Source organism: Hyaena hyaena, unplaced genomic scaffold, assembly GCF_003009895.1.
Source record: "Hyaena hyaena isolate Hyena2069 unplaced genomic scaffold, ASM300989v1 scaffold_155, whole genome shotgun sequence".
Taxonomy (NCBI): domain Eukaryota; kingdom Metazoa; phylum Chordata; class Mammalia; order Carnivora; family Hyaenidae; genus Hyaena; species Hyaena hyaena.
In genome coordinates this window covers 944211-1016299 of record NW_024080787.1, presented here as the reverse complement: position 1 = coordinate 1016299, position 72089 = coordinate 944211, and the positions used below count along the sequence as shown (strand labels likewise).

At 42.3% G+C, this 72089-nt stretch overlaps 1 long non-coding RNA gene across 1 annotated transcript; it reads left to right on the top strand.

Moving 5' to 3' along the window:
- The first annotated feature begins 34796 nt into the window (after window positions 1-34796).
- Window positions 34797-63415, top strand: LOC120236444. The gene is made up of 3 exons (XR_005529677.1): window positions 34797-34983; window positions 51234-51312; window positions 63053-63415. It is a non-coding gene; the product is annotated as an uncharacterized LOC120236444 (long non-coding RNA).
- The last annotated feature ends 8674 nt before the right edge of the window (window positions 63416-72089 follow it).

The following is a 72089-nucleotide window of genomic DNA, read 5'->3' as shown; positions in this document are numbered from 1 at the left end:
AAAGGAGGAAGGGGGACTAAAGTGGTTGCGGAGCTTTTAGGAATAGACAGAATCATGTTGTCACCCCCCTGGAATGCAATGACCAAATCCCTTCCGGTTTACTAACCAGAGTATCCAAAGTGCCTAGGGTAGTTTAGTGGGAATGTAGTGGACCCCCAATAAATGTTTGTTCAATGAATGAAATCAACATTTTGCATCTTGTCCTTATGCTCATATCCTGCTTGGAACTTCCCACAAAAGAAGAAAATGCATACAGATGCATTTCTTTGTAGTCAGTTTAAACATGTCTCCTAATGTAAGTCTGAGAAGATGGAGGTAGAAGTAGCACCCAGACCAAGGTGATCTCAAGGTGCCCATTCCCCCAAATCTCCTACCAGTCTTGATTGTCCTTTAGCAGAAAACCTGGCCTTTGATTTCCCTGGTGTTCTCCCTTCGTTTGTGCTAGGTGAGTCATGATGGAGACATGATTTAAAACATAGCCTGAGTGGGAGGGAGCTGATCATTAAAAATGTATTTTCTCTGGGAGTTTGTTTTTAAAACTTTGGGCCAGAAAATATGTAGAGGAATGTTTGGCTTTTAATAATTAAATCTTGCATTGTTTTAATTTTCTCCAGAGTGTCTCTCTGGAGGGAAATAAAGTTGCAAATCCAATATTTATGTCTTTCCTAAAGCATTGGTTGCCAAATGAAATGAGTTTTGCTATTTTTTTCCTTGATGGTTGATTTGTCTCCAGAGGGCTCCCTTTTGAATTTGCAGGAAGGGTTTAATGTTCCATGAGAGTGGGGAGGAATCACTAGAACCAGAGGCAAGAGGGTGTGGGTGTTCTTGGTTTTAGGAGGATGCAGGGTTTAGAGTGTGGTCCTGCTCTCCCTCCCCACCCCTGCTGGCAACTTTCCCTCACCTCAGTCCACTTAACACACAGGCCATTTTCAGCAGGGAGCAGAACCTAGCATCCTGTGCAAAATCAATTATTTGTCTGACTGCTTTAGGCAACCTCTCCCTCCCACCTCCAGCAGCCTTGACCATAAAGGGGTTTTTAGACATGTGAGATGTGAAAACCTTCCAGCACACTGAACCAAGATTTGGATTTTCTAATACTCTTCCCTTCTCAGGCAACACAAACCTTCTCATTGGATATTTTCCTTTAATCCTTCAACAGTGGGGCCCATACCTGTTAGGTACCTCAAACTGAGCCAAGCCCTGTTTAAACCAAGAGAGAAAGGCGGGGACCAGGCTGCTCTACTGTGTACATTTGGAACTTCTTGGCTCTTTTGCCGCTGTTTCAGGGGAAGACTAGCTTCTGTAACTTCTGCTTATGATATATTTGACTTTCCAAGTCATTTGTTCTTTAAAGACCTTGTGATGGGGAGTGCATCCTCACAAACATAGGGCATCTTACACCTTTCATGGAGAATTTTAGTGTCCTGCTCATAAAAGTGGTTGAACCTGGATGAGGTTTAGTAACCACAGAAGATGCCAGGTCCTACCTCGAAAAGTAACACCTCTGTTTGCCATCTGCAAGGACCCTAGAGAGTAATTGAGAAGGGCAAGTATTATGCCTTCCTCTAACACTCTGGCTACAAATGCAGTGTTGAGAAGCACAGTTTTTAAACACTCCAGCACATATAAAGCTGGCATTCTTTGCAGCTTTATGGTTTACTAGTGTTGCATCCTTGCTCATAAACTAACTTGTGTGAGCATCAATAGCCTCATCCTTTAAGTAGGAATGATATTATATCCTATTGGGTTTCCGTGAGGAGTGAGAAAACCTATGTAAAGAACATGTCATAGTATTTTAGTAGTAAGAAAACACTCAACAGAGATTTGTTAGAAAGGAAGTATAGTAGCATTTAACAATGTCATTGGAACCAGATGGACCTGAGTTTAAATTCGGCACTGCTACTTAATACTATTTGCAGCCATGGGAATGCTATTTCTAAGCTTCAATCCTATAGTCTTTAAGTGTGGGCACTAATGCTCACCTCAGAGGAATTTGTAAGGATTAAATTTGGCAGTATATCCAAGGCACCCCTGGCAAATTATTCTTTTTGTTGTTGTCAAGAAAGGAATGGCTAGAAGATGCTGGTTGCTGTCCAGACCCATCAACCCTTAGGTTGTTTCCTGTTCTCTGGGCCCTTCCTGGAATCTTTTCTTTCCTAAAAACCCAAAGTGGTCAAATTGGAACTGGATGTATGGAGAGAGAAACATGTTTTCTTTTGCATTGTCTGACTTGTGTTCACCCATCTCCCTTCATTCATTTATTCATTAAGCCTTCATTCATTCAAAAAATATGTTTTTTAAAAACCCATATGGGGTCTCAGGAATTGTCCAAGGTTTTGGAGATGAAGGACGGGAAGAGACATCTTAAAGTTCTGTGTAGAGAAATTCTTTTAAAACTCTAAGAAAAGGCATGGCTTTCTTCTCAAGCATTGAGGCAGGAGAGAAGAATCTGCGTAGACATTTAGTTTATAATTCTATGCCCTTAAAAGACCCATGTGGATTCCACTTGATCTGCACGTTGTATCTTGTTTGATTTCCTTGTATCTGCTATTCTTATGGAAATAGTGTCCCACTTCTTTAAGAAGCTGACCTCCCAATACACCTCAGCTATATGTCTTCCACTTTCCAGGAATTGGCATATTTCGTGAACACCTCCTTCCACCCAGCACACAGACACATACTCCACACACACACACACACACACACACACACACACACCACCAGTTGTTGCATGGTTGAGTGCTATATATGACACAGGTTTGGACAATAAGAATCTATTTGGGGAATATTCAAGCTGAGCCAGAGACAGGATTGGTTCTCTCTGAAAGAATAATATGTGGTGATGAGAGACTTGTGAGCTTCTCATGTCTGGAAGAAACATGTCTGTCTTTACTGAAAATGAACCGAACTCTTGTGGAAAAGTAGATGAGAGCCAGAGAGAGAGCAAGCTAATGAGAAAGAGAACCATGGTAGTCTTTGAAATCTGCCTCTACCTAGAGTGTGGGTGTTCAACCTTATAATGGATTCCATGTCACTACATCCTACTTACATTCAAATTTCTGTCACTTGCAACCCAAACAGCCTTGCTGAATATAGCCACATTAGACTTCAGACTCCAGTGAGAGATAGAGTAGAGAATGTGCTTTTATGGCTCAGTGGAATCAGGGTCATGCTGGGAGGGGGACACAGCATGGTATGGCAGCATAGAGGAATGCTTCCTTAATCTGGAATTCCATGAAGAGTGGCTCCATTGTGTCCTTCAGGAAGAGTAAGGACTGGTTCTTCTACTCTTTGGTGAGTGGGAGTATGCGTGATTCTGACCTGATGGAACTGGACCACCTGGCCTAGTCAAACTGGCAGAATAATGAGAATTTAAGACAGATTGTCATGGCAGGATTTTTTATTATTCACTTTCTTTCGCCTCCCAAAGTATCCTAGGGTGAGTGTGTAGTAAGACAAATGGCAGCTCCTGGCCTGTGTATGTCGATCACAGCATTAATCCATCTCCCATCTTCTCAGGCCTCCTCCTGACACTGCCTGTTTAACAGCAGGCCTCATTAGCTCCTTGTGTCAGGCACCTTTCCCGCTGCCTTCTCCCAAAGGAAAATGTTGTCTTCTTCATTCAGGAGTCTAAATCCATCTGACACTAGATATCACCTGTACATATAAAACATCCACTTAATGAGACCCTTAAACTAGCAGCTCCCATTTACAAAGCTGCTACAGTGTGTTGGGACCTATTATCAGTCTCCTTAAATACCTCATCTCCTTTATTCTTCATAATGGCCCTGGGAGGTGGGTGGCATTGCCCTTGGTTGCAGATGAGCACCTAAGGGGTCAAGACACTTGACCAAGAGGCTTCAGGTCACTGACTCAAGCTTGCTTCACTCCATAGTTGATGCACTGGAGGGCAGTGATCTTTTCTAGCAACCAAGGTATCTTTAGAACCTGAGAAAGCTCATGACAATCATTGACTTCTGAGAGCTGTGTGCTGGACAGATATACAAGTATCTGCAGATGCATGTGAGAGGTGATAAACTCCCAGGAGAGATCTCTTCTGAGACCATGAGTTTAGAGTCAAGGGTTGTGTGATACCTGATTTGCCACTTTGCCTGAGGAACCTGAGTCTTGAGTTTGTGGGTTGGTAGCCCAGTGTCACTCTGCATAAGGGTTGGGGTAAAACTCGGCATCCGTGCTTTTTTCTGTTGCTTCCACTGCACTTGGTGTTGGAGGTGGGGGAATGACCACCTTCTTCTGCTTGTGTTCTTGCTATGTCCCCTTCATCTGTCAGCTTTCCAGCCTCAAAGGTTGAGGGCCTCAAAGCAGGGAGAGGAGACTTTGCTCGGCTGTTGCTGCTGTGATGACACAAGTCACATTGCTGCCCTAATTGCCTGTATTATAAGCATGGCAGGCCTGGCACATGGGTGCCTTCAGGGCAACTCTCCAATTAATCTTTTCTTCTCCGATTAAGGCCCGTCTCCTGCATTTGTTGTGGTTGGGAGTGTTTGTGTGCAGGATGTTTTAAAGAGTTCTGTGTAGAGAGTAAGTGGAGGAATTTGGGGTTAACCATGCTGACATCATCTCAGACATGATCACTTCGTGGTCCGGAACATCTCAAACAATATGGAACCCATTACCGGCTCTGTGTCCCTGGAGAGAGCAGGCATTTCCTGGGCTTGTTGCTACTGCTTACAAGACCTGAGAGGGTCAGAAAGGGTTGGAGACACTTCTCTATCTTGGCACAAGCAAGGAAAATTTGACTTAGGCTGTGTGTTAAGTTTCCTTCATTAATGAAATACATATTTATTGTGAACCCACCCTGCCCCAGGTCTTGTGTTTGGAGCTGGGGTACAGTTGGAGCACAAGGAAATGTGCCCCTGGCCTCCCGGGGCATTTGATCTGGAAGGAGAGACAGTGAGTAATCAAATTACCACAGTAATGAGTGCATAATTGCAGACTAAGATAGATTCTCTGGAGGCATGGGACAGTTTATTAATTTGATTTAGTAAACACTTACATAGCACTTACTCTATGCACGACATTATTTTAAATACTTTGATAATAGTAACTAATTTAATTTCCATAATAACCCCATGAGGTACATGTTAGTATTAATTATTATCTACATTGTACAAATGAGGAAACTGAGGCACAGAGGTTAAGTAGTCCAAAGTGTCATACAGCCAGTAAATGGTGAGACTGGGATTTACAGGCATCCAGTCTTTTTTTTTTTTTTTTTCTTAAATAGTTTATTGTCAAGTTGGTTTCCATATAACACCCAGTGCTCATCCCCACAAGTGCCTTCCTCCATGCCCATCAACCCCCTTCCCCTCTCCCCCACCCCCATCAACCCTCAGCTTGTTTTCAGCACTTAAGAGTCTCTCATGGTTTGCCTCTCTCCCTCTCCCCCACTACTTTCTCCCTCCTTCTCCCCCATGGTCCTCTGTTAAGTTCCTCCTCACCCACCTATATGTGCAAACGCATGGTATCTGTCCTTCTCTGCCTGACTTATTTCGCTCAGCATAACACCCTCAAGTTCCATCTGTGTTACTACACATGGCCAGATTTCTTTCTTTCTCATTGCTATGTGGTATTCCATTGTATAGATAAACCACATCTTCTTGATCCATTTGTCTGTTGATGGACACTTAGGCTCTTTCCTAAGGAAGAGTGCTTTCTATTGAGAATGCTGCTATGAACATTGGGGTACATGTGCCCCTATGCGTCAGCACTCCTGTATCCCTTGGATAAATTCCCAGCAGTGCTCTTGCTACACCCATCCAGTCTTAATCCATAAATCATGCACCTAACCACTCAGGATATCAAATCTCTGTTGAGAGTATTTTCCAGATGAATCTGTCTGTGTCTGGATTTCAGACAGGCTTCCTTGCAAAGGGACACTTAAGATGAGGTTTGGAGAAGGAGGAGGAGACATCAACTAAACAAATAGGGAAATTTCAGGTGAAAGGAACAGCATGGCAAAGGCCCTGTGGTTTGAGGAGACTGGAAGATGACCTGTGAAGCTTGGTGTGAGATGAGAGCAGGGAGGTAAGCTGAAACCAGATCTCACAGGGAATCATCACAGGCCTTACTAGGGATTGTTTTGGTCTTTATTCTCAGGAACATGGGAAAGCCTTAAAAGATGGTAAGCAATCAGATCTGATTCCTGAAAAATGTTGCTATAAATCTGGATGTCCACATGTATCTCAGGGATCTAGTACCTAGCAGGTTGGAGATCTTCAGAGGAATGATGATGATGATTATAGCAACAAAGATTAACAGTAATAGCAACAACTATTATTGTTTATTAAAGATCAGGAACCTGCTAAACCTTTTACAGCAGGATCTCACTTCTCAGAATCACCTTCTATGAGACTAGGAATAGTATTATACCCATTTTACAGATGAGTGCTCTAAGGCTTAGAAAATTGAAGCAGTTCATTGTCATTATGTGGCTGGTACTTGGGAGGACCAGTCAGTGGGCCCAGACATGCCTGATTCCAGACATTGCCTTTTCCCATGACAATGAGCATTTTTCAGGAGAGAAGAGAGGAGGAAGGGCATGTGGGACCTCTCAGCTAATAATTATGAATTAGATGCCAGTCTTCTAGGCATTTTCATCATAATACTATCTCGTGTAATTCACAACAACCACCTGAGTTAGGCACTGACCCCATTTAATGGATTAGGAAATGGAGGCTCAGATAAATTGCCCAGGGTCACACAGTTCAAAAATAGCAGAGTCCGGATTTCAACCCAGGTCATGTGGCTTCAAGAAAACCAGCGGTTAGTTATCTAAAGAAATTCCCCCGATTCCCTCTGGTCTAAATTCCCAGACTTTAATGCTATTCTCTTTGGCAGAAGCATTTAGCTGTCTGCCCAACTGCTATACCCCCACTTTGTGCATCTGTAGAATTCCATTTGCTTTAAAATATTGAACAATCATGTTCTCTGGTGGAGGCAGGACCCTGCCCTGCCCCATTGGCTGTATCTTGGTTGATCTGTAATGCAATTTTTGCTAATAAATGCTTTATTAAGTAATAAGAATGGTGGGTGTGACTTTATTCTGGCCCATGACAAGTGAGGAAAAGTCTGCTGGATGAAGGGGCAGGGAAAGATTTTTCTGGTTTTAGGGAAGAACTAAAAGCCTCTCTCTAGTTGAACTGACCAACACTCAACCAACCTGCTTCTGAATTTATTACTGTGTGTCATAATAAGTTTTTTGCTTGCTTAAGCCATTTTATGAAGTTAATTTTACCATTCCTCGAGGCCAAAAGTATCCTAAGTTATACACCCCCTTTTGGATTGCTTCTCAGTAACCAATGAGGGAGGCAGGAGAGGAGAAGGAACAAGGTGAGGAGGGAAAAGAATGAGGCAAGGATTTAGGTTAGATGAGATAGAGGGAACTTTAAGAGCTTTTTGTCCTTTAAGCCGTAGGGTTTGGTGGCACTTGCCCTTGTTTCTTTCCTGCTACTTTTGATGTAAAATGGTGCTTTCCCTACCTGAGCTAATCTGGGCTTTGGTCCCCCAAATTCCCCAGCTTGCCCCCACTGTGTGACCAGGCAGGTTGCCTGTCTACAAAGGAAGCCTTTTTTAAGGTTCTGAAAACTGACATTGGTTGATCTGGAAATTTCCAGATCTTTGATTCCTTTAAAAGGCATATTCTATAAGGAGCTGTGAGGAATGCTGTCAGCTCAGCAGTGTAAGAATTTACAGATAAACTCACTCTGTTTCCTTGTGGGCTCTGAAGATACGAAGAATGAAGACAAAGCATCCCAGAGGGAGTCACCATATACTCTGATCCTAACATCTGGGGAAATGACTTGGTTTCACCTAAGTCATTAAAGGGCTGAAACTCTGAGGGCTTGACCACTTGGAAAACTCGGACACTTATGTCCATTTTAGATGAGGTACCAAAGACTCCAGTCTGTGCTGAACTCCTTGTGGGAAGTCAGGGGGAAGCCCGTAGTGTGCACACCATGGCACTCTTTCTGGCGTACCCAGGTGAGAAGACAAAGCCCATGGTAGACCTCAGATGTGTGAGCAATAAACCCTTAAAGTTGAATGTCACTGAGGTTTTGGGGCTTATGATAGCATTACTGCAGCAATAAATAACAGATGTAGAAGATGTCAGCATTTATCACATTGGTTAACAACAGTTTTGGTTTGCATCTCTGCAAAAGCAGGCAAAGAAATGATAACAAAGTCAATAGTGATGATGATGATGATGCAATATGCATACTGCACTAAGTGGACTTATCACAACCGGAACAGGAGCGCCATTAGATGGAAACTATTGTTGCCTCCGCCCTACAGACATGAGAACTGAGGCTTGGGTTGGTGGGCACTGAGCCCACAGTCTTATAACTAGCATGCATCTTAGTGCCGTGAGCACCAAACACAGCAGTAGGCAGAGTTGGTGTTCACATGTCTGTTGGTTGAATGAATAAATATATTTCAAATTGTGTTTAGTTGGATAAGCCTGGAGCAGATTAAAGTAAAATAGTACATCTGCCTTAAGTGAACATAAATGAGATGGATAACGTTTCCTGCTTCTCTAATTGTTAGTGTTTGCGGTCTCTTTGTGCTGTGAACCCTAATACCTAATGTTTATCCAGTTTGTTTCATTCCCTGGTAATGCATTAACACTAACCATGAAGTTCCTGTTACAAACAAGAAAACACACCCTATTTGGTGTGTTTTTAAGCAACACTATAAATCAGGTTTGCCTTATTTCAAAATCTAATTCAATTACAGAGAACCTATACCTCGTGGACAATTAAACTGTAAATTGTGGGTGTCCACTGGGTGATTAGATTACTAAATATGTTCCCTGCCATAACTTACCTCTGTCTCCCTTTTGTATATTGTCTATGCCTACTCAAGGATAGGAACATTTCAGCAGCATTGAAGGATATTTATGGTGCATTTCAAACTTGGAATATCTTCTTCAAGGGGATACCAATGCATCATGCAAACTCTCTTGACTACTCTGCTTTTCTAAGTGGAAAAGTCCACTTCCCAGAGTTCTCTTCTCTTGTCAATGCTCAGGTATTGGAACATAGAATTGTGAAATGTGACCTTTCTTGTTTTCCACAAAAATACTCTCTGTGCTGTCTCTTCTAGGTCAAAGCATGAAGGCTAAAAGCCTTGCCTTCTCTGTGATGAGTTTCTTAGGAGAGCAGACAATGCGCTGAGGTTAGGAGTCTCTGAGATGCTGTGTCTGCATTAGAAGCCCACAGCACCAATAGGAATTCTGGTCACCAGGGCTTCCGTTGGCCCAAAGCAAACAGCATAGGAAAAGGCTTTGACTTCATTCACTGACTCATTGTTCCTTTAACACATATTTATTGAGTGATGCGGCGTGCCAAAGCCACTTAAGAACCGTAACAACAGGGGCGCCTGGGTGGCTTAGTCGGTTAGGCGTCCGACTTTCGCTTAGGTCATGATCTCGCGGTTTGTGGGTTCGAGCCCCGCGTCGGGCTCTGTGCTGGCTGCCAGCTCAGAGCCTGGAGCCTGTTTCAGTCTGTGATTCCCTCTCTCTCTGACCCTCCCCTGCTCACACTGTCTCTGTCTCTCTCCTAGAAATAAATAAAAACATTAAAAAAAAAAAAAGAACCGTAACAACATAGCTGTGTTTGTCTAGTTCTTCACAGCTTATAAAGCAACTTTCTAATAATTTTCTCATTTGCTCCTCATAAAAATCTCATGAAGTAGGCAGGGTAGGAGCAATCATAGTATGTTTAAATTGCCAGTGATGAGACTGGGCATTAATTTAGCAATTATTACATATTGGGGATTACATTAAGCACTTCACATATGTTGTCTCATTTAAGTATCAAACAAATCCTCTGAAGTGGGTACTATCGTAGGGCTCTTTTTTTTTTTTTTTTTAAATGAAGAAACTGAGATCCACGGAAGCTCAGTGATTTTTTAGTGGTTATGCAACTCCTAAGAGGCAGATCCTGAATTCAGAACTGGGCTCTCTGCCCTCCAGATGTCCCTGCCCTTAATCCCTGAGTATCTTGCCTCCTGGCACTGGATCTTGGATTTACTGCCTTCCAATGTGGCTCTTCCATTGACACTGGACCCCTCTAAGGAATCCATTCTGGTTTTAAGAAGGTGTATTAGTGGCAGAAAACTCTTAATTCCTGAGATTGCACCTGTTCTCTTGGTTGGCCAGTAGAAAGTAGGAATCCTGGAGGAGTTACTCTTGCTGAGAAGGTTATAGAGTCAAGTAAAAGAAATGATTTTCTGGTGTGCCTGGGTAGCTTAGTTGGTTAAGTGTCCGACTTTCACTTAGGTCATGATCTCGTGGTTTGTGGGTTCGAGCCCCGCATTGGGCTCTGTGCTCAGCTCAGCTCAGAACCTGGAGCCTGTTTCAGAGTCTGTGACTCCCTCTCTCTCTGACCCTCCCCTGCTCATGCTGTCTCTCTCTCTCTCCTAGAAATAAATAAAACATTAAAAAAATTAAAAAAAAAGAAATGATTTTCTGGAACTTTCATGAGTCCATCAAAAAAAAAGTAGAAGCTCAAAATAATAAAAATAATTTGAAATCTCTCCTAGTTTCTTTGTTTTTTCTTCAAAAGGTATTTCTTGGGTGACACAGACTGTCTTTACTGTATCCACCGTTATCCACACAATTCCACTTTTGCTTGCATAGCTCTGTAAGGGGATCTTTCCACTAATTTGGAGGTTTGAGGTAACTACTACTGATAGTAATTTTTCATTTTGCAAAGAGATCTACTACTCAACCTCCCCCATCAGTATTTTATCTGATTTCTCCCAACCATTATGTTAAAGTGGATATTTTCAACCATCTGTTTATAAGTAGGTGGAAAACCCCAGAAGATAGAAGATAGTGGGGTTGTTTTTTTTTTGAGGCATGTATATTTCCCCTTGTGGTAGGTTGACCATATGCTTTACTTCCTGCCGTGGTATTATGCATCCATACCTACTCACATCTTGACTTTGAGTTTGGCCATGTGAGCTTCTCTGGCCAAAGGGATGCTAGCAAACGTGACCCAAACATAGGGTAGAAATTTCCTTATGCAGTGGAGCTTGCCCTACTCTCTTCTGCCATTGTCATACACCTGCCCCTCACATTCCCTGGGTAGCTGCTGTCCTTTTAGCTTGGGCCGCACAGGCACAGTCTGTCTTGACAGAGACAAAATGAAGCACTGTTATTAAGCACACATGTGGAACACACATGAACCTAATCTGCAAGGAGAATCCAGGCCCAGCCAGACCTGTGGTTTGAAGCAGAGCCACCCAGCTGAGCCCAACTCAGATTAGCCAGTCTCTAAATAAGCCACAGGCCTACACTCCTACATGACTACTGTTCTAAGCCACCGAGGGTTGGGATGGTTTGTAATGTAGCATCATTGTGACTATAGCTAACTAATACACTCTCATTAGACATGAGCTCCATGAAGACTGAACTGTGTATATTCCCCTTTATCTCCAGTGTGAAACACAGGGCCTGGAATAGAAACCAAATAAAGTACAATTATTCTTAAGTGCATGGAGCTTTGATCAAGACATACTTGGGTTTGATGACAAGTAGAAACGGTGTTAAAACATTCTGGCATCATGGTCATTTTATGGGTAGTGAAGATAACATTCTTCGTAAGATTTTCAGGTTTGGATAAGATGAGGTATATAAGTGACTTCATATAGTAAGCACTCAGGAAAAGTTAGCTTTGATGATCATGTACTCGTGTAATATTTATTGAATACATTTTGCCCATTTAAAGTATACAATCCAGAGGCACCTGGCTGGCTCAGTGGGTAAAACCTGACACTTTTGTTGTTGTTATTGTTAAATGTTTATTTATTTATTTTGAGGGAGAAATAGCATGCATGCAAAAGCAGGGGAGAACAGAGAATGAGGGAGAGACAGAATTCCAAGCAGGCTCCATGATGTTCGGGTAGAGCCTGACATGAGACTCGATTCCACAAACGTTGAGATTATGACCTGAACAAAGTCAAGAGTCAGATGCTTAACTTACTGAACCACCCAGGTGCCCCAAGAATGAGACCCTTGATCTCAGGGTTGTGAGTTCAAGCCCCATGTTGGGTGTAGAGATTATTTTTAAAAATTTTAAAATAAAAGGTGCACAATCCAGTACTTCTTAGTGTATCCATATGTTTGGACACCATTACCATAATTTTAGAAACTTTTTATCGTCCCCCAAAGAAATCCCATACCCATAAAGTACTCACTTAAACCCCTTTTTGACCTCCTCCCAGCCTCAGGCAGTCACTAATCTATTTTCTATACAATTGCCTGTTCTGTATATTTCATAGAAACAGAATCATATAATAGATGGTTTTTATGATTGGATTCTTCCACTTAGCATAATGTTTTTAAGATTTTTTCATGTTGTGGCATATATCAATACTTCATTACTTTTTATTGCTGAAAAATATTCTATTGTATGGATATACCACACTTTATCCATTTTTTAGTTGATATATATTTAAGTTGTTTCTGCCTCTTGGCTTTTATGAATTATGCAGCTATGAACATTTATGTACAAATTTTTGCATGGACACATGTTTCATTGCTCTTGCAAATATATTTAGGAATGTAAATGTTAAGTCATACGGTGACTCTCTTTTCTGAGGAACTACCAAAGTGGCTACACCATTATACATTCTCATTCCCATTAGCAGTAAATGAGGGTTCCAGTTTTTCTGTATCTTTGCCAACCTTCTGAATTTTTTAAAAATTCTATCCAGTCTACTGCATGTGAAATAGTATCCTGTTGCAGTTTTGATTTGCATTTCCCAAATGACTAATAATATTGACAATCTTTTTATGTTCTTATTGGTCATTTGTGTATCTTCTGTGGAGATATGTCTGCTCAGATTCTTTCCTGCTTTTATTTTTATTTTTTATTTTTAAAAATATCTAATGTTTATTCATTTTTTAAAATGTTCTATTTATTTTTAGGAGAGAGAGAGACAGCATGAGCAGGGGAGGGTCAGAGAGAGAGGGAGTCACACACTGAAACAGGCTCCAGGCTCTGAGCTGGCAGCACAGAGCCCGACGCAGGGCTCGAACCCACAAACCGCGAGATCATGACCCAAGCGAAAGTCGGACGCTCAACCGACTAAGCCACCCAGGCGCCCCTGTTTATTCATTTTTGAGAGAGAGAGAAACGGAGCATGAGCAGGGAGGGAAAGACAGGGAGACACAGACTGCAAACCCAGGCTCCAGGCACAAAGCTGTCAGCACAGAGCTCAACTTGGGGCTTGAACTCACGAACTGTGAGAACATGACCTGAGCTGAAGTAGGACACTTAAGTGACTGAGCCACCCAGGTGCCCCTCTTTGCCCATTTTTTGAACTGGGTTTTTTATCTTTTGAATATTGAGTGATAAGAATTCTTTGTTTTCTGGGTACCAGTCCTTATCAGATTATGATTTTCAGACATTTCCCCCATATTTTGTTTGTTTGTTTTTAGCTTTCAAGAGCATATCAATTCCAGCATAAAATTTTTAATTTCTGTGAGTTTCCACTTACATTAATTTTTCTGTTGTGGCTTGGGCTTTATTATAGCATCTAACAAGACTTTGCCTAATCCAAGGTCATGAAAATTTACTCTTACGTTCTCTTCTGTGAGTTTCATCATTTTAGTTCTTAAATTCAGATCTGTGATCTATTTTGAGTTAATTTTTGGGAGTTTGGTGAAAGGAGGTCAAACTTTTTGTTTTTAATTTGAATTTCCAGTTGTTTCAGTATTGTGGAAAGGGCTGTTCTTTCACCACTGAATGGTCTTGACACTCTAACCAAAAATCCATTGATTAGGAGCATAAGGTTTTATTAATGAATTCTCACTTCTATTCCATTGATCTCTATATATTGATTCTTAACCCAGTACCATGCTGTGTTAATTCCTGTAGCTTTGTAGAAATATTTGAATTTGGGGGGTGTTAGCCCTCTAATTTTGTTCTTCGTTTTCAAGATTATTTTGGCTCTTCTGTGTCCCTTATATATGTCTGAGTTTTAGGATCAGCTTGCCAATTTCTGAAAAGAAAAAGGCAGCTGGAAATTTGGGGATTGTGTTGAATTTGTAGGTCAGTTTGGAGGGTACTTTGATCTTAGCAATACTAAGTTTTCTAATCCATGCATGTGGAATGTCTTTTCGTTTATTTAGATCTTTTTAAATCTCTTTAAACAATGATTTATAGTTTTCATTATAAACATTTTACACTTCTTTTAAGTTTAATCCTAAGTATTTTATTCTTTGTAATGCTATTGCAATTGGAATTGTTCTTGAAATTTCATTTTTGGGGTTTTTCTTTTTTTTTCTTTTTTTTTGTAGTTTATTGTCATGTTGGTTTCCATATAACACCCGGTGCTCATCCCAACAAGTGCCCTCCTCCATGCATTTTTGGGGTTTTTCATTGCTAATATAAAGAAACCATTTTTTGGATATATATCATGCAACCTCACTGAACTTGCTTATTTGTTCTGTGCATGTGTTTGTATCTTAGACTTATCTAGATTTCTTTATTTTTCTTGATCCAATTGCCCTGGCTAGAACCTCCAGTATAATATTGAATGGAAGTGGTCTGAGCTCATATCCTTACCTTGTTCCTCATCTTAGGGAGAAAGCCTTTTTAGTGTTTAACGGTTGAATATGATGTTAGTGGTGGGTTTTCATGGATTCCCTTTATCAGTGTGAGGAAATTCCCTTCTATTCCTGGAGTGTTGAGCATTTTTTTTTCATGAAAAGTTGTTGGGTTTTGTCAAATGCTTTTTCTGTGTCTCTTGAGTTGATCAAGCCATTTTTGTTGCTTATTATCTACCCTCTCTTACTTGCCTTCCTCATGATTGTCTAATCTGTCCCAACCCTGCTCATGAGACCTTTGTGAAGGGCCTGCAGCTGGGATGTCCTAACGATTAACAATCCCAAACAGAAGGTCAAGTACAAGGTTCCCTGCTTTCAAAAACAGAAATACAGTTACAGATTTTATTTTATGCTCCCCCTTTTTTGGGGGATAGCACCTCAGAGGTTTTGACAGTGTGTGTTATCTTTTTCCTGCATAGGTTGGGTTCTAAACAGAGACCCAGCTTAGTGGACTCACAAATCTGAGGTATTGGGCTCTGTTAGCCAAGAGCCTTTATAGAACCAGGTTGCTCTACTGACATTCTATCTTTTCCACAGTTACATTGGATAATATAACCAAGTCCTATAAAATTAAAATCAAGTTTGAAATAAGGTTTGTTAATTACAGTATTTAACTGTTGTCATTATTGTTTCCTTGGAGATTAATGAGGTGAGTTATTGTAACATAATTAGGCTACAGTGTATCTAATCTCTTACAAACCCTTGCGATTCACTGTTGTTCCAGTATCGTTTGAAGGTTAATTTCACTTTGCTGGTATAGATCTGGCAATGTGCTTTCTATTGAAATATGTTTTTAATTATATTTGAAAGTCATTAGTCAAGGGCTCTGCTGGGATGTTCTGTAGATGCTTTCCAGGGAGAAATCCACATACAGTTAGACTCATCATGGTCATCTATCCCCACCCCAGGTAACTCCAGGGAGATTCACTGCCACATGGTATATACGATCTGATATAGGCCTCAATTTGGTCCCAGGCAGGCATGTTTACTGGGGGATCTTTGGGAACAGTCCCTATATGACAGTATGTCTGCAGGTCAGCATCCAAAGTGGACCCTTAGGTGACTTCGCCCCTGCTGTAGATTTTTTCAAGCACAGCTCTTTCCCACTAAAGTGAATACCATTTCATGCTTAGAATATTTCTTGCATGGCTTACTTCTGGTCATCCCTCGGGTCTTAGGTTAAATATCACTCCTAGGCATCTCAGTTGGCTAAGTACCCAACTTTGGCTCGTATCTTGATCTTGTGGCTTGTGAGTTCCAGTCCAGCATCAGACTTTCTGCTGCCAGTGCCAAGCCCACTTTAGATCTTCTTTCTCCCTCTCTCTCTCTGCCCCTCCCCAACTTGCACACATGCTCTCTCTTTCTCTCAAAAATAAATAAACATTAAAAAAAAGTATCACTCCTTCTGGGGCATCTGGGTGGCTCAGTCTCGGTTAAGCGGTTAAGCGTCTGACTTTGGCTCAGGTCATGTTCTCACAGCTTGTGGGTTTGAGCCCCGCATCGGGCTCTTGCTGACAGCTCAGAGCCCAGAGCCTGCTTCAGATTCTGTGTCTCCCTCTCCCTCCATGTTTCTCTGTCTCTCTCTCTCTGCCCCTCCTCTGCTTGTAATCTGTCTCTCAAAAATAAACATTAAAAATTAAAAAAATACATCACTCCTTCTGAGGAGTCTCACAGGGCCCATCTCTCCCTTCCACTTCTATCAACTCTTCCTGTTATCAGCTCTCATTTCTTTTCTTTCTTTCTTTTTTTAATGTTTATTTATTTTTGAGAGACAGAGAGACAAAGAATGAGCAGGGGAGGAGCAGAGAGAGAGGGAGACCCAGAATCCGAAGCGGGCTCCAGGCTCTGAACCCAACATTGGGCTCGAACTCATGAACCACGAGATCACGACTTGAGCCCAAGTTGGCCACTTTAACTAACTGAACCACCCAGGTGTCCCTATCAGCTCTCATTTCACCCTGAGTTTTCCTGTGTGGAACTTATGACCATGTGTAATTCCAGAAGTTTTTACTTGATTATCTGTTTGATATTTCACTTCTTATAAGACAGAGGCTCTCTTTGCTCATTGCCCTCCTTACAAGTGCATGGCACAGATAGAAAACTGTCAAGCATGGTTGAATAAATGCATCAAGAACTGGCTTGGAGATCCCTGACAGCCTAACTGGCAAGAGATCCGGTCTTGACTTTGCATCTCTTCCTTGCATCCTAGCTCCACTGATGCTGAGTGACTCAACCACTGCTCACTGCACCCTTTCTCTGCCTCAGTTCACTCAAGTGCCACACAGGAGAAGCACATCAGATGAGATGAGTCACAAGGCAGATATTCACCAAGGGCCATTTTCTCATTTGTCTGCTATGTGACTTGGGCTGGATGGTGTCTGTGGTCTGACTTCTGAGACTCACAATCTGCAACTGAACAGCTGGCCCACAGGAAGCTGTGAAAGAGACCACGGGGCTCACCTCCCTGTGGTCCATGCAAGTCTGAGGTCTGATGTTAGACTGGCCTTCTTCCATTGCTTTCTCTGCAGCAAAGCAGCTCCTACATGCACATCTTTTAAAATAGATACTGCTTATGAGACTGTTTTAGAATGGTCATATTCATAGGAGAATATTGGTGTTGATTGCTCCCAATGTTAGAGCCATTTGTGTGTGTATGTGTGTGTGTGTGTGTGTTTGCGCGCACGCACACACACATATCCGTGCATGTGCATGGGTGTAGCCTGCCTACCATGTGAAATTATTTCTCTCCCTCACCCTTTTGTAGAAGGACAAGAAAATTGTGCTTTTCATTGCAATCCTAAGTTTGTAAAGTTCTTTTCTGAAGGGCTTCATATGATTTGGAGAAGAACCATTCTTTGGAGCAGTGACCTAAGCAAAGGCCCAGAGACTGGAAAAGCCCTGAAAACAAGGCTGTATGTAGGGTCGTTGTCAGAGTGACTGGAGGCCTTGTGCACCCAAAAGACCCAGTGGGATTAGGTCCAAAGTTGGCTGTCCTCATGTTTGGGGAGGTGATGCTGGAGTGCAGGCATGAGGCATCTTTGCAGGAGCAAACTTGGACCCGCCCTGAGTCTCCACCTTCAGGGAGACAAGAGAGTGTGGTGGTTAAAGCAGGAAGTCTGGAACTGGACTGCAGGGGGTTGAATTCTGGATCCATGTCTTCTAGCTGTGAGGGCTTAGGGAAGGCATTTGATTTCTTGGAGTTTTATTTCCCTTAAATGCAATCCTCATGAGATGGTTCTCCCTGTCCTCTGCTATCACACAGAGCATTGGGTGGAATGACAGAAGTTGAGGGGAAAGGAAAGTTCATGTACCTACTAAGTAACCGTATGTATGGCACTTATCTTGCTCTTGAGTCTTACTGAGAAAGCTTCCCTTGAGTTTCACACAGAGTCTCTATGATCTTTGCTGTGTACGTGGAGTGAAATCAGCATCATTGACATGGCATTGAAAGCAAACATTTATAGGCTGGGTTTGGGGGAGACGATGGCAGTGGGCAGTATCTTCGGTCAATTCTGGCCCAATAAGCGTGTTCCATACTGGATGGCAAACCCGAGTCTGATTAGTCCTCCCTTGGGAGATGCCAAAGTGGAGTGAGGGCAGATAGCTTCAATCTTGTCTCTAACACTTAGGAGACATTTGGGGCATCTTCCATGATGCCTGATATACATTGCAGAGAAAGATAGCATTTTGGTTAATGAGAATTTTAGAAAAGCTCCTTGTATTGTGAACTCCCTTTCCTAAGATAAACTCTTATCTTCCCAGACCTCTTTGTGGGTGTCCCCTTTGAGCTATAAGAATGGCCATATATTCTCATTTTTCCCACACTAGGACACTTGGAGAGGCAGTTCAAGGTCCACATCCATACAGCTGGCAAGTGGCAGGACCATTAGAGGGACTGTGGCTTGCTTACCTGTCAGACCAGTGATGGCGTCAGTTGCCATCACTCCCTGGCAGAGAGCCTGTGCTTCCAAGGACGGCACAACCGGGTGCCTTCTCTCCCATTAGGAGTGGTCTGGGATGCCAGGTTTCTAGGTTCTCAGCCTCTTGTCTGGCACCTGGCCTGATGAGGCTGCTGGGTTTCATAGGTTATCTGCAAGTGGGAGCTGATTCTCAGCTCTGACTAATCACATACCAAATCACATCCCTGAGGCTGGCCTGTAAAAAAGGTGACTGTCCTTAGAGGGAGACTTTCTATTCCATTGTCTTTCGACCAAACCTGAATCCTGCTTCTCCCAACATCCTTTGTATTTTCTCTACCTTATTTTTTTTTTAAAGAAACCTTTTTCTGCAGGTGGAATAGATTTTTCTGATTTAAACTTCTTGGGTCCCAGTTTAATTTCCCTTTGCTAACTTGCCATATTGCCCTTTGCAAATCAATCAGTTTTGTCATACTAGATCAGATGCCTCCTTGAAATGCAGATAAATTACCCATTATGGAACCATTGTCTCCCAATTCTGAGGTGTATTCAGAGAATTCAAACAGATTTGTCAGGCCTGACCTTCTTTTCATGAGCCATGCTGTGACTTGCCCTGTCTAAATTAAATACTGCTAAATGGCCCCAGCCATCTAAACCTCCTCTGACTGGGACCTGGGATCTCTTGTATCACCCTGTCCTGGACAACAGCTCCTCTTCTGCCAAGGAAACCACCAGCATGTCAGGACCCTGGCCCTCTTTGACCCACACTCCTTCATTCTGCAGTGGCCGTATTTGTCAGGCCAGCCCCACCCCCTGAGGACAGTGGGTGGCAAATCCTCTTCCAAAGCAAGCCCAGAGAAAAGAGCCTCAGGCAGGTCCATGTGGGGGTTTCTACTACCAGCTGTGTGCTGTTAACCCCCTTACCTTCTCTCTGCTTCAAGCAAAGTTCCAAGGCCACCTTCCGTCTGCCAATCCAGATCAGAAGTACCTGAAATACCCCTTCCTGTGGATGCCCAGACACAATGCCATCTTTCACCTTCAACTGATGGTGACAAACAGTGGCAGGGTGAACTTTACCTGCACAGCCCTGGCTCCTGTCCAATGTCCCTATGGGCAGGTGAAAACCCTGAAATCATTTTAGGACTTTCAGGGTCTAACTGTAGGACAAAAGGGTCAGGGAGGAAATGATATATGTTGAGAGCTTGCTGTTGCTGAGAATGTAACCTACTGAACATAGGCTTTGGAGACTGGCTGACCCAAATCTGTCACCTATAAGCTGTGTGTCCTTGGGCAAGTGACTTAGGCTTTCTGAGCTTCAGTTTGTCAGAAATCCTAGTACCTTCCATGGAGATGTATATATGATAGGAAGTAGTATGTCTGTGGTCATTTTTCAGTGATTTCTGTTATGTCTTTCTGCTGCAAGAAAAATAAGAAGGCACCACCATGTCTCACACATTGGCCTCAATCAGGGGCCCATTATCTCGTCTGTTCAGGTGTTTAATCGAAGCTCCTCTCTCCTGTGGACCTGAGAGCTTAATAAATCTAGAATCCTCCAACCTGCCTTAGTGAGCTGAGCATTCCCTTGCAAAGAGAGCCTCATTGCAGCCATGAACAGGGTAATATTTTCCCCTTTCTTCATATTCTAATGAATAAATGATATTCCCATTGGTTATTTATCTACTTTTAGAATTTGAATGGAATTCTGATAATTATGGCATTTCACCATTTGATGGGAAATTGGCACCTGCTGCATGGAGATAATAGCCCAATTCAGCATCTATGAAATATGGAATTTTCTGCTAATTCCTGTCTTGAAATTTGTAAATCATCAGTGGAGTTGGTTATTAAAATTCCAGAGTTTAAAGACCTGGAGCCAAGGGGGAGCAGCCCTTCTTCATTAAAATTATAGAAACTAACAGTGACTGGCAGACTGAACACTCTTGGCATGGGAAGGCTCATAGTCACTTAGGAGCAAGTTCTTGGTAACATGATTATCCAGGAGGCTCAGCCCACAGAATAGAAGCTAGTTGGCTGTGGGGTGCTTGTCAGAATTTGCAGAAATGAAGATGGTAGCAAGTCATAGACTAAAAGGCACAGGTTTTGGGGTCAAGCAGGGCATGGTTGGAATTCTAGCTATATGTGATTCCAGGCCTCCCTGAGCCTCTGTGTCTGCACTGATAAATTGAAAAAAAAATAATGCTCCTTTTTTCAACAACCACTTTCTAACCTTTAAATTAACCTAGGATCCAATCTTCATATTTTTCATGCATCTATTTAACAACAGTTTACCACAGATTCCCTAAGTTCCAGACACTCTGATGGAGGTTGGGGGTTCTCTGGGGAGAAAAGCAAGGATTATCCTCTAACCTCATGGAGATTATTCATGAATGATGGGGCTTTAAGTCTTCAACAATGTCTTTTTCACTGATCCTTCATGAATGTGAGGCCCACAAAAGAAATAAACTGTACTTTTCTCCCTGATGAAGGGGAATGCCTGCCTACAATTAGCACCGAGAAAGTTGACTTGGGGAAAACTTTTTGGGATACTGGAAATATTCCATGCTGTGATTGTAATAGAAATTTATACAGCTGTATGTTTTCAAAACTCCTCAGACTGTACACTTAAAAAGGAACAGTTTACTGTAAGTAACTCTGTAAAACTGACTTCTAAAACAAGTCTCCCCCATGTCCCTTTTTGAAATGAAACAGGTAGTGTGACATACTGTACTAACTGCTAGCCCTAGAAATTTCACTGACCAGGAATTCAGAATTGGGGGGCAGGGGAAGGACTTGGGACTAACAATAGGTTTCTAATCTTACACTTTGGCATGTAAGAAAAAACAAACACTTCCAACTGCCACTGAGTTATGCAAAGAGCTCATAAACTCTGAGCTTCGTGTGGGCTCAACCTCATCTAGAGGCAGGAGAGTCAAGGAAGCCTGCCAGGGGAGGCAACTGTTGTAGACACCCATGTCTCCCACTAATTCAAAGATCACATCCAGCATGCAAATGGTTTTTCTTGTGTCCAGCCCTAGAATGTCCTTCCAAGCAGCAATGTTGTCCGTGGAACAGCTGCAGCAAGGGGACAGTGGTTTTGCCTAGTGGATTTACCTGGCTTCGGTCAGGTCAAGGAATTCAGGCTTCAGTGCCCAGAAAGTGTTTGAACTCAGCATGGTCACTTAATGTCTAAGGTCAACCCTCATAATGTTACTCTTATCTGCCTGCACAGACCACTCCCACTCTCTCCAGCTCTTTGTCTTTTCCTTCTCTCCTCTCTCTCTTCTCCTCCCTTCTCCCCTCTTTCCCATGCTTATCCTTTCTTCCAACCTCTATCCACACTCATCCTTCCCCGGGCACTTACCTGAGCTGTTTATAGCTGGAAGCAACTCCTGCTTCCTCAACCCCTGCTTGGTTTAATGTACTTTTCCCTGCCAGCTGGGGTATGATAGTTGGTGGCTTCTGAAGTCAAAGACTATGTGCTTTATTCCCCACTGAAACCTAATTTCCAATGAGCACCATGGAGACTTGCCATTGCAAAATAAACTCTCAGTGAGGAAATGAGGTAGCATCAGCTTTTGATCTTCAGTTGAATTGATAATCTTGCTTAAGTGCATTGAGTTCAGAGCCAGGTTAATGAGACTCAGGGTGCCCTTGCCTAACATTTCCCTTTTTGGTGCCAAGCATCCAAACTTGCATATGGGTGGCCCTGGGATGACTTTTTATCCTAACTTCTATCCTGGACAGTGATGTCATCCCAGGCAAGAATGATGTACTATTCTCTGCAACTCTAGTGCTTAGCACATGATTTGGCATGTAGCAGATGTGCATTTGAACCTGGCTGAACCTAACTGGCCACAAAAAAATGAAGAAAGAGAAAAGAAGCTGTCTCTAAGAAAGGTGCCTCATGAGAAAAGTACATACAGTGCACAGTGGTAGGAATGGTGGAGGTCATTCCTTACAGCTCCAGTTTGTCCAGTTTTCCTTAGTTCTTTTTCATATTCTTGTGGCCACAGAGACACTGGTTTTGTCTAGAAAGTCCTGAGGGATCATCTTTTAATAGCATCCTTATCCCAGTTAAACTAAAGGAAGGGCTCAGGGCAGTCCAGTTTTGAGGAGATGCCGTCAGACCTCTCCACACTTTATGGTTCCCATGGTTCTTACTCAAACCCAGGCAATGCTAATCTGAGCTCTGCAGAACAGAACAGGAATATTCTCTGACTCTGTTCTTCTCAGTCCCACCTCAAATTCCTTCTAGCACATAGCAAAGACACCCCATGACCTTGGCGTTAGAGACATATCTTTCTCCTCTGTAAGCAGCTCCCTCTCTTCAAGATGCCTGGGTACATCATTTCTTCCCTTCTCTGCCCCTCTGTGGTTTCCTGCTTGCTTCCACCTCAACCTTTCCCCTGCCCCTGTTACTAAGTAGATCAGTGTCTTCTAGCTGAGTAGAGGAGGACCTAGTTGTGAGTGTAATGGGAACATGCATGCACCTTGTTCAAAAAGCTGTGTCCATGTTCATGTCACGTTCATGTCATGTGTTTGCACCAGATGGGTGAAGGCATGGGTAATCGTGTGCTCTTTAAAGCAAAGATGTTACAGTGATCTTCCTGTGTGTAATGGGAACAGCAACAAATGTGGTCCACAGAGAGACTCTGGCATCCACAGTCTCATTCATTCCACTTAACTACCAGCTATGATGATGGGGAAGGGCCATGTGGTTACCTGTAGTACAGTGGAATGGCTCTTCACCCCTTTGCAGGAGTCTATTCACCCAGCATCTGGCAGTCCATTTCTTGCAGGGAGGAAGTGAACTCAGCACCTAGGAGAGATGCTGGGACCTGTGTTTGGGGAAGTTCCAGGTCTAGGGCTTTGAAATACTGGCTTGCCTCCTTTGTTTCAGAATCAGACCTGTCACTAAGCAACACTCTTTATGATCCTTCCCACTTTGCTAAAAGTGCACCAGAGTAGCACTGGGGGGAGGTGCGATTCAGCCACCCACGGCCATATGGGGCCACTTCTTGTCCCAGCTTCTGCTCCCTCCTCCCCCACATGCTTTCCTACTACCCAGTGAGACAAGGACTCTGGCACCCTGTTTCCTAGGTGGCCTGGAGGGCTCACAGGAGGGCATTTGCTCACTGTGGGAAGAGTTCAAGATAAAGGCAATGGAGAGTTTTAATTGTTTTTTCTTAATTTATATTTTAAACAGCCTCTCTATCTCTCTGCATTTTCCTGTGCCAGTATCTCTCTGACCGTCTGTCTCTGTCTCTTTCTGCCCCCTCCTCTCTCTCCATCTGCATGTGTCTGTCTCTCTGTGTCTCTGCCTTTCTCTCCATCTGTTTGTGTGTCTGTGAATCTGTCTTCCTGTCTCTTTTTCAATCGCTCTCTCTCCTCCTTTCCCCCACCCTTCCTTCACTGTTTCCTTCTCCTCTTCAGTTTCTCTCTATTTTTCTCTCTTTGATTCTGTCTTCATATCTCCTTCTCTCTCTCTTCTCAGGCCCCTCCCTGGTGAAACAGGGCTGACATTAATGAGTATCTTGTAATTCCCATAATTTACATGCAGTCCAACATGGGTCCCCTTTCCATTGGATGCCTAACTTCGGCAAGCAGTGTTACATCACACAAGATCTGTATCGTATGAAAAAAAAGACTCTGGAAAAAATATTTTGGCTTAACATTGCTTAGTCTCACCCATGCTCCACAATTTCCCACATTATTCTGCTCCTATTTGGCTCTTTATCCTATTTTTGAATGTCAGTAAATCTGTTTCTCACTAAGTGAAGGGTGCTTGGAGTTTTCCTTCCTACCCAGAATTTCCCTTATTTAGAGTTCAAGCAAGTGATGATGGCTGTGGAACTTTGTGAATAAACTAAACACCATTGACTTGTACATTTTAAATGGATGACCCGCATGCTAATTATATCTCAATAAAGTCTTTTTCTTTTTTAAACATGAATCTAAAGAAGGCATGAAGCACATTCATTGTTTTCAGTCCAGCTTCAGAATTTTCATGAGGACATTTGAATCTGGGGGCTCCAACAGCACATGACCCAGAATTTATTTATGGCTTTTTATAAATGTTATCACAGTCAAATGCCAGACATTAACTTCTGCTGAAATCAGCTGGCTAATCTAAACTTTGGCTAGAGAGGTTTCGTGAATATCACTGTTGGAACAGAAAGCAAGAGAAGATGGACAAACTCATGGTAGTATTGGCTTTCCATGGGTTTTCTACTCTTTGAGAGTAGAAAAGAGAGGCTAACTCCTACTAATACCAACTTTAGAGAAAGCTCCTTGTTGCCTTGCTTCGCAAACATCCTGAAACTTTTCTAGCAGTTACCATGCCTTATTGTCCTTCTTGGTTCAAGTAGATGTGTTCTCCATTGGACTGTATGCTCCTTGAGTATCAGAATTATGTCTCTTTTGCAGTTGGTAGATATGAAATAATTGTTTGAGCAAGGGAAGATCGAAGGAAGGAAGGACATGAATGAACAAATGAATACAGAGGAACTTAGCACCCAGTGTGGAAATTAAGGCTGGTCCCAATCAAGTATTTAATATCCAACATATATTTGTTGAGCACATACACAGTGTTCTGTGTGTCTGACACTATTCCCAGGCACTGGGAACCCAGCAGGAACAACACTGTCAAGGACCCCTGACACATGGAGCTTGTATTCTAGGAGGGGAAAGAAGCAGATGATAGAAGGGAATCAGTAAATCACAGGGACTATCAGAAGGTGATAAATGTTAGAGTAAACAAAAAGTAAAGGGGTACTGGTGAAGAGGTATGGCCATTTCCAAAACATTTTTCCTTGGCCCTTGTCTATCTGTAGGGAAATGGAAACTTAACATAGAGGAAGAGAAAACTGGAGAACTTTTCACAGGACAGATATAATGACCATGCTTTGGTGTTTATTGTGCGCCCTAAGATGTCAAGCTAGGAATTCCAGGAGCAAAAAGGAAGACATGGGGCCTGGCACCAGTATCTCTCTTATTGTAGAAAAGACAGCCTGAACTTGGGAGCCCAGTCCCCGGAGTTAGGGCCATTTTTAGCACTCTCCAATTCCATCTTTTCTAGCACAAGCCTTGGCACAGGAGAAGGGTAAAAAGGATAAGAAAAACAGATGGGTGCAAGCCACAGCTAGAGACAGAGGGGGTGGGTGGGATGAGGCTGAGCTGATGACAGGCCATGGGAGGGAGGGAGTGGCCGGCTGCAGGACGGGTCAGTGCTGCTCAGCAGCTCTCTTTGAACTTGGTATTTTTCCATAGCAAACAGAAGCCCAAAGCTTGTTGGCAGTGGAGCCACATCCCGAGGGTAAGAGGGCAGAGCTGCCATGGGAAGCTGGGCTGGGAGGAAGCAAACACAAGGGGAGGAGGCTGACTTTCAGAACTTCACAGTCTGGGGGCTCCCTGGAGAGCCAGGGCCAGTGTTAATATTCACCAGGTGCCCTGGCAATCAATCATTGGAAGTGAGAGAAGAGCAGGGCAGGAGGTCACCAAACATGGCATGATCCCTGGAGATCCCAAAGGGGCTCTGCCAAACACATGTGCAGCACAGACCCCAAGACACGGATGGCCACAGACAGTCATTATCATGATGCTAATAGCATTAGCCAACACTTACTGAGGACTTGTCAGATACTGTGCAGAGAACATGATGTGGATTATCTCATCCTCACAGCAAAACCGTGAATCATTCTATCATTTAGGACTCATTTCATTACAAGTGACCAAAAACCAAACCTCAAATGATGAGAAATAAATAGAGAATTTGTCAGCTCATCCAAGTGAAAACTCCAAGAGTAACTGGCTGCAGGCATGGCTGGATCCAGGGACTTAAACCCTATTCCAGGTTCCAGTATTTTTCCTGATTGCTTGATTCCTCTTCCCATTTCTTGGTGCCATGTTCAGATAGGTTGTCATGGTGGCCCAAGTTCTGCAGGTACTCAAGTGCACATTCTTTTTTTTTAATTAAAAAAATTTTTTTTATGTTTCTTTTGAGAGAGAGCCAAGGAGGGACAGAGAGAAAGGGAAATAGAGGTTCTCAAGCAGGCTCCAGGCTGTCAGTACAGAGCCCAATTTGGGGCTGAACTCAAGAACTGTGAGATCATGACCTAAGCTGAAATTAAGAGTTGGACGCTTAACCAACTGAGCCACCCAGGTGCTCCCCACATTCTTTCAGGGTGAAGTCCACAGAAAAGAAAGTATCTTTTCTTGTCCCCCCAAAGTTTGAATAAGCATCATGGTTTCTTCTTGGCATGGATGAGGGACCATGTACCCATCCTTGTAAAAGATCACTATGGCCACAGGAGTAGCTCTGTTTACCACCTACTACCCTAGAGGGAAGAGCAGACGAGCAATCATCGTGTGTTGAAGTGGGTGCTCAAATGAACATTAGAGGAGGCACTGAAAATATGTTAATGGAGGCAGGAGGTAAAAAATAAAGCTGCCCATACTTTGGTTCTATTGTCACCTTCATTTTGTGTATGGGGAAACTGAGGCTTGGAAAGGCAGACACACTCATCCAAGCAAGTCACTGGTGAAGCTGGGACAGGAGCCAGCATCATCTGTGGCCACTTCTGCTCACTTCCCTCCACAACTAGTGCCTCACCTCCTGCTGCTTACTCCTGTCCTCTCCCTCTTTCCTGATCTGTCCTTGGGGCTGCCGAGTCACTTTAAGACACAAGGCGAGAGTTAGGGTCGCCCTGAAGACAGCAGGAGTTGTCATGAGGCCACAGACCCATCAATTCTGTCAGGTCCAGAGGACCATTCCCAAGGCAAAGGGTCATTGATGTCATCATCTCCATCTTCTTTAATGCTAATTACTTTTTTTCCCACGTCAACATAAAAATCATCTTAAATGTCCTCATTAAGGCAGATGTGATTTCTGACCACAGAATCATCAACTCAGCCTGGGAAAGACTTTCAGGGGAGAAAATGTTCTCTGAGCCACAATGGCAATTCCAAGTGATTTAGAATATCAAGTTTGTATGATTTTTAATCATTAAAGGAGATATAAAAACATATTTTATACACAATCTTTTATCTTACACTTATTTTTATATTTCTCTATAACAATTTATTGTGATGCATATATCACCATTACATCAGACATTTATGGCTCCATTAAAATTCAATGCCACCATAAATTTGGGCCGGTTAAAGTGGTGACATTTGTAACAGCTTCCACAAGGACATATTTTATATTTAAAGTGAAACTTTGAGAAGAAACTTTGTTAAAGAAAAAAAAAACCATGTAGGGTAGGAAAGGGATATAAGATTCTCCTGCTATCTAAAACATCTAATGCCTACTTTAATACTGCTGTATTAAGAAGCCAGACTTTTGCTAAATACAAGGTGTGCTATTTCCAGCATTTAGGGATTAATGGAAATCATATGATAATGCTGTCATTGACTAGAAATACTCCACTCTGCCCAATCCTTTGGCAGTCTGAGACCTGGGAGAATTTCAGAAGTAAGGGAAAATATTAAATCAGACTTTTAAACAATGCAGTGTCCGTATTCTCACTCTGGAGCGTAAGGGTTTTTGGGGGGTGACAGGATGAAGGGCTTATGTTTTTCTGTCATTTGGTCCAAGATGGTGACTACTCCTTCTGGGAAATTCGAGGTTTCTCTTATTTTCCTATCAATGCATCAGATGGTATTAGAGCAGCTTTTGTGAACCCAGTGCTTTCATAAATGATTTGAAAAAGTGTGAGTGGGGATATATTTCTTGTGTGGAAGGAAGTTTCTATACTCAGATGCTATCAAAGAAAAGGAGCAGTCCTGATGACTTTGACATCCTCAGCATCCATAAGAATGTCCCACACACAGTAGGTATCCACTGGCTTCCTGTACTCATCTCCTTGGGACGGTTGGACAGGGCATCTACATAGAAAGTTTTGGGCATTCAGTGTCCAGCTGGTCTTGACTGAGGGTACAGTTATACACAACAGGTGTCCTAGATGACTTCAAAGAAAGAGGGTTGAGGGCCTCTATAAGCTTGAGAAGGGTTCATGGAAGAGTAGGACTTTGGGGGCATTTGACCCGACACCCCACATGTAGGACACAAGGTAGTCTAGGCTGAAGGAGCCTTGAGGGGGTGTGATGAAGGTAAAGTTGAGCTGACTCAGTCAGGATCACGATCTGTATAATAATAGAGGCAACAAACTCTCATTGAGCACAGACTATATCAGTCTGGGATGCGTGCTGTGCATAACAATAGAGTGAAGGATTGTTACCACTTATTAGCCTGGTCATCTTCTAAATATTCATCTCAGACAAACTTATTTTAGTGTTCCAACTCCCCGAAAGGTAGATACTCTTCTATTTCCTAGCTGGAAAGAATGGAGAAAGGGAATAGACATGTAGATTATAGATAAATTCCCGTTTTCTTTAGTCATGTCTCTGATCACCTGAAGAAATAGAAGCTACAGCACTCACATCTTAGGGGTACATTTAATTGAGGCCTTGGGTGGGCAACTTTTATTCTCTCAGTTTCTACCACCTGATGCCACCTGTAGGTTGTATTCAAGTGCCAGCTGAGGCACTGCCTGCAAGACTAGACAATTCAGAGGTTTCTTAAACAACCTATCACCTGCCCAGCACCTGTGGCCTGGGGACTCAGTTTACATTTTCACAAGGAAACTGTGGTCATTTTTCCTGGGATTAGGTGACCTGGATGTGAAGGAATCTCACTGTCTCTCTGATCCAGGCAGTTTAAGGAGCTCTCTCTACAGGCTGTAATATTTAGACTGTGGTAGAAAAATGATAGATTAGACTGGGTGATTATAAAGTTTCTTCCCAGTCTAAAATTCACTGATTCTGGGCATTATGCATATCACTTGCAAGTAATTAACATTAATAATGCCTTACATTTGTGAAGCCCTTATCTTTCTTTTTTCCCATAGAATTTTCATATCCATTATGTTATTTGACACCTCTGTGAAGCCAGTGGGTGGATACTCTCTCCAATGAATAGAGAAGTTAATATGTCCAACATAGGCTTCTGCTTAAATTCAAATAGATTTATACATAGTTGTCCTTGGCCTCAGAGAGGGTAGAAGCCACAGGGGGAAAGGTGGACCATAATGTTCTCGATCCAGGCAGGATGAATTCTGAGAGTCAGAGAGGGCAAGACACTTACCAGAAGTCACGCAAAAAGCCTTGCCTGCCCCAGGACCTCACTGAAAGTGAGGAACATTTAATGTGGGGGGTAGCCCAGAAGTGAAACATAGTCTATCTATATAATATCAACTATTCTAAGAGGAGAGAAAAAAACCCACATTGACTCAAAATCGACAGAGTTTATCTTTGATCATAAACATGTGAATATTAAAACCATTTGAAGAGCTCCCTTCCATTTTCGCCACTCATAGAACTGTTGGACCCTCATAGTCATGGCACTGTGCTTTCCAGGAGGTAGTTTGCTTCATGTGTCACAGAATCCTTACTTTCTCCCTCTAGAGGGAATGGCCCCCCAAATCAGGGATGAGCAAGCATTTTATAGAAGTTTCAGAAAAAGCTGGTAATTCAACTCTTTGAATTATGTTTGATAAGAGAACCCTGTTAGACTGAAAAGGGGAAGCAGTATGGATTTCATGAAACTATTGAGTAATTTAGACAAGTCTGGATATGGAATTTCAGACTTTGTCTACACTGGATCTATACAACTTTGAAATGTATATTGAGGGGCACCTGGGTGGCTTAGTCGGTTAAGCGTCCGACTTTCGCTTAGGTCATGATCTCGCGGTTCGTGGGTTCGAGCCCCGCATCAGGCTCTGTGCTGCCTGCCAGCTCAGAGCCTGGAGCCTGTTTCAGAGTCTGTGACTCCCTCTCTCTCTGACCCTCCCCTGCTTACACTGTCTCTCTCTCTCCTAGAAATAAATAAAAATATTTAAAAAAAAGAAATGTATATTGAATTTCAAAGTAAACTGCAAGAAATTGACAAGAAAGGAGAACATGAACAGTGTTCAAAAAAGAGTGCAAATCTCTGTGTGTGCATGTGTGTGTGTTCATACACTATGATTTAATGATGGCTTCCTTCTGGTACAACTCAGTCTTTACAATGTGCTTATTAAAAATCTAGAAATAAAGGGTTTAGTGCCACTATGTAGAACATTTAAGAGAAAAAAATCTTTGTTGATATAAGTTGTCTTCAAATTCTACAAACTTTATATATTACTTGCTATTATTTTACTGTTTAGTCCCAAGAACTTAGAATATAATTGCATAGAATTTAGATATATTTTTCATTTGAGAAAGAGTTACAACTCTATTTGCATATGGCAGAGAGAGTCCTTGTCACTATGTACAGTGGAATTGCTTTTCTTCCTAAGAGCTGTCTCTTAGGACCTGTTTTCTCGTGGTGTGCTGGAGCCAGCTTGTCCTAGATGCTGAGAGCTCATGGTTAACTTTTAAGGAAATCTGCCAGCTAGTTTATGTCATACTGGCAGCTTGAGATTGGCCACAGTGGGAGTATTTACACCATAGAAACTAGAAAATGCTACAGATTGGTGATTTCCTCTCCTCAGAGATCTGGTTATTAAGTATTTACTAGCACACTATTGCTATTCTCTATATAAGGTACCACTCCATTATATCATTCAAGCTCATTTAATTATCATATCCATAAATAAGTAGAGAACTGTATTGAAGTCATAGAGTTTTACTAGGGAAATCAAAGACCCGAACCTTATAGGAAAGCAAGAATAATATGAGAGTCTCTACTCCTTACCCATTAACCTTTAGGTATATGATAATTATCTAATGTCAGCATATAGCCTTTCTTTTTTGATTTCTTTTTCTAATCTAGCTTGATAGGTTTAGTGAGTGAGTTAATGTACAAGTATTAATAATGCAAAAACACATGCATGGCACTTTATGGGAAACTTTTAGAAGAGTTTTGAGGGTAATCTTGGCCATAGAATTTTAGTGGAGTTGGAAAAATATGGTAGTTTAAAGCCAGAAAAGTTGTTTTTTTAGAAAAATATTTTATTTATTTCTTAGAGAGAGAGAGACAGCACGAGCAGGGAAGGGTCAGAGAGAGAGGGAGACACAGAATCTGAAGCTGGCTCCAGGCTCTGAGCTAGCTGTCAGCACAGAGCCCAATGCAGGGCTAGAACCCACGAACTGTGAGATAATGACCTGAGCCGAAATTGGATGCTTAACTGACTGAGCCACCCAGGTGCCCCAGAAAAATTGGTTTTGAATCTCTGGTCTGCTACATACAAACTACTTAACCTTTTTAAGCCCCATCAGTAAATTCAGAATAATAATCGTAATGTACCTTTAAAATTCTTATTAAATGTGTTAACATATGTAACATTCTTAGTGTTATTCCTTGTACCTGGTTAGTGCCAGGTGCAAATTACCTATTATAAAGTGGGTGTGTGTGTGTGGGGGGGGTGGTTAATTGATGACTCTGGCAGCTGAGTCAGGGTTAGATTGGAGTCAAGACTGGGAGAGTCTCCCTTAGAAGCCCATTGCTTTGGTCTATCCTGATCCTTTTTAATGAATCATTGGTGCAGTGTGGCTATTGGGTATTATATAGAGTAAGCCAATGGCTTCTCTTGAAACTTTACCTATGAGCTAAAGGGCCTTTGTTGACCGTAAAAGAAGACCATTTCCCCTAGGAATTAATTTTATCAACTTATGTCCAATTTATTCAGAGGTGGAAGGCATGATGAGGCGAGGAGAGGAACAGGAAATAAAGTTAGAGAGCAGGCAGGCAGCAGACGTTGGAGGGTCTCAAGGTTATGGTGAAAATTTGGCTACCATAATAAGCATAATGGAAAACTATGGGGAAAAAATGAGGGAATTCTGTGCTAGACACCAGAAGACATGCAAAGACAAAGGCAGCCATGGGGACTCCCAGATCAGAAGGGTTCAAGCCCTCTCCTTTATCGGTTACTTAATTTCTGTGAGCCCAGTTCTTACATCTTACAGATGAACAGAAAAGTCTTACCCCCTGTAGTGGGTTGACTTTGCAGGGTGCCATGGGATTATAGTATGGCATGGTAATTATAGGTAAAGGGCACGCAAACTGTGGGAATTTGCTAGAAAAATGGGAAACCCTACAGAGAGGGCAGTGAGGAAAGATGAGCACGACTTGCCCGGTGCCTTTTCCCCTTGCAGTGGCTCATAAATGGCCTCATTGGAGACCATCTTTGCTGTGGAGGTTGTTGCATCTCCCAAATACCCTGGCTGGTCTCTTACCTCCTTCTATATCCAGGCCCTGTCTCATGTCCTGGGGCCAATAATAAAGATAAATTTGCGAAGTAATGGATAAAGACCCAATCCTTGTAGAGCAATAAAATTTATCGTGGCCTAACTAATCTGGCACCATTTATGCCTGCTGCCTGCCTTCCCAACCATCGAATGACTAATTGATAACTAATTTCCTCAATTTGTACTTCATTACTTATTGCAGCAGAAAAGCTTACACCTCACTCTATGAATCAAATAGATTCCATGCAGTCAATGGAGATGTTACTTGCCAGAGTTCTTGGCAGATTGGCCAGCGTTGCAGAAAAAGTGGCTTCTTTTCAGTAATACACCTAACAGGTACAGAGTGTTCATTGCATGTCAGAAACTGAGCTAAGCATGTTCCATTTGTATAATCAGGGGTTTTGTTAGATGATAAAATAAGTAAATCCCTAACTGTGTTAGCTTAGCACAACAGAAATTTCTTTCTGACGGCCCCTGGGTGGCTCAGTCTGTTAAGCATCCAACTCTTTGTTTTGGTTCAGGTCGTGATCTCATGGTTCATTAGACTGAGCCCTGCATTGGGCTCTTCACTGACAGCAAGGAGCCTGCCTGTGGCTCTCTTTCTTCTTTCTCTTTCCCTCTCCAGCTCATGAGCACACTCACATTCTTTCTCTTTCAAATAAACATTATAAAATTTTCTTTCCTTGTTGGTAGCAATTTAATTCAGGTGATCTTGGTTGACAAAGGATTGGGAAGCTTTGTTCCATGTGGTCATTCAGGTTGACTGAGTCACAAAATGAAGACCCAGATGATTTTAGACTCTGCCATAATCACTGAATAGCTTTCCTTGGTGCTGATATGTTGCCAGCAAGGGGGGAAGAACATGGAGGTAGGAAGTTCTTCATGGGCGACTCTAGAAGAACACATCATTGCAAGTCATATTTCCTTGGTCATAACTCAGTCACAGTGAGCTAGGAAATGTAAAATAGATATGACCCAAGAGGAGATGGGTTTGGTGGATAGTCACACATGTGATTTCATTTAATCCTTACAATGATGCTATGAGGTTTGCCATCATCCCTACTTTATAGATAAGAAAACTGAGACTTAGTGAGGTTAAGTAACTTGTTTAAGGTCAAAGAGCCTATAAGTAGAAGAGCAGTCTTCCATTTAAGTCATGTGTCTTATTTTAAAGTCCATACTTTTAACCATTGTGCTAGATGACTTCTATTCGGTCTTAAGCAGTGGGAAGCTCTGATGGTGACCCTTCTTCTCTATACTGTGGTCATCACCACTGTAGCTGAACCTGATGCATCATGAAGTTCTCTACTTCAGGGTAAGCCCCTACCCCTGCCTACAACATTAATCTTCTAGTGGAAGCAGACTCCAGACACCTTGCGAACTTCCAGAAACCCAGGTTTGGATGCCTCATGGTGTCTAGGTTCAGTGATACTGAATTCTGAGGCTGATTGCCCACATGTACTTTCTCTGTGGGATGCACAGAGCAACTGTTAAACTGAGCCAGGAAAGACTCCACTAATTAAAGCTTTTCTGAACTCTGCTGTCCATTGGTTTTTTAACAAGTGATGCTATTAATCCTATGTGTTCTTGATTTTTCATTTGTTTGTGCAGGGGGGAAAGTTGAAGGCGATATGGTGGTATTTATCCTTGGAATAATGTTGCCATAGTTACCTCTCGACTTTATTATAACAGTGGTGCAATAATTGAAGCAGGAAGAGCTGGAGATGCTCTCATAACTGTGAACTTGGTCCCCAGTATGGGCATGAAAAGCATCTCTTAGATTGGGGGAGAAAGAAGGGAGCTTGGCCTCAGCAATTAACCCCAAAACGCAGTACAGTGGTCCTATGTATTTGATGAGAGTGTTGCCTGGTGATGTCCAGAGTGAGCCATTTCTATGAAGTTGCTTTGTTTTCACATTGTTTTACAGTGACACTCTTAGAATGCAAGAATGTAGTGTCTCCATGGAAACTGGAAATGTACAAAATTAAGACCCAGAATAGGAAAGCTTCTGTGAGCACAGTTCTGCTGATCACTAATAAAGAAATGATGTGTTGCAAGTACAAGGTTTTGGATGTCAGAAGAGACAGGGAATGATAAATTTGACATCCTAATCTAGCCAAGGACCTTTGCTTTTTGGACATGGTGGAAAGAGGTTATGAATGCACATTGAGGTAATGTGTGGTCTCTCAGACAGAAGTAAGGCTCATTTAATACCCCCTTGTGGAAAAGGGGCTGCTGACCCTCAGTAGAAAGTGAGCCTTGACTCCATCTCTCTGTTGAGGGCATCCAGAAAGGAAAAGTTAGTTGGACATGAGAGAGGAAGTGTGATAGAATGGAAAGAACAGAGTTAAATCTCAGCTCCTGTGTTTATCATATCAGGACTTTGAGGAAATTCCTTGAGCTTATTGAATCTCCATTTCCGTGTAATAAAATGGGGATACTAAGAGTGTATACCTTTCTGAAGTGTTGTAAGGATTGAAAGTACATGCATACACTCTCCTTATAAAAACACATTTGTGTGTTTATATATATATATGTGTGTGTGTGTGTGTACATCTGTGTGCATATATATATGTATATATGTATATATGTTATGTGTGTATATACACACACACACACACACACACACACACACACACACACAATTTCCTTTTTTCACTTTCTCCAGATGGCTTTATCAGCAGGGGTTCCCTAGGCTGAATTTCTGTATGTGAGAACAAGTTTAGAATGTTTGAGTCTGCGTAATGGCATACAGCCTACAGGATCGTTGATGGAAATATGAGGTCATCTCCAAGCACAAATACTGTGTATCCACATGAGGATTGGTAAAGTCCTTAGGTGCATCTGTCCTGATGTTTCCACTTCCTTTGTCTCTCCTCCTCTGTGTCTCTCATGGTCCTGTGTAATCCCTGACCTTGCCTTGGCCTCCCTCCAGACACATCTTACACATTGGCTGAGATGCCATCAAGTTATGTGAGGACATTCAAATACACAAACTCTCAGGCTTTCCTGTGGTCCCTGTAAGTTCAGAGTCTTGTCAGGATTTATAGCTCTTCTCATCTATGTGCTTTTAAAAAACATTATTAAATATGTTAAACTACTGGGGTGCCTGGGTGGCTTGGTGAAGCGTCCGACTTTTGCTTAGGTCATGATCTCACGGTTCGTGGGTTCGAGCCCCACGTCAGGCTCTGTGCTGACTGCCAGCTCAGAGCCTGGAGCCTGTTTCAGAGTCTGTGCCTCCCTCTCTCTCTGACCCTCCTCTGCTCACACACACTCTCTCTCTCTCTCTCTCTCCTAGAAATAAATAAAAAACATTTTTTTAAAAAATGTTAAACTACTTTGGGGTATGATTGACATACAAAAGCTATACATATTTAACATATAAACTTGATGAGTTTGGAAATAAATACACATTGTGAAACTGTTACCACAGTCTATGCCATAAATATTTCTATCACCACCAGAAGATTCCTCCTGCCCCCTTTATAATAATAATAACTATAATTATAATTATTATTATTAGTGATAAGAATGCAACATAAGATATACTCTCAGAAAACATTTGAGTATATAATTTGATACTGCTAACTATAGGTTCTATGCTGTATATACAGCAGCTCTCTAGGACTTACTCATCCTGCATAAGTGAAACTTTATACCCTTTGAATAATACCTTCATGTCTCCCCTGCCTCCAGCCCTTGGTGACCACCATTCTACTCTCTGCTTCTATGAGTCTGACTATTTTAGATTTCTCATGTAAGTGGGATCATACAGTATTTGACCTGCTGCAACTGGCTGATTTCATTTAGCATGCTGTCCTTCGGGTCCATCCATGTTGTCACAAATTGTAGGATTTCATTTTTTTGAAGGCAGAATAATCCTTTGTATGCATATACCATATATTCTTTATTCATCTGCTCATGGACACTTTGATGGATTCCATATCTTGGCTATTATGAATAATGCTATAGTGAACACAGGAGTGCAGTATCTCTTTGAGATCCTGGTTTCATTTCTTTTGAATATGTACCCAGGAGTAGGATTGCTTGATCATATGGCAATTCTGTTTTTCATTTTTTAAAAATATTTATTTATTTATTTCTAGGAGAGAGAGAGAGACAGAGAGAGAGACAGCGTGAGCAGGGGAGGGTCAGAGAGAGGGGGAGTCACAGACTCTGAAATAGGCTCCAGGCTCTGAGCTGGCAGTCAGCACAGAGCCCGACACGGGGCTCAAACCCACGAACCGCGAGATCATGACCTAAGCGAAAGTCGGACGTTTAACCGACTAAGCCACCCAGGCGCCTCTCTGTTTTTCATTTTTGAGGGACCTCTATACTGTTTCCCATAGTTGTCACACGATTTTGTATTCCCACCAGCAATGCACAAGGGTTTCCTTTACTCCATGTTGTCGCTAACAACTGTTCTCTTTCTCTCTCTCTCTCTCTCTCTCTCCCTCTCTCTCTCTCTCTCCTGCATGTGTGTGTGTGTCTATATATGAAGTATTCTAACAGGTGTGTGATAGACAGTGAGGTGTGTACTACCTCATTGCTGTTCTTAATGGCACAGAACTCGAGGGCTCCTTTCCTTCCAAGGTCAGGGGTCTGCTGAATCTCTGTTTGGGTAGAACCAAAGCCCTCGGGCTAATTTCCATCCTTGCCTGAATGCTCTTCAGGTTCCCACAGGCCTCTGTTTCTCTCTAAAGGGATAGTAGTTGCCACTCTTATGGGTGGTATTTTTCTGATCTGCCCAATCTCATTCAGGAAAAGGGAACAATATTTTTTTCATTTTTTGACACATAGAGCAGTTTTCTCTCATCAACGCAGGGATGTCACTTGTTGGGCATCTTTACCAAGTGGGCTTAATGCTGCAACAACCTGTGGTTTCACTTTTTAAAACTTCAATGCTCCCTTCTGTATATGTGTCTACTTCACTGAAGGTGTAGATTTCTATAATCTTACAGGTTGTTATAAACGTGCTGAGTCTCAATATACTAAGGCATGTCATGGTTGAGTAAATGGCAAAAAATTCTTTATCTAAGAAATATTTCCTGAGTAGTGGTTCCATGTCACATAATGTGCTAGACCTTAGCAGAGTGACTGACTTCTCCAGGTTTGCCTGGGGCTTTCACAGTTTCCTCACTGAGAGTCCTATGTCCTGGGAGACCCCACAGTCCCAGGCACACCAGGACAGCAAGTTGCCTTCGGCTCCCCTGTCCTAAAGGATCTGACAGTCTAATAATCCAGAAAACATAAACACCTATTGCTTCCACACTTAAGGAACTAGAAGAGGAGCTCTAACAAGTAAATGCCCACATATGTTTGTAGAAACATTTTTTACAAAAACCAAATGATGAAAGCAACCCAAATGTCCATCTATAGCTCAAGTTTCACATGTTGAAACTGTGATCTGCCCACACAGTGGACTATTACTTCAGCTCCCCAAAATGGTATGGAGTACTGATAGACGCTAGAGCATGAATGGACTTATAAAACATCATGCTAAGCGATAGAGGCCAGATTGTAAAAGCCCACTAGTATGATTCCATTTATGTGAAATATTCAGAATAGATAAATTCATTGAGATAGAATGTAGATTAGTGGTTGCTAGGGCCTTGGAGGAGGGAAGGATGGGGACTGAGCACTTAATGAGAGCAGGGTTGGGGCACCTGCGTGGCTCATTTGGTAAAGCATACGACTCCAGCTCAGGTCATGATCTCACAGTTCATGAGTTCAAGGCCTGTGTTCAGTTCTGTGCTGACAGTTCAGAGCCTGGAGTCTGCTTTGGATTCTGTCTCTCCCTCTCTCTCTGTCCCCTCTCCTACACATTTGCATGCTGTCTTTGTCTATGTTTCTCTCAAAAAGAAACATTAAAAAAATGAGAGCAGGGTTTCCTTTTGGGGCGAAGAAAATTTTTTGGAACAAAATAGAGGTGGACATACTGAAAGCCATTGAATTGTTCACTTTCAAATGGTTAATTGTATGTGAGGTGAATTTTACTTAAGTGAAAAGCAAGCTGATAAGCTATGCAGTGTGGCCAGTGATTCGGTGGCAGCCACAAGAGGATGCCAGGGGCAAAAAGGATCCAGTGGGGTGAACAGTGAACTACATGTACGACTTAGAGAAAAGATGAAGGAACAATGTTCTCACCAAAAGGCAAAAGTCTTAAGTGGAAGGTGGGAATCAGGAGACATTTCACGCTACTGTTTATTTTGTGATACAATCATGTACATTTGTACATATTAAAGCTACTTCTGAAGAGCACGTTGGAATCCAAAAGGTGTGGTTGCCAGCAGGATATGCCTCAACTTCTGAAATGGTTCTTTAGCCACTCAGCTATGACAAGAAAGACCTAGCCCTGCCATTTGATAGTTACTATTTCCAAGTATTTCCTAAGGAAATACTTACAGTCTCCTGAAATAAAATGAAATTTTTAAGAGGCACCTAAATGGCTCAGTCAGTTCAACGTCTGACCTTTAGTTTCAGCTCAGGTCATGATGTCACATTTCATGGGATGGAGCTCCACATTGGGCTCTGTGCTGACAGTGTGGAGCCTGGCTCCCTTTCTTTCTGCCCTTCCCTCGCTAATGTTCTCCCACCCTCCTTCCATCCCTCCTTTCCTCCTTCCATCCCTCCCCTCTCTCTCAATAAAAAAAAAAACAATTGAAAAATTATTTTTTATTTTTTAAATGTTTAGTTTTGAAGGAGTGAGAGAGTATGAGCGGGGGAGGGGCAGAGAGAGGGAGACACAGAATCTGAAGAGCCACCCAGGCGCCCTATACTGAGAATATTTTTTTAGAAAAATGTTTTTAACATTTATATATTTTTGAAAGACAGAAACAGAGCATGAGTAGGGGAGGGCCAGAGAGAGACGGAGCCACAGAATCCAAAGCAGGCTCCAGGCTCTGAGCTGTCAGCACAGAGCCCGACATGGGGCTCACACTCACTAGTTGTGAGATGATGACCTGAGCTGAATTCAGATGCTTAACTGACTGAGCCACTCAGGTGCCCTGAAAAATTATTTTTAAAATGTGAGATGGTTTTAGGTTCTCTGAGGACACCTTTCACTGTCACTAAGTGACTTGGTGCTGGGGTAAAACCCCCCAGTAAGGACTTAAGCATCTCAGTTCTGACCATTACACAGGTTCTCCTAACATTTTACCTCAGAATCAAAGCTTTAAACACCCCCCAAAAGCCAGTGATGGGAACAAGCTTCAAAGCAGATTTTGAATTTTGCTTCTGCTCTTCACCATGCGTGCTTGAGCAGGTCAACTCTCCAAGCTTTAACACCATCACCTATAAAATGGGGATAATGATAGACCTGTTGTAATGATAAGTGTTTCCCTGCAAAGCCCATAGTGTATACTGTCTGGCAGATAACAAGCACTCAATAATTATTAATTTTCTCCATTCTTTCCTCTTCATCCTAGACTTAATTAAGACGTATCGTGGAAGCTATGAATAAGCAATTCACAGGAAGGGAAATCTAAAAGGCCAGTACACATGGAAAAATGTTCAGTCTGGGTAGCAACAGAGGACTGAAAAATGAAACAAGACATTATTTTTTTTCCTACAAATTCACCCCTCCCCACCCCTCCAAGGAAATGAAAAAGAGAAGTCAATGTTGTCAAGTATTTTGGGAGCCAGACCCTCTCATACAAGGCTGGTAGGAATACAACTCAGAACAACCTTTTGGGGGGACAATTTGGCAATAAGACAAATATGCTGGTTTCAAATGCCTTAAATGCATGCCTGTGTTTGCACCCGGCAATTCCATCTCCAGAAATTTATCCTCGGGGAGTAATTAGGGATGTGCTCTCAAACTTAGCCACAGAAGCCACTCTATAAATAGTTGTTAAATGAAGGAGTGAGTGATGCTCATCGCTGCATTGTTTATAATAATGAAAATTCTAATAACAGGAAAAATCAAATAAATTATGGTCTGCCCATAAAATGGAATCCTCTGCAGCCATTAAATCTGATTTGGTAAACACATTTGGATAACTCTATCGTTTAAATAGGCCTGGGAAGGTATTTCTGATTTCTCGAGTGAGGAAAATTATGTTAAACGACATATCATATGGCTATAGCTTGTTTAAAAATATGTATCCATAAATAAGATGGGAAAGAAAAACTCTTGAGGGATATACAGCACAACGTGAAAAGCAGTTATTGCTGAATGGTGTGACACTGTGAATGTTTTTTATTTCCTTCTTTTTGCTTTTTTGTATATTCTGAGCATGTACTATTTGCACATATTTTTTAAAAACTTAATGTTAAAATAGAGGGACGCGTTAGGATGGGGGTGGGTGGTTGGAAACCAAGATAAGAAAGTAGGACACAAATGCGCTAGTCAGGGAACTGTGGGGCGTCTGGCTGGGTTAAAAGTACAGCATGATTTGGGCAGTCTTTCCTCTCCTCCAGTATCATTTTAAGGTTTTTTGACTGCAGATCAACACTCTGAGACCTCGGGAGGCTTGGTTTGGCTGCAACCTCCTTAGAATGTGTCATGTCTGGGAAACACATACAAAGGCTCTCTTTTGTCTTTGCTGCACATTTGCTTGAATTGGCCGGGTTTGCGGGTGACTCACTCCCAGTCACTCTGTTGGTACCAGGAAATCAGAGAGCGCGCCTTCCCTGCAGCTGTGAAGACAGCCTGGGCCCGTGTCCCAGAGGGGAGAGAGCCAGCTCTGGCCAGGAGGAAAGCCCCTAGCCCAGGCGGCCCTTGGGGATGAAGGGGATGTATTTACCTTTTTTCTCCCCAGATTTTCACTGAGTAAATTGCTGTGATGGAACATAATTGCTTTTCATTTTATTTTTAAAAATTGCTGCCAAGGCAGTCTGCTTGCCTCCTGAAGTCAGCACAAATCTGAGAACACTTACTCCAAGGGAATATTTTAAAAACTAGGGTTTGAAAAGTGATTTACCCCCAACGATCAGCAGGTCGAGGTCCAGCAAACCACGGTAACTCAGTTGTGCTTAAGACGCAGAGATTCACAGAGGTCTTCACTTCCTTTTATTCAGATCTTTGCTCAAATGCTACCTCCAGAAAGAACTTTCTGTGCCATCTAAAATAGCATCTACTTCTGTCATCTTTCCTGGATTTGTCCCTCCCTCCACACACAAACCCCACCTTACATTATTTCTTTATTCATGTGTTTACTGTCTATCTCCGCTAGCAGATGCACGCACCTCAACTATGCAAATACTGTATCTTAATCATTGCAATATCCCCTGTGCCTAGAACTGGAGCAGGCACATAGTAGGTGCCCCATAAATATTTGCCTTCATGAATGTGTGAGAAGGATGTGAGAGCCTTTTGCAAACTGAAAGATGTAGTGGAGCAGATAGATGGGGGGCAAGGTGGTTGCATTTGGGCATCTAAACCCTCTGGCTCACCACTAATGTCATGTCACAGGCGGATTGACTGTCCCTAAGCTCTTAGGTTGCTGGAACACCTGCAGCATCTATAATGGAGTTTAGCCTCCATGCTAGGAGGTTCCATTGGCCTTGGATTTCTCTTGGTGAGAACCCAAGCTGTTGGCTGCTCTGTTACATGTGCACTACCAAGCTGGCTTCTACCACCTTACTATGCTCGACTCTCTGGCATTGCAAGCTAACCTCTGCATCCCAGAAACAAAGGCAGTGACAGCAGTAACCCATAGGCTGGGAGACTTTGAGAACAGTAGACATCCCACTGAGGAGCAAATGTGTCTGCTGCCTTGAAGATTCAGCCTCCCTTAACACTTAAATTCTCCTTTCCTGCTCTGTCCATTAGTGCCTGGAACTCTGGAAGTGGGTATCCCTTACAGCAAATACCAGTCTGAATTGCTTTGTTTCCTGATTCTGAAAACACAAGGCATTCCTCCTTCCTTGGGGCGAGTCCAATCCCTGTCATTTTGGGTTCTGTTGGGAAGTTCCATATTGCTCAGCATTTTTGCAGAAGATTCGTGGCAGCCACCTGCTAGAGAATAATTTCTTTAGTGAATTATATTAATTAGCATATTCTGATAAAAGTTTTTAATGTGATTTTTTTTCTGGGGCACCTGGGTGGCTTGTCAGTTAAGCATCCAACTTTGGCTCAGGTCATGATCTCATGCTTTGTGCGTTCATGCCCCATGTTGGGCTTTGTGCTGACAGCTCAGAGCCTGGAACCTGCTTTGGGTTCTGTCTCCTTCTCTTTGCCCCTCCCCCACCCGTGCTCTCTGTCTCTCTCAAAAATAAATAAACATTAAAAAAAATAGGGGCGCCTGGGTGGCTTAGTCGGTTAAACGTCCGACTTTCGCTTAGGTCATGATCTCGCGGTTCTTGGGTTTGAGCCCCTTGTCGGGCTCTGTGCTGATTGCCATCTCAGTGCCTGGAGCCTGTTTCAGAGTCTGTGTCTCCCTCTCTCTCTGACCCTTCCCTGCTCACGCTGTCTCTCTCTCTCTCCTAGAAATAAATAAAACATTAAAAATTAAAATAAAATTTACAAAAAAAATTAATGTGGTATTTTCCGAAAGACATGGCATTGAAATTTGAAATTATGTCCCATTGGAAAACAGCTGGTGGCTTTGTTGAACTAGGTCCTTTATAGAACCACGTGTAGTTGCTTTGGTTTGGGGAATACTCTGCTCTAGGTACCCTTAGCCCTGCCCTACTTGTGTCTAAGCTCTGTTGACAGAGGTAGGCATGTTCTTGGGGAGTGGACATATGAATCGAGCCTATGGGTTTCAGTTATACCAAAAAAGAGACTATCAGCAACCACCCAAGCAAAGGCTTCACAGTAATTAGCAGAGATGCTTGCAGGCACTTGTGGACAAGTTTGGAAAGACACCTGTAACATTTGCCAGTGCTTTTTTATTCACTAGACAGATCGTCAAGAACCCTGTGAATCTTAGTCTAACATCTACAGCTGAGTGGATCTGGCCAAATGACCTTACCCTTCCCAGCAGTCAATGGGCAGCAGGATTTATTTCATAAGGCTATTGTGGGAATGGAGTGAGATACTATATGCCAAGTGCCCACTTCTTTGGCTGGCATGAGGATACTAAATTCAGGTCAGTTTACCCATAGTGTATGTCCTATGCACTTCCCTTGGGCTTCCTACTACGCTCCAAACTGTGGGCATCAGCATACAAAGGATGGGCCCTTACCCCTGACCTGTCCATAGGTGTCCTCTTTCCATGTTTGAAAAGTCATAGAATATAAGGCTATGTCCCCCTCTTGCCTTAGAGGTCCTTTACTTTCTATCCTTTCTGATCAATTCCCAACTTATTTAATCTCTCATTAGGGAGCCACTATTTCCAAACTCATCTAGTCTTTAAACATCTACTTAAAATTCAGTCTGTACCATGGCTTGCAGATAATGAGTCCTCCACATGGAGTGCCCATCATCTTATTGCAGGGTTTTGTTTGTTTTTTTCTGTCCATTTGTTTCTGGTTCTTATTGTTGATTTCAAGCTGCAGAGACTTCTGTGTCAGTCAGTTGTGTAAGGCAACACCCAGGCTTTAAGAGCGAGTGTCGTATACCTTGTTTGTTTCCTCTAGATCCCCTGGAGATCTGGGCATTCAGTTCTAACCACAGGTTGGAGGGGAAAAGTTGGGTTTGTGAAAAGACTCTAGATGAAATAAAGAAACTTCAAGACAGCTGCTCATCTTACCTTCTTATAGCCCACACTTTTCTTTTGACTTTGAGATAGATAAGATAGGGAACTGCTTGTAGGTGTTATTACTGAAAGGAGGGAGATTCTGCCAGGGTAGGCTTAAGATGGAATGCTGATGGGCACCTGGGTGGCTCAGTCGGTTGAGCGTCCGACTTTGGCTCAGGTCATGATCTCACAGTTCATGGGTTTGAGCCCCGCGTTGGGCTCTGTGCTGACAACTAGCTCAGAGCCTGGCTCCTGTCTTCGGATTCTGTATCTTCCTCTCTCTCTGACTCTCCCCTGCTCATGCTGTCTCTTTCTCTCTCTCTCGGAAATAAATAAAAAACATTTTTAAAAAAGATGGAATGCTGAAAGCTGTAACTGAGAGTAGCTGAGCTATGTGAATGACAGTTGGTGCCTAAGTTCCTGAATTGCCCATCAGCTGGGGAGTGGGGGGTGGGGAGTGGGTGAGGACATGAAGGTCCTATGGACAGAAAGGAATGGAGCATGGGGTATGCGGAGACCTTACAGACATCACACTGAGCTGGACTTGTCCCAGTCTCACCTGCTTGGCTTCCAAGCTCACACACATCTCCAGCTTCCTGACGTTGTTAGTAGACTTCCAACTATACACTATGGATTGCTAAGGCACTCTCAGTATCTTCCCCATTATATTTATAGGGTGGCTTTCCTCTCGACTCCTAAAAAGGCATAAATGAAGCTTTTATTTGAAAGGGGAAGCCTGTTTATTGTAATTAGATATTTAAAGACCCACATTAGTTGTTTTTGCTGGACCTAATACTCAGTGGTATCAAAATGAGAGCTTTCAGCCTGGTTGCCTCCTCCCCTCACCCAGCATTATTCCTTGAGGATTTCTACTTGTATTTCTTCTCAGTCCTTAAGCGTCATGACCATACTCTTGACCTAATGAAGTCCCATTAGTTTCTCTCTACAGATGAAAAAAATATATATTTGTTCCAGTTAGAAAAGGTTAAGAAACAGTCAGGCCACCCAGCAGAGTGAATGCATAGCTCACCCAGCTATGCAATTATCCAAAAATAACCCATTTCCATTTGCAAGAGTAAACTGCATTTAAATAAGAATTCTCTTCAAATAAACTTTCATTAAGTCAGACTTCTCTATAGTGTGCATGCTTAATGAATGTGTGCGTGCCCGTGTGAGGTATATAACATTTACCTCCATGCTTAGTTTTTGGAACATAAGCGAAGTTGAAGTGTAATGAGATAAGTGAACGCATTTGGCAGGGATACCATTGATTTAACAAAGGATCACTGAAATGTGCATCAAATGGGGGTTGCCAAGGTATGTGAGCTTCTGAAGAAATGGATGCTAAAATTTCATCGGACACTAGAGCTCCCCCCCCCCCATCTTACTAGAAACCCTGAATCCAACATGCTCTCCCTGTTGAGACCCCTTTAGATTACACTTAGTCCTTCCCACCTCATGACATCATTGGAAAGTGATATGTGGCTGACAGGAAGCATGGCTACAGGTGCAAAATGCAAAATACTATTTTTCTGGTGTTTTCAGCCCAAATGAAATACCGGCATGGATCCTGTTCGAAAGCTACCAGGTGGTAGCATTTATTTTGGCTGAAACTCTGCATCGTTGCCAAAATCTGCTCTTCTGTGTATTACTCTTGTGCAGATTTGAGTCTGCCTGCTGTGGAGGAAGCAGATGATTCTGGGCTAAGCCCATGTGGGTGCCATTAAATGGGAGGTCAGGCTAGCCTCTGCTGCTTCCTGCGGTGCTTTATTAGAAAATGATTTTTATTGTGTCCAAATGGAGCCAACTCCATGGGACATAGGCATGAGATGCCCAAATGAGAAGCTAGGTCACACTGACCACCTCTGTTGTTATTGTTGTTGTTGTTGTTCAACCTATTGTACTCAAGTGTTTTACATTTTCAAGGGATAAAAAGTTAGAAAAGCAAAGAAGTAGGATAGAGATAGGGTAGATGTCAGCAGAAACCCTGGTTGTAGAGCCTATAAACTACCATAAAAAGATCAGAGTCAATTAAATTGATGCAATAGGAGATAGAAGAGACGTGAGGGACTGCATTCTAAATCTGGCCTTTTCTGTTGATGTGTTATGGGTTGAACTGTGGCCCCTGAAAATCCTTATGTCAAAGTCCTCAGAATGTGACCTTATTTGGAGATAGGGTCTTTATGGAGGTTATTGGGTGAAAATCAGGTGTTTGGGTTGGGCCCTAATCCAGTATGACTGGTGTCCTTATAAGAAGGGGAAGTTCGAACTCTGACACATATAGTAGGAAGACCATGTGGGGACACAGAAGAAGACAGGCATCTATAAGCCAAGGAAAGAGGCCTGTAACAGATTTTCCCTCCCACCCCTCAGGAGGACCGAGCCCTGCTGATGCCCTGACCTCAGACTTCCAGCCTCCAGACTGGGAGAAAACACATTCCAGTTGTATAAGCCACTGTTTGTGGTACTTTATTACAGCAATTCTAGAAAACTAATGCAGAATGTAGGCAGCAGGGAGACCTTAGAAGAAAATCACATTGTGAGTTATGTGCAAGTCCTGGATATTTGTTCTCTAGCTAAGGGATCAGATTACAGAGAGTTGATGTAGAAAGAAACTGACCTATGAGAGAGCTTTACTGTGGAGGAAACAGAGGCCCTGGAAATTCCAAGAGCAAGAACAAATGAGGCTCTAGCAAGAGTTATATATGTGAGTCAGTGCTTTAGTTTTATTAAAAAAATTTTTAAAGAGGAGTTTTAGGTTTACAGAAAAATTGGGAGAAAGTTACAAAGATTTCCCGTACACTTCCTGTCTCCACAGGTGCACAGTCTCAACATTTTCCACTGTAGTGGAACATTTATTCCAATTAGTGAACCTATCTTGATAGGTCATGATTACCCTAAGTCCAGAGTTTATATTAGGATTCACTCTTGGTGTACATTCTCTGAGACTGTACAAATGTATAATGACATGTATCTATCATTAGGGCATCATCAGAGTATTTTCACTACCCTAAAAATCCTCTGTGCTCTACCTGTCCACTCCCCACCCAAACCCCCTCGCAACTGCTGATCTCTTTATTGTCTCCATACTTTTGCCTTTTCCAGAATGTGCTATAGTTGGAATCACATGGTATGTGAACTTTTCAGATTGGCTTCCTCTTCTTAGTAGTATACATTTAAGTCTCTTCCATGTCTTTTCACGGACTGGTAGCTCATTTCTTTTTAGCACTGAATAATACTTCATTGTCTGGATGTACCACAGTTTGTTTATCCACTACTGCAGGGTGTCTTGGTTGCTTCCAAGTTTTGGCAATTATGAATAAAGCTGCTACAAACATCCATGTGCAGGTTTTTGTGTGGACATAAGCTTTCAGCTCTTTTGGGTAAATACCAAGGAGCACGGTTGCTAGGTTGTATGGTAAGAGCATGTTTAGTTTTCTTAAAAAACACCAAACTGTCTTCCAAATTGGATGCACCATTTTACATTCCCAGCAACAATGAATGAGAGTTCCTAATGCTTCACGTTTAGCACTTGTTGTTGTCATTATTCCAGATTTTGGCCATTCTGATGGGTGTGTCATATAGATGTGTGTCAGCACTATAAACAAACACGTGTAATGTCTACACATGTTCAACAAATGTTCAATAGTGGACAATAAATATCAGCTCCTCTCTGGCTCTTTTCCATCTTTTTCTACAGAGAGAAATTTCCAGCTTCTCCAACATACCCCAGTAGGTGGTAGACATCAACAACTAAGCAAATGACATGTTTAATTATCCACTCACTAATCATCATCCATACACATTGATAAGAGTGCCTACTATGTATCATGGCTATAGGATGCCATTAGAGTTTCCTTTTCTATATGCCAGAGGATTTAAAATTTATTTTAAAAATAACTTCTCCTGCCCTCGATTTTACTCTAAACAAATCTCACATGAACTTGGAAATTCTAAAGTGCTTATAAAGTCTTGGTGCGTGTGGTTTGATCCCAGAGTGGTAGAATCTACACTCTGAAATCAGCTCAAGGTAACTCCTCCTTTTCTGGGGTTTTCTGTGTACCCTACAGGGGCCACAGCATTCTTCACTCCACTTCTCTTACCTGCCATAGATTCTCTCAACAAACCTCCCCTTCCCCAGCCCTCTTTCTCCCAATTAATTCTATGCCCAGCATTATACCTGGGTCTTTCTTGAAGGAGAGAAGACAGATGGAGGTTGGAGGGGCACTGAATGGGAAGGTCTGATACAAGCCAGACCAGAATTATTCAGAATTCAATTATAAGCTATAAAAACAAAGTTGCCTTAAAAAAATAAATAAAAATAAAAACAAAGTTGCATTGATTGGTCAGAGGTGAGGTTCTGAAACCAGGCCTATTATGCTTGTCCAATACCGATTAGACTATGCATTTCCCTCCCTCCCTCCCTCCGGCCGCTCTGGCCAGCCACAGGAGTTTTAGTGTAGCCTCAGGGCTCTGGAAAATAAAGGGATAAAACCAAGGGTCTGCTAGTCTGCATTCTTAGAGCTTGATGAAATATTGCAGACACATTATGCCATCACGTCCAGAAATTTGAGGGTTTTAAAAAAGAGAATAAGAGGGGGCGCCTGGGTGGCTTAGTCGGTTAAGCATCCGACTTTCGCTTAGGTCATGATCTCGCAGTTCGTGGGTTCGAGCCCCGCGTCGGGCTCTGTGCTGACTGCCAGCTCAGAGCCTGGAGCCTGTTTCAGAGTCTGTGACTCCCTCTCTCTCTGACCCTCCCCTGCTCACGCTGTCTCTCTCTCTCTCCTAGAAATAAATAAAACATTAAAAAAAAAATTTAAAAAAGAGAATAAGAATGTGTCAATGTCCAGATGAAAGAAAAATAATTCCTAATGGTGGAAACATAGGCATCCATGGGAGAAAGATTAGGAAGTGAGGGCCAGACAATTTTTCTTCCATTTTGTAGGTGCTGTTTTTTGACCTTGAGATGCCCCTCTTGTCTAGGTGGCTGTTTTTGCCTCCCCAGGATGAGCTCTCCATCACCTGGCCCAGCCTTCAGGGCACAGAGCTCTTCAAAAGCCCAATGAATCTTAATAAAAAATGGAAATGGCTTTTCCCCTTCATTTTAATTAACATTATGTCTACATTTCTGGGATAATGGATAATTAAGTGAGTTCCCTTGGCATTACAATGTTCTTGGAAATAATTTATGGTTTCGTTTCACTATGTGAAGGCTGTTTGGGTTGGTGCTGAAGTTCCATCATAAATATTTCTGAGGAGTATTTGCACGTCAGTGATTTGTATTCACATGGCCGTGATACTGCATTCTGGGGAAGTGTCTTATGTAATATTTTCTTACAGGCAATGCTTCTATTCTTTGCTTGCTTTCCAGGCACAGAGTTGTTTTCAGAATATTGCACTCAAACAGGCCTTAGACAGACTCTCAGTGGACCTTTTCAAATTGATCTGGGCTTAAGAGTAATAAAGGTTGATATTTATTGAATGCCCACTCGTATGTGGCAGTGACTGTGCTAAAACATTTTGCATGCATTGTCTACATTCAGTCTTCATAATGAACCACTGGGCTAAGTGCTATTATTGGCATCCCCAGTTTACTCCCAGCTAAAAAGAGGCAGGGCTGGGATTTGAACACACACAGTCTGCTTACATCACCCCTGGTGTCCAGTGAACTCTTTATGCCACATGTATGGAAATATTTGCAGGTATGGAGATGCTTTAGCCTTCTGCCTCCAGAGTGACATTCTCTAGGAGACTTTATGATGAAGAAAATATTTTATATCAGAACTGTCCAATACACCGGCCACTAGCTACAAATGGCTATTGAGCCCAAAAATAAGGCTAGTATGACTGGAACTGAATTTCAAATTTAGTAATTGATTGACCTTAACTTCAAATAGCTCCATATGGTGGCTCTTGGCCGCCATATTTGGACAGTGCAGCTTTAGAGCAAATTGTTCTTGTGCAATAATATTCTAACCCCCACCTATTGCTGCTGTAACAAATTATCCAAACTGCAACGGTTAAAAAAAGATCCCACAAATAAATTACTTCACAGGTTACAAAAGTCACAAAGGTCAAAAGGCCTAAAATGAAGGTGTGGGTGGGGCTGTGTTCCTTCTGGAGGCTCTAAGGAGCATATGTTTCCTTGCTTTGTCTAGCTTCTAGAGTGCACTTGGATTCCTTGGCTGGTGGCCCCTTTCTCTGTTTTCAAAGTCAACAGCAGAGCAACTTCAAATCTCTTTCTGACTCTGAGTTTCCTGTCTTCTTATAAGGACTGTTGTAATTATGATCCATGATAATCTCTCCATCCATGATCATCTTTAGATCCTTAACTGAGTCACATCTGTGAAGTCCCCCCTTTTAAAAATGTTTATTTTTGAGAGAGTATGAGTGTATGTTATTGTGCTAGTGGGGGAGGCTCAGAGAGAGAAGGGGACAGAGGATCTGAAGCAAGCTCTGTGCTGACAGCAGAGAGCCAGATGCAGGGCTTGAACTCAGTATAAGATCATGACCTGATTCATAATCATAGGCTCAACTGACTGAGCAATCCAGTGGGACATTAACTGACTGAGCCACCCTGGAATCCCAAAGTCCCTTTTTTGTATAAGGAGACATATTGACAAGTTCTGGGGATTGGGACCAGGACATTTTTGAGAGGAGCATTATTTAGCCTCCTCTATCACCCAGGTATTCTTGTGGGGATGTCATTTGGAGGGTAAGGGCCCACGCTCTGAATTTGCACTGACCTGGGTGGAGAGCCCCACTTTGTCACCTACCCGCTGTGTAACTTGGCTTTGAGAAGTTTACTTTTTTTTCCAGAGTCTCCTTGAACTCCTGTTTCAAAGGGGAATAATGCTAGTGCCAACCTGATGAGTTATAAAAATGAATTGAGATGGTGGTAAGTGTTTAGCACAGAGGGGAACACTAATAAACCCTCAAAATGGTTTAATGATACTTCTTTTACTTAGTTTTTGTTACTGTTTGTTACAATGGTACACTCTTTTCTACTTTTCTCCTTTAAAAAATTCCCCTGGGGTCAAAGAAATACAGAGATGATGAGAGTCATGCTTATAAGTAGTCAGTCGTTCACTCAAATTGCTTTTTAAAAGACTTTCTTTTATTTCACTTAATCTTAGAACCACCATTTGAAGTAGAAATGGTAGCATTCTCATTCTGCAGAGAAAACAAAGGCTTATAATTCTAGAGCTCCTGGACAGCAGAACTAGGACCCGAGCACTTACCTACTGGTCCCGATTCCAATAAGATGCTCATTCCACCTTTTCATACCTGCCCTTTTTTCTTTGTTGAAGTAATGGAGGAAGAGGGTGTGTATATTTATACAAGACATGGGAAGATAAATCAAGAAAGGTGGGGAGGAATGGCAATAATGCATTGATTGTGAGTTGCTGATCCAAAGTCACCCATGTAGTCTAAGATCTGAATTACTTTTTAATGTTTCTTTATTTATTTTGAGAGACAGAGAGGGAGGAAGAGAGTGTGTGCATGAGTGAGGGAGGGTAGAGAGAGAATCCCAAGCAGGCACATGCTCAGCACTGAGCCCAGTGAGGGGCTTGATCTCACAACGTGTGAGATCATGACCTGAGCAGAAATAAAAAATTCAGACACTTAACCCACTAAACCATCCAGGTGCCCTAAGACCTGAAACTTTATGCATTTTGGGGGACATCTTTGAGCCTCACAGGACCCTAAAGATCTAACTCAGAATTCCCCTCTTCTTACCAGACATGTCCCTCCACCCAGCAGGAGAGGCTCTCCACCTGGTTAGTTCCCTTGTCAGCTGGATCATCTGTACTCCAACTGGTCCTCAACCTAATGGGTGTCATCTCCCTGCCAGCCTGTGGAATTATTCCGACAAACTAGGCACATCATCCTGTGCGAGCAAGGGCCATCTCACACTCTTGTCACTACAGGGCTTATGTTCTGCAGCCCCTGGATGGTTGCCTCTGCTGTGAGTGCAACCTTCACATGGTTGCACTTAGCTTTCTGGGGCTGTGAGTATATGTGACCGCCAAGCGTTGTTGGTCTCATCTGTCCCCTGTGGGGTGCCGTGTGTTAGGCCTTTTCATACTATTTTTAAAATTTTTAATGTTTATTTGTATTTGAGAGACAGAGAGAGATAGCACAAGAGGCAGAGGGGCAGAGAGAGGGAGACACAGAATCTGGTGCAGGCTCCAGGCTCCAAGAGGTCAGCACAGAGCCCAATGAGGGGCTCAAACCCATGAATCCTGAGATCATGACCTGAGGCAAAGTCAAATGCTCAACCGACTGAGCCACCCAGGCACCCTTTTTTGTACTATTTAGGTCAGAGGAGCCCGCCTTTACCAACGGGGTGAATAAGAGGTGATCAGAACAATTCTCCTGAGTGTGAGTTGTAACTGTCCACTCAGTCACTTAAAACTCAAGCCCTCCCAGTGCCTCAGTTTTTCCATCTCAAAAATAGAGCTATTATTTATATCTATCTCATAGGATTCATATGGAAGTTAAACACGATACAAGTTTCAACATCAGGCATATGAGGCACTTAACAGTTTTTTTCATTCTTTCTTTCTTTAATCATTGCCTTATTTAACAAAGATATATTAAATAATCACTGGTTTGTCGAGATGAAAAACTCTTACCAGAAAAACCTAGGCTCTCAATTTTGAGTTTAGCTGATCATGCTATCAGTCACTATCAAGACGTGAACTTAAGATATTTTTTTTTAATTTTGTTTATTCTTAGGGGGAGAGAGAGAATATGAGCAGGGTAGGGGCAGCAAGAGTGAGACACAGAATCTGAAGCAGCCTTCAGGCCTTGATCTGTCAGCACAGAGCCCGACGTGGGGCCCAGCATCACAAACCGTGAGATCATGACCTGAGCTGAAGTCAGATGCTTAACTGACTGAGCCACTCAGACGCCCCTGAAGTAAAAATATTTTAATAAGTTCAGGGTGAATTTGAAAATAAGTCGCATGCCTACTTTTCAAGAAATGACAGTACTTTGGCTTTTTCTCCTCTCCCTCACCCCTTGCACAGACCTCTCTGGGCCTAGTCCCTCTGATAGTATCTGCCTCTAAACTGCTCAGTTTATCTTGAATTTAAATTGCAAGAAGTTAAGACATACACAGTTGTTAAACTTCCAAACATGAGTGTTCCTCACCCCTTCATTTCCAACCCAGCACAAAAGCATTTTCATTAGATGATCGCCCAAGCTGTTGCTGGTGTTATACAGTTCCATTTGGCACGTAAAAATGTATTTCTTTCTGACTGCATTATATTACCCTACTTATTGAACCATTTATCACATAGTGTGGGGCCCAAGTTCTGTTTTATTGAAACTACAGGATCAAATATCCATGTATCCACATATTCCTACAGCTCTGCAGGGACTTTTCTGGAGAGAGTTGCTTCATATGAATGCTGACAAATTGAGCAGTCTTCCTTCTCTGTTTCCCTGGGTTAAGGGTGGATTCCATTGAAAATACATCCATCTTATAAAAGGAATGCCTACCCCCCCCCAACTGAATGGCTGAATGGGATGATGGGATTGCATCGCCCCAGCGTTTAGCATTGAATGCAGAATAATCGTCATTTTGAGTCCCGGTACCAGAAACTACCAGGCCTGAGTTCAAATGCCAGCTTTTCTGCTTCCCTACCCTGTGATCTTAGGTCAGTTTTCTAACTTGCCTGGTCTTTAGTCTTCTCCTTTGCAAAGTAAATGGAAATGAGAATAGTACCAAACTCAGATGCTGTTAAAGTGAATCAGTGAGTAAAGATGTATATATGTTTGGAAGAGCACTGGGTATCTTACAAATAAGTTAGCTAGCATTTTAATTTTCTTTGTGGTTTGCTATCATCTTCTGATTTCTTCTTGGTAAAGAAAAAGATAGAGAGGATGAAATGAATTCTGTTCATTTATGTGTTCATTCAACATTTATTACATGCCTGTTATGTATCATGTATGTTACTAGACATTGGAATGCAAAGAGATGAAAATGAATAAGACATAGCTCAGCCCTCAATGTGCTGAGTTTACTACAAAGACAGACATGTAAGCATTCACAAGCAAAACAGGCTGAATCCTGTCCTACTTCCCATCCCTTTCTGTGGTCTGATATGCTCTTGAAAGGCTGCAGTATTTCTGGGATTCTGCTGTTAAATTGCTTGAGTACAATTTTAACAGGCATCTCCTGAGAAAGACCTCCAAACTCAAAGGCAACATACCCAATTTAAGTTAAGTTTACCCCCTTACCTGTGAGCAAATCACTCCTTCTCTTTTTCTTTAAAACGGAGAGTTACGCTATCCATGCAGTCTATCACACACAGCTGCATCTATTGCATCCAGAAAGTGTTTTGCAAACTCTGAAGTGCTGATTCTGATGGGAAAAGCAGAACACCCTCTCTCAGTCCCACTTGGGAGAGGTGGAGAATGTGTGATTAAACAAGTTAGAACGCTGGTGGGTATTTCTGTCTCCTTCTGTTAAACTTGGGTTTGGCAACTTTTAAAACACTTCTTCTTGATTCTAAAACTAGGTCCTAAGGGAACCTGTAAGAAAAGCTGTCAAACAGTAACTGCAAAGTTAGATAAAGTTAAGGAAGCTAAGAGGTGGGTGCTTTTCTGATGCTTCTTGCCTAAAGATAGAAAAAAAAAGTGGGGGGGAGAACAGTGCATCTAAGTGGGGGAAATGAAATTTTGCAAAGTTTTAATTTGTGTGGAAGCATGAGTCTTGACTGTAGCTTCCTCTTCTAGGTTCTGAACCTGCTTGGAAAGTGAGTTTCTCAGTGGGGTCACTATTACTAGAGCTGGTCAGGGCAGGGTGCTTCTTCATTAGACAGTAAAGTAAGTGTACTCAGTAAATACAGTAGTAACGTCCCATCAGTCACTGTAACAACCTCAAACACTCCTATATATTTCCATACATTCTCTAGGGATGGAATTGGCAAGCTTTTTCTGTAAGATCCACATAGCAAAAACTTTGGGCTTTATCTGTTACATGGTCTTTTTGCAACACCTCAATTCTGCATTGTATTGTGAAAGCAACCATAGACATATCAGCAAATGGATGTGGCTTGTGTTCCAATTAAATTTTGTTTATTAAAAAAAAAACTGGGGGCACCTGGGTGGCTCAGTCAGTTGGGCGTCTGACTTGGCTCAGGTCATAATCTCACAGTTTGTGGGTTTGAGCCCTGTTTCAGGCTCTGTGCTGACAGCTAGCTCAGAGCCTGGATCCTGTCTTCGGATTCTGTGTCTCCCCCTCTCTCTGACTCTCCTCTGCTCATTCTGTCTCTACCTCTCTCAAAAATAAATACAACATTAAAAAAAAAACTGGTGGCAGGCTGGAATTGGCCTGGTGGAGGACCCCCGTTTTAGGGAATTGTGCTACCCCATTGAAATTACCTTTTGTATAAGGAGAACACTGGGTAGAGAAATGGGCTGTTGCTTTGGATGGCATTGATAGATTAGAGAGAAGAAGGAAATGACAAAATGGAAGTCTTTGTTTTGACTGTCCCTGTGCATTGGCTTGTATGGCTATGGAGGCTGAGAAGTCCCACCATGTCATATCTGCAAGCTGGACATCCAGGCAAGCTGGTAGTTAATTCAGTCCAAATCTGAAGGTCTGAGAATCATGGGAGTCAGTGGTATAAATCGCAATCCTAGGGCAGAAGATGAGATGAGATGTCCCAGCTCAGGGAGGTAGAAGAGAGACGGCAAATCCTTCCATCCTCTGACTTTTGTTCTCTTCAGGCCCCCAAAGGATTGGATGATGCCCACCACCTTCACGGAGGGCCATATTCTGAATCTACTGATTTAAATGTGTAATCTTATCTGGAACATCCTCATAGACACGCCCAGAAATAATGTTTAACCAAATATCTGGACATCCCCTGATCCAGTCAAGTTGATACATAAAATTAGCTGTAATACTCCCTGTACTATTTTAAAAACTGAGGCACTGTTTATATACAGTAAACATTACAGCTTACATAGAGTGAAATCTCAAAATACAGTTCAGTGGGTTTTGACAAAAAGATACCTGGGTGACCATCATCTAAACCTATCTGTAGGACATTTTCCTCCCCCACCAAGAAAGTATCTCATGCCCCCAGACAATCTAGGGTGCCCAGACCTAAGGCAACCACTGTTGTGATTTCTTTGTCTATAGATTAGTTGTGCCTGTTTTTCTACTTCATAAATTGGCATTATATATAACTCAAACATGTTTTTTGTGTCTTGTTTTAACTTTTTCATTAGATAAAAGATAGGTATCACCAATAGTAATGGAAAATTGATTATAAAAATCACCCTAATCCCATCACCTGAAGAGCACATCTGTGTACATCATGCTAAATTATCCTCCAGATCTGACCCATGTGTGCACATCTTTTAATATAATTATTTTCAGCCTTTACACACCATTTCCCCTGATTTTTTATTTAATGATACACTAGACACATTTTCCTTGTTTCCATGGAATTACCTTAATGATTGTTTAGTGGCTGTCTAAGATTCAAGCCTGCTGATGTGTTCAATGTGTGGTTTCTTACCGAAACCTCCCCATGATGGAGAGAGGTAGTATAACTAGGCACTAAGGAGGCTGACCCTCTAGTCCATATCCTGGCTCTGTGCCTTGGTTGCTCATCTGTGAGGTAGGAGTCAACACAGGAGTTACTTTATAGGGTTGTTGTAAGGATGAAATGAGTTTCTCTGTGTCAAACACTCAGAACAATGCTTGGCATATAATAAGCACTATCATTATTGGACATGTACATTGTTGTCCAGTTTTTATAGATTGCGTTGTCACACATACTTTACATCCTATGGCTTTTACCTTTTACTAAAATTCTTCCTAAGAGAAATCCCCAGGAGGAAAAAGAGATGGGATATCCAATGGCCCTTGCTATTCCCTGTCCACCTTTCTATGTTCTCTTCTCAATGAATGCACCCCCTACCCCAACTCCTCCTATGTGATAATCCTCTCCTATACTTCTCACATCCTGTAAACTACCAGGTTCTCCCAGTAATGTCTCCAATTTCTTGAATAAATCTGTCTTGAATAAATTCTTACTGCTACTACCTTGGCTCAGGCTAACATGATCTCTCTTCTGAGTTACTGAAACCACATCCTACTTCCATTCCCCACACTCATGCCTATCTCCTCCTGTCGCTTCTCCATTGGGTGAAGACCACTCTTCCCATTGGGCTTGTCTGGTCATAACATCTCACTGTAAAGGTCCTACCACCCTTAGGAGTCCCCAAAGTCCTTGAAAAAGTTTTCGGAACCCTTGTTGACTTGGAATCACTTATGTTACTCAATCTTCATACCACATATGACCCATCCCCTTCCTATATTCTTCTCTTTGTCTCAAATGAAGCATGTTTTTCTCGTTTTCATGGGCTTCCCTTCCTCCTCCTCCTAGGCAAACTGCTGATCAACCTTGAGATCTCAGTTTGGCTCTTAGCTCTGGGGGAAACCCATCCTGGACCTCCCATGTCCATGTTGGGGGCCCCTTCTAGCTGTCTTTGATGCATTCTTTCTTCTCTTACTCACACAAGTTTTGTGACTACTTGATCATTGTGTGTTTCTACATCAAGATGGGATCCTGTATTTTTACCCTCTTAAATCCCTCATACCTAGTCCAGTGCCTAGGACACAGTAGGCCCTCGGTACATGTTTGTTAAATTAGTAAATGAAGGATTTATTGATTTCCGGAGAGCTTTACCAGTCTGCCACCAATGTAGTACCTATGGCATTTCCCATGCAGGCTTGACAGCATTGGGTGTTGTTGCTTTAGGAATATTTTCATTAATTGAGTTAGTCCAAAATGATACCTACAGATTATTTCTAATTTGCATTTGTTCATCTTTTAATTTAAAAAATGAATGTTTTTTCAAAGACAGGGACCAAAAGTTAAGGGAGGAGAAGTCTGAGAATAGGCTTCAGATTAACCCTACCTACTCCACTCACTTGCTCATTCATTCGTTCAACAAACCTACAGAGTTGCAGGTTGTGTGCTAGCTTCTCAGGATTCAGGTTGCCAATGAGATGACCTCCTTCCCATAGGGAAGTCACAATCAAGAAAGAAACTCAGATATGCAAATAAGTGATAGAAAGAGAAAGTAACGGGGACCATAATGAAGAGATAGTCAATATGTTTTTCAGACTTGAGAAGATTCTGGCATACCTGTAAGTTGAGAGCAAAACTTGACTCCAGAGGTTCTGTTATTTACCCATGAGGATAACAGGGCTCCATGGATGATCCCTCCATTTTCTTCATAGTCTCCCCATCTGTCTTGCCCTGGGATGAAATTCAGTCTTATCATGTCCATTGCCCAATTCCCAAACCTGGACATTATCTTTAATGATGCTTTCTCTCTTGCCTGGCTGGACATACTCACTGAAGCCCATTTCACGTTTGACTAGCTTCATATCAGTCTATTAATGAGATGACAGTGTGAAATTGGTGTTTGGCCTCATCTGGGAATGGTGGGAGAGAAGGAATGGAAAGGGGTCAGAAAGGTAGGATGAAACAAGAGGAGTTAATGATAGTTCTCTTAGTAAAGAAGACCTTGTAGTGACTGTACAAGGCCTTTCAGTGGGAGAAAAGGGAGCAAGTACACATAATAATGACACAACTGTCTTGGATTCTGTTCCTTGGGGACCTGGTTCTAATGAATATCAGAGGTGTTCTCCAACACACAGAGAAGCTTCTCAGCAAGAAGTTATCTGTGAGTTTATGCCCTAGGAGATGCAGTGTAACCCTCTCTATAAATCAGGCAGCGGAACACTTAGGTTTTGGAATTTGGGGTGGGCTCACCATGACCATGCTTATCCATGACAGGACAGCAGTGTATAAACCTGTCTCATATCCTCAAAGGCTTTATGATTTAGGTGGGAAGACAGGATACACAACAAAGAAAAAATAAAATTATAAATAATTATATGTGACTACTGAAGCAGAGGAAGATACTTAAGAACTTTGTGGATGAGGTGGCAGAGAGTGGGATCCTGGAGAGTGTGGTTTGGCAAAACGGAGGGGATGGAAAGGGCAGCACAGGAGACCATTACACCATTAGCACAAGGATGCAGGTAGAGTGAGCCTGTGATATTCAAGGTTCAGTGAAGATAACTTCCTGAGAAGATCTAATGGAATGTACACACTGGTAAGAGCTGTTAAGCAACATTGGGAAGGGACTCTATGCCAGGATTGTAGTGTTCAAACTCAGTGAGGACTTAGATGTTCTGTGGTAGGACATTGGCTTCATTGAAAGAATTGGGAAGGAACTGCAGGAGTCAGCAATGGACTCAACCCCAAGATGCCTTGACTCTAAGCATCGGAAGAGGACATTGTCTCTATCCCTGCCAGGAGGATAGGAAGAGGAGACACATGGCCTCAGTCTGCAGTGTGAAACAATCTTGGGAAGATTGTTTGTGAACCCCTATTCCTCACTGTCAATTTGACTACTCAAAATATGATACTTAGTTTGACCGCACTCTGGAACTGCAACTCAGGTCTCTGGTGTTGGCCAGAAACTCACTGTTTGCTCCAGACAGGGAAAAGAATCGACAAGTCTGTCAGCTTTTCTGTTTACAACCTGGATTTTAATTTTATTAAATATTGTCATTATTAGAGTCACTTTGTGCAACAAAAGCATTTTTTTGGAGAGCAATGGTTTTCCTCTGCAAGAGCAAACATAAACCCTATTTATCAAACTGCCAACTTCATTAGCGAGTGTGAGACACACACATGTGTGCATGCACAAACACAAACCAAGCATTGTGAGACCTATCTTGTCAGTGAGAGCCAAATGCCTTTTGCTCCACCCCTTCCCAGATTATAAGAACAATTAAAAAGATAAAAATACAAGAGGCCCCAGAAGCAATTTGGACCTTTGATTATCCCCCATCCCATTCCACCACCATGTGCAGGGCTTTCCTGTGCTCCAGGGAAATAGAACCTCATTCAAGACATCTAAGTGTGCCTGCAACACATGACAGAGGGCTGACAGCTAACCTGCTCTGCTTCCAGCTGATGCTCATGTGACAGACTAGTAGTCCATGCTAGCCAAAAGTTTCAGAGTCCTAGAGTCCTTGTGCACAAAGCCTTCTCGCTCTCCCTCACTCTCCCTCACTCTCACGCAGCAAGAGCTAGGAAGGCATATCTGTGTAAGGAGGACTCTTCAGAATCTCTAATTAAATACATGGCAGCTGGTGAATTAAAGCATTTGTCTTAGCTCTACCATCCTATAATACCTTATAATCCTGAGAGTCCAAAGTATGAGTTAATTATAATTTTTAAGAACCCAGGGAGACAGAAGTATAGAGAAGGGAGGGATGGAAAAGGAGAAGCTATAGATGGTGACAATAGATGATTGTGAAGAAGGGACAGAGCCATCATTGTTTTTATTTAGAAGCCACTTTAGAACATTTACAGGCCCGCTTATTTGCCCATCTTTATGTGAGTGATTATATATGTATGCAACAACTGTGCATATATTCTGGGTCAAGTCTCGAGCACTTACTGTTGGGGACTGAACAGAATCAGTTGATCAGCACTATGGCATCATCATCAGTAGTGGCAGTATTAGCAATAGTATGTTACAGCTACTAAGAGCCTATTATGTACTCCCTATAGGCTAAGCATTTTCCCCTACCATATCTTAAGATGCATGACTATGCCGTGTATGGTTATTTTCATTCTTTCACCAATGAGAAGATGGAAGATCAGAAAGTTTAAATTAGAGTCTCTCACAGCTCACAGGTGTTGGAGCCAGTAGTCAGATCTAGGCTGATCTGATCCCAAAACCCCTTCTCCTAACCACCAGGCCAGCCTTCCTAAATTTACTATACACCCAGCCCTTTGCTAGGTGCCAAGATTGTAGAATTTAATAATAATAGTTACCCTTAAGGAAAGGAGCCTGCCATTGAAACTAGCTAAGGTTTGCTGCTTTAATAGATAAACCTCTGCATCTGAGGGGTTTAGTTTGGGGAAAGTTTATTTCTCTCTCATGTGATGTGTGACCAGGCACATGGGATGAGTACGCTGTTACTTGTAGTTATTTAGAAGTCAGTCTTCTATCACTCTCTGGTTGTTCATCTTCACCATCAGGCTTCCAAGGAGGGCAAGAGTGTCATACACAGTTTTTATCAGCTAGGTTGGGGAGTGACCAGCAGTCCTTCCCCATCATGCTCCGTCCACCCTAACTCAGTCACACGGCCATGTCTATCTGTAAGGGAGCTGGAAAATGGGGCCTAGTGTGTCCCCAGGAAGGAGGGAAGAATGAAGTATATTTGGGAAAGGCTTGTAAGAAAGAGAAATCCCTGCACTTAAAAAAAAGTTTATATTTGAGAGAGAGAGAAAGAGTGAGTATAGGAGGGGCAGAGAGAGAGAGAGGGAGAGAGAATCATAAGCAGGGTCCATGCTCAACACAGAGAGTGATGTGGAGCTCGAACCCACTAACCATGAGATCTTGACCTGAAGCTGAAATCAAGAGTCAGACTCTTAACCTACTGAGCCACCCACCCAGGTGCCTCCCCCCAACCGCGTACTTTTTTCAATGTCAAAGGTACAGAGAAAGATGGGACAGTACAAACAGCTTTTTTTATTATCTCCTTTTCCTCCGGAAGTAGCAAGCTCAGTATTTAAAAAGATGATGAAAAGAAAATTAAATGACCCATAATTCCCATAAGTGCAATACATATGCAGTGAAAAGAACAATGCCCCTGGTGGTGTTAGGGATTTGGGTTCACATCTTGGCCCTAACAGGGGAAAACATTTCTTACCCTCCCTATGGCTTGGCTCCCTCCTTGGTAAAATAGAGACAAATGCACCTGCCACATGGGTGCTGCATGAAAATGAGAGGCAGGAAGACCAGTGGAATGCCTGGCAAATGGCATATCCCAGAATCATCAGCACTATATCTTGCAGCAGCAAGAGGCCCTTCCAAAGTACTCTCAGCACCCTGTGCTACTTTTGCGGAAGTATATGCTGGATCGTCTTTATATTTCTTAGATACTGAATTGCCTAGATCATCAGGTAGTACATGCTTAAATGCTCACCAAACTATATAGCCAACTACTTTTTTATATTCTCTATTGCCTTAAAAAATATGTGGCTTGGCCCCATTTAAAAAAGTGATCAGAATATTCATAATTATATTATTTGAACAGACATGATTTGTTAAATCATGGCTTACCAGGAGGCACTGTTGTAAGACCCTTACATGAATATCTCTTCTTTCCTCACAAAAAAACCTGCAGTCAGGGTCCTATAGTTATACCCACTTGGATATCAGCCAAGAACATTGAGTTTTGGGGTGTTCACTGCTCTACTGCCAGCACCTACGACTGCACTTGACATGCAGCAAGCACTCAAAAGTATGTGGGATGAATGGCTAGCTCTCCCATTTCCAGGAACAATGTGGCTTGTAGAACTTAGGTGACTTGCCCAAAGATTCATAGCAGTGAATACTAGAGCTACATCCAAATCCAGGTATTTCTGGCCCCAGATTTCATTCTGCAGAGTAGAAAATGTTAGTCACATCAGGTATTGGACCTTATGTATTCAAAAGGAAGTGATCTCACAATGCCATGACATATTTGATTGATCTAAATACCTTTGCTTGATTTCTACTTATAGGGATTTTGTTCTCTAAAAATGGAGAGGAAAGGAAAATGATGATTGTCGCTGTGGCCCAAACGGTAACTTTGAATATAACCAGCAAGTCGACTGAGGTCACCATCTGGATTTTGTGAGATTGTCTCTGGGGCTCAGAGGTTCTAAGGATGCTTGGGACTTTCAGGATGACCTTGGCACAGCTCTGCCCTCCTGGAGCCTGTTTTCCTCCTGTGTAAAGCAAGCAACGTGGAAAGGATGATTTCTGAACCCTTATAGCTGGTTATCTTGGACAAGTAATTTAAAATCTTGGAATCCCAGTCTCAGGGCCTGTGAAATAGACCATGGGGCAAGACTGTTGTTGAAAAAAATGATGTTGTGTATACTCCTGGCACAGAGTGGCTTTTCCATAAATGGGCAGCACTGTTACTATTCCTGTTCTAACCATCTGTAGTCCTTTCCTAAGTTCTTTTGAATATATTGGAGAGATAGCACCACAACTATATATACTTCATGCTTTCTAAACTTCAGGCTGTCCAGGTGTCCTAATAGTCACATTTCCCCCATGGGCCCCCTCTCTTTTGGGTTGACCTCAGTTTTCTCTAACTTTGCAGCTTAGCCTCTGGAAAGTGCTAAGAGAGGCAGGATCCCAGCCTCAGTATGGCCCTGGTGTGCTGAATATTCCTGCTGGCTCCTCCCTGCTGGCCCTAGGGCACTCTCCTATTTTCACTTCTCACCGACTGGCTTCTGAAAGAAAGTTAGCTTAACCATGTTTGTTTCTGTCTTTTCTTGTTTTGTCAACATGCCATTGAGAAGGAAATGCAAACCTGAGCCTTGATTAGACATCTCCCTTGGTGCGGATTTATCCTGATTTTCAATGCAGCACATTGGTGTAGGTGCTGTGGCCCAGGCTTCCTGCCACTGGAAGTTGCTGGAACCAGTATGGCACTGGCCAGGGTTCTGAAAGGAACACACAGGTACAAGTGGTGTTGCCTTTCTGGAAAGGCCTTTCCCCTCCCCCTCCACCCCAGTCTCTCCCACTACTTAGCTACTCAAGAGCAGCACTCCAAGCTGAAATGCAACTAGGAACTTGGGGAAAATGCCAAGGATGCCATGGAATCCTACTCACCAGGGGAGTTCTGGGCTTGGAGGGAACCTGGATCTGTGTGTGTGCACATTCATGCAGACACACACACCTCCTGGAAGACAGGAATCAGCATTCCAGCTCTGGCTGATCCTCACACCAAGCTGTGTGACACTAGTGAGCCATTTAACCTCTCTGAGATTTATTACCTCATATATGGGTAAAAAAAAAAAACCTATGGGGTCTTGTCCAAATTTATTCTCTGAACTGCACTTGTTCCTCATATATAATATGATCATTTGTAGTTAAGGGAGTAAACATTTGAAATATCAATCTTGGCATCCCCTTCTATATGTGGTCTTGAGCATATGATTTAACCCCTTTGGGGTTTGGTTTCTTTGTCTATAAAATAAGAGTGGTAACATTGTCTGTCTTGTGGAGCATTACATGAAAATGTACAGAAAACACTTAAGAAATTGTCCTTCTTCCCCTTCCTTTTTCTTTCTCCTCATTTCCCTCCTTCTGTGCCTCACCTCCTCCTTCTCCTCCTCCTCTACCATCTCTCCTCCTCGCCCAACATCATTATCATCATTGCCATCATCTCACCATGAGGTCAAATTCAATTATGTCCCTGAAAGTGCTGTGTTGTCTATAAAATGTTTCAAATACCAAAATAACTATAATGTTATAGGTAAGGCTTACCTTATGTGAAACTCCATGTCACCGTGTTTGTGTGTGTGTGTGTATGTGTGTGTGTGTGTGTGTGTGTGTGTATGTGTGTGTGTTGAGCCTTTTAGATTTTCTCACTAGAGGAGTATGGCTGTCAGGCAGGTCAAATGTTGTGTGTCAAGGCATGTGGTGAGGGAAATGAGTTTGCCTATGAATGGGGGATTCAGCTGGAGGAATCAGGAGCCCAGCAAGGGTGAGGAGTGGGGGGAGGCAAGCAGAACACCTCAACGATGGCTTCAGAAACTTACAAATAAAGCTGAGATTCCTAATGTTTAACTTCAAGTGACTGAACATTAACATTTAATTAACTCCTGACTGCTAAACCAATATTAAATCTTGGCAGAGGCTGGTGGCATCTCTTAACTATTAGCAGCCAAGAGGCTACAATCCTATCATGGTGACTCATAGCAAGATGGAAGTTCACACGTCACATGGGATCCCAGTGGTCACATCCTCTGTGCGTGCCTTTAGGCACATATTCATTCTCATCTCTCTGGTTCTTGGAAAACCAACAGGAATCACATTATTGGTATACCTTTCTTCCAACTCCAGCTTTACCTCTCTCTACTGGTACAACAATTGGCCAAGTTGTACAATTATCTGACCTCAGTTGTACAATTATCTGACCTCAGTTTCTCACTTAGAGAATGGGAAAAATCATCCCTACCTTGTTGTGTCTATAGATCAATGCGAACAGTTATGAAATACCTAACAAAAGACCTAACCCATTGTTATGGACTTCATGTTTCTGCCCCACCACCCAAATTCCTGTGCTAAAACCTGAACCCAACAGTGGAATGGTATTAGGTAGGAGGTGAGGATTTTAAGAGGCACTTAGGTCTAGAGGAGATTATGAAGGTGAAGCCCCAGTGATAGAATTAGTATCCCTTTGGAAAAGAAAAGACTTTTAAAGACCCCTCTTCTCACTGCCATTTAAAAGAAAATTAAAGACCCCTCTGCTCTCTTCCATGTGAAGACATGTCAAGAAGACAGCCATCTGCAAATCAGGAAGCACATCCTCATTAGACCCCAGATCTGCCAGCACTTTGATCTTAAGGCTGCCCAGCTTCCAGATCTGTGAGAGATAACCGTTTCTTGTTGAAGCCATCGATAGGGTTTTTGTGTAACACAAATTGATTGAGACATCCATAAATGGAAGATATGATTCTGCTTCAGTTTTATTTCCCTTATCTCCTTCTCACTATGCCCATTTATACTGAGCTTCTTATTAAGGACAAGTTCTATTCTACGTTGTTGTTTTCAACATGTTTTTCCTTTAGCTTGAAATTCTTTCCCCCCACCCCAACCCCTGGCCATTTCTCTTGTAAGTTTCAGCCGAAATTCCACTTCTGCAAGAAACTTTCTCTGGCTTTCTACATAGATCAGTTTCCCCTGTTAAATATGTCCATACCTCCCTCATTACATCTGACTTTAAGCCTAGAAGATATATAGTTCCATTTTTCTCTTCTGCTTATGTCCAAAGGAAAAGCATTTGCTTCCTTTCATTGCCTTCAAAAGCCATTAGAGCCTCACAATCTCTCTTGCATTCTCTAATGAGTCAGTTGTTTTGTTTACTCTGCAAGTGACAGGTCTGACAACAGTCACCAACTTGCGTCAATAACTCCCCCCCTTCAAAGACTTTGGCAATGCAGTTGGCTTTTCACATTTGCATAGGGATGAGCAATGCATTCTAGATGGTCATAGAAGGGTACTGGAGTTTGGCTCAGTTTGTCAAGGGAAGAGTTTTATCTCTGTGAAGGCATGGTTTGGCTTTGATGAGCTGTTGTGGATGGTCATAATCTGCCCATAGGCTGTGCTTATGAACACTGATTCCCAACATCACAGGACCTGCCACAGTCTGGAACAGGATTTTAAAATGCAAAGTTGTGGGGTGCCTAGGTGGCTCAGTCAGTTGAGTGTCTGACTCTTGATATTGGCTTAGGTCATGATCTCACAGTTTGTGGGATTGAGCCCCTGCTTGGGATTCTCTCTCTCTCTCTCGCTCTCACTCTCGCTCTCTTTCTGTGTGTGTGTGTGTGTGTGTGTGTGTGCACGCAGGTGCACGCACATGTGTGCACACATCATTTTATCCCTTACCACCCCTCAAAATAAATAAATAAATAAACTTTATTTTAAAAATAAATAATAAAATGCACAGCTTTGGATCTACAAGGAAGTGGATGCAGCCCAGCCCACATGTGGTAGATTTCAGGACATGGAAGATGCAAACTTGCTGGAGAAAGGTGACCCCTCTCCCCAAGAACAAAATCAATGTTGGGTTTGCCAATCTAGCATGAATAACTTCATCAATCCACAGTGATTGAGTGTCCACTCCAGACATATCTGGTGGATATGTGATGTAATCACTGGTCTCCTAAGGGGTCAGAGACCAGAAGAGTAGGGTTGGTGTGGTGCCACAGATGAGGTTTCACAAATGAGGTGGGATGAAGTTAGAGAGGCAGATCCCAGGAGTGAGGCAGGGCTGTAGCAGGTGGTGTCTCCATATCCTGAGGAGGAGGAGGAAGATAATGACAATGACCTTTCATGAACACTAATTGTGTCCCAGCAACTGCACTGACAGTTTTACCTACTGAGGGTTTATAATATACCTGACCCTCCAAGCACTTATATGGTACTCTTACTCTACCTCAGAGGCACTAATATTAACCCCATTTTGCAGATGAAGAAACTGAGGCACAGACAGGTTAAATAATTTGTTTACGGTCATCTAGCTAGCAACACACAATGCCAAGATTCATACTTAGTTGTCTGAATACCAGGCCTGGTATGCTGTACATCTGTTGTTTTTGTTTCTTATTCCAGATTATTCTCCATATGGCCCTCTTATCATTCATCAATTCATCATCACTCATTCATCAATTATTCACCCCTTCAACAAATATATATTGAGCATGTACTATGTGTCCGTGTCCAAGGTCTCTACCCTTCTGGAGGTTACAATTAGACACATAAATATGTAAAATAATTATAAAAGATTACAGAGTGTAGCATCTGCCATAAAGAAAATTAAACAGGGTTTTGTGATAAAGAACCTATTGAGGGAGATGATGGGGTCACCTTTATTTAGGGAGGTGGGGGAGGGGAACTCTACAGTGATATTTATACTAAAACCTGTAGGATAAGAGGAGGCATTCATGCAAGAAGCCTGTAAAAGAGCACTCTCATTTTCCCATCTCTCTTCATTTGCTTCTGGGCCTCTGGAGGGTAAAAAACCATATGTTGGGTTTTCATCAATGGTGTAGACCTTTCAGAACATATTTGGGGCAGGCAGTCTCAGAAAGGTGACTGTGTACATCCAGTTCTTAGAACCTTCTTGTGAGTGCTCCTAAAAGGTACCATCTGCTGCTCCAGTTCTGCTCTTCTTATAACTGAGGATCCATGTCCTTGTTGTCTTGGTCATATTTGGCTTCCAAACCCTTACCTAGTTGACTCCCCAGGGTGGCTCAACTCTGGGTCATTGGGGACCAATTATGAAGCTGTCCTTTTCCCTTATTCACTGCTGAGCACAGCCATATGCTGACGCAGAAAATCCTAAATCCAATTAAGTGTTATTTGCTTGAAATATTTGAAAGAGCTAGCTTGGCCCATCTTCAAATATTTTGTTAGCTAATCAAAGCCAGATTGTGGTCAGAGGCCATATCTAAATTTATTAGGAAAATTAATAGACCATTTAGATTTTATTGGAATTAAGCTAAAATACGATAAGCAGTCACAGCAGCAGATAGTCATTAATTATTACACTGACCTGTATGATGGGCTCATAATGAAATATTGACTTCTAGGTAAGTCATGAGGCCTCAGGACAAGCTCTAGAAGGGCATTCTCACTCCATCTCCTTGAGGTTAATTAGATAGGACACAACATAAGAGGCTTTCAGTAAATACACACTTATTTCAGGCAGCATTTATTGTTCATCTACTGTGTGTACCGCCACAGGAATATACAGAGCAGGCAGTCTGAGTTTGAATACTGGTTCCATTACTTCATAGCTGTGTGGCTTTAGGTATGTTACTTCACTTCTCTGCATCTCCATTTCCTCATCTGAAAATAGGGATAAATGTGACTACGAGGGTTGATGTGACAAATCACAGAAATGATGATATCCCTGTATATAGATGTTGCTATGACTATGGTTATCCTTATTAATAGTGGAAAAAATGCAGCCTTTACCCTCAGATAGCGTAAACAACAGCTTATGATATAGCTGACCTTCCAAGCACAGTTCATTCTTCCCACTGTGTACCACATACATGTTAGCTAGGGTCAGAGAAGGCTTTGATGAGAAGGTGTTTGAGCTCCATTTTAAAGGGTGAAAGGGTTTGTTTCCCTGGTGGCCCAGGGAGGCTATGGGATTTCCAGGTAGACAAAGTATAGGCAAAGGCATGGAGTGTTGAACAAGCTGGAAATTAATGGAACTTTCCATAGTTTGGCATTATAAGGCAGGGGCAACTCCATTAGATTACTTTAGGACAGTAAGTATTGGAAACTGGCATAAAATCATTTACCTTTAATGCTTTTTTTCCATGAAGTATGCATATGTCATATATTATTTATGAAGATGACTGTTTGGGGTTTTTTTTTGGGTTTTTTTGTTTTTGTTTTTGTTTTTTACTTTTGCTGGATGTTCTGTTTCGCCCAATGGAAGCTAAAGGAAACTCTTACGTTTTGCCAGAGTCAAATCACGATAAAGGTCTCTGAGCTTCAAGGTTTCTCGTCGTACCTGCTCTGTATGGGCATGGCATAAAATTCTCTGGGTGCATGTAGGGGTGACCTGGGGCTTCAGTCCCCTGCCTGAGTCAGACAGGCCTGGATTCAAGTTCAGCTCTGCCACTTACTTTCTCTGCGAATTTGGGTGAGCCTCTCTGAACCTCATATTCTTCATCTGCAAAAAGGATGTTTCCAATAGCTACTCCATTGGGCTATGGACAGGATCATTGAAAAAAAAAATCAAACAATATATATATATAGCTCTTAGTATAAGCTCTCAGTATATTTACATATTCAACAAATGTTAGTTCCCAGAATAAAATGTGGTATGTTTAATTTTTTTAAATTAATTTAAAAAATAAGTGGGGGGAGTGTAGCTATATATGGGTGTTCTGTTTCATGTACTAAATATACATCTGGCTTCAGAAAATGAATATGCATTTCTCCAAAGATGTATATGCATGTCCCATTTCTTCTATTAAGTATATGTGCCTGTTACATGTATATAATTTTATAAATATATAACCTTAAGTATATAGATACATATCCTACTTATACACTGAGAGAAATATATAAGTAGAGGGAGTAGATATAGGAAGCTGTGGAATATGCCAGGTCATTCCCAAAAAAGTGGGAAGTGTGCTGAAGACAGGAGTGCCAGGCTAACCCGGGGGCCACATGCGATGATCTGGTGTAATGAGTCTAACAGTGTGCTACTTGGTTTTGGATTAGTCAGAAGTGATGGGGGAGCACTTGCTCACAGAGTCCATCTCATTTCTCCTAGATAACAGTGTTCATTATGATGGGTAGTGAACAAAGCAAAAGGAAGTGAAGAGAAAACTGAGGTGGGACATACTGTGACCACAACTTGACATGGTGGTGGCAGGGCGGAAGAGTTATGTCTTTGTATTGTTAAGGCTGCACCATCACCCTCTATATGCTCTAGAGCTGTGGTCACGGTATAGGGAGTGGGGGGGTGAGTGGGGTGGGTTGTTGTTGGGCAGTGGCAAGAGCTCCAGGGAGTAAATAAAGTGGCCATCTGCCCTGGCCAACAGCTCGTGGAAAGTTGGAGAAATGGGTGTGACCCCAGTGACTCAGGGCTTGATAGTGGCATATTACCTAGTTTCAAGGTGACTTTGCAGACACACTGAAGGAGGGAAAAATCAATTCTATTACTACTGCATTATTGTTATTAATACAGACCGGAGTGACCAGGGTTTCTGTTCCCAATTGAGGCTCCTTGAAAAGCAAACCAGGGCCACATGGTGACCCAAGGAGGAAAGACTTCCTGCCGCTGTTGGTTTTGCTGGTTGCTGCTGTTGAGTCCCTTTCCCAAGACAAACGTAGAGACTGGCCTGTCGGCCTGAATGGATTCAAGAGCAAGGAAACGGAGCACCAGGAGGAAATGAGCTATTGTTGAAAGACATCTTGCCACCTGAGGACAAAGGGAGTCTACCCTGTTAGATTTGGTATAGAGTCACAGAGTCTCTAGGAGGGAGACATAAATGCATGGGTAAGACAGACAGTGAGAATATTCCACACGAGGGACTCTCTGATCACAGGATCGCTGATTTTGATGAAGACACAAATGAGTTAAAAATAGTCTGGTCCAGAGCATGGACGGAAGCAGGCCTCCAGGTTCCTGGGCGCATGTGTGACAGAAATGCAGTGGGGCATTTTAATTAGATCCCTTTACCAGCACTCCTGACCTTCTGTGTAGCACATTAATGTATTTTACTAATTATAAATGCAATTAAAAAGTACTGAAATAAAATTAGGCTGATCTATCTAATTTACATTAAGCACTTTCAAATTATGCAGATTTTAAAGTCTCTCTCTCTGTCTCTCTTTTTTTCAATTTGGGTTTCAGGGTAAAATTGTCTGCATTAAAACAGCTGGAAAACAACCTTGTAGGAAAACAAATTTCTTTTCTGTGATTATTCTCAGTGTGCAAGTTAATTTTCAAGGCAGTAATATACTTAGCTGGCATCGAGCAGTGACTCATAAAGCAGAAGACATATGCGTCTGGTTGCAAGCATGGGAACAGAGGTCCGTGGGGGGATTGAGTGTGGTTTGGTTACTTTGGGGAATGAGGTTGAAAGGCTAACTAGGCAAAAAAATACTGACGTGATGGCCGCTAAACAGTTGAGATTTACAAAGAGCGAGATGTAATGGCAGGCATAATGTGCAGTTGATAGAGATGAACCATCTGGTGAGTTTATCCAACAACACAGGATTTTTTTCTCCTCTATGCTGACAGGCAAAGAGAGTGATCTGGGTGATGAAATTATTGCCTAGCATTATTAAAAATCAGGACGTTCAATTTTGCTGGCCATGGAAGTTACGTATGCAGAGCAGCTATATATTAGGTGGGGAAATGGAGCATAAAGGAGAATGGATGGCTACAGTTGGACACTCTCCTCAGTGGCTGGCCATGTATCCTTTTCTGCTGGGGCTGAGGAGAGAACCACTGTTAAGCCTGGGTCTGCTGGAGGCTGTGTTGGCCCAAGGAGGAGACCT